The 72089-nt window shown below is 38.1% G+C and overlaps 1 protein-coding gene and 1 long non-coding RNA gene across 2 annotated transcripts; one reads left to right on the top strand and one right to left on the bottom strand.

Annotated features, from left to right (window-relative positions):
- Positions 1-428: 428 nt before the first annotated feature.
- On the bottom strand, positions 429-34950 carry WASL (WASP like actin nucleation promoting factor). The gene is made up of 11 exons (XM_032220780.1): positions 34008-34950; positions 24006-24140; positions 15305-15391; positions 14839-14935; positions 11879-11902; positions 10276-10444; positions 9574-9616; positions 9237-9390; positions 6440-6954; positions 4866-4974; positions 429-3152 (listed from the first exon to the last, which is right to left on the bottom strand). The coding sequence occupies exons 1-11, from the start codon at positions 34131-34133 to the stop codon at positions 3091-3093; spliced, it is 1521 nt and encodes a 506-aa protein (XP_032076671.1). The 5' UTR covers positions 34134-34950; the 3' UTR covers positions 429-3090.
- LOC116511041 lies at positions 33011-33307 on the top strand. The gene is made up of 2 exons (XR_004255710.1): positions 33011-33100; positions 33189-33307. It is a non-coding gene; the product is annotated as an uncharacterized LOC116511041 (long non-coding RNA).
- Positions 34951-72089: the final 37139 nt, after the last annotated feature.

Here is a 72089-nt window from a genome sequence, read left to right on the forward strand (position 1 = left end):
TCTCCCAAAGTAAAGCACCATCTCTTATGTTTCCTTTTGGGTGGAGAAGTTGTTGGAGGCCTTTGGCCTCATGCTCAGAAGCCTTCTTCAGCAGTCTCCCACCACAGAGCAGTTCATTTTTATTCTGAAAGTAAGGGCCCAGCGAGATTCTTGATTCTGGAAATAAGTAAGCATGTCTGAAACAGCTTTTTTTTTTGGGGGGGGGGAGGTATCCCTTGTCTCCCATGTTTTCCCTTTGAAAATTTTAGGAAGAAGTATCAGAACATTTATATAATGCCAGCCTTCTAAATTAGCCCATTATAATGCTATAGACATATGTAGGCTATTTGTTGAAGCCATTTTTAAGGAAATATCTGGAACAATTTCTGAGCAACACAACCAATTTCAATCCACCCTTTAAGTGAGGTCATAAAAGTCACACCATACTATTAAACTGAGACAAATTAATTTTATTATGCTTCATGATGAATTGCCACCAGTGCAACATCCTATTACTGTACATTTCCAAAGAAGAGGAAAAAGAAGAGCCAAAAAGGAAATTCACATACCGAGAAGTTCAATTTGATGAAATGGAAAACTGAATGATTGAGATGTTTTCAGAGTACAAGTTGCTAGATGCTATTGTCTAAGTGCAATGTTCAGAGTCCTCAGGCTCATTCACTACTTGGCAAGGCTGTTACACAGACAGTCAATTTAACTGATGCAAAGGCTGCCCTGGCTGCAAGAGTTAGCAGTAGTGATTCAATGACAAGAAACATTGCCTCCTGCCCACACTGAGAGCAAGAAAGTAGAAACATGCAGCTGTGACCTTAAATCTAATTGTAACTGCGGTCATGCTTTAAATTAAAACCATACAATATGCTATTGAAAGCAAAACAGTTGAATGTTGTGCAATAACGTAGATATACTTTCTATTGGGGAGGGGAAAGTATTAGGTAAGTGATTAATGGATTACATAAGTATCCTCAAAATAGTATCTCTTTTCAAACTCTTCCAACTTTAGAAGCATGTGCTTAATTTAACAGTAATATTGCTGTAGACCAATTGAGCAATATCAACTCTTTAAATGCCCCTCTATGAAACTAGAGCAGAAATCCTACAGGCTGTACTGTAGGCCACTAACATTTTCTGTCATGTGCATAACTTTTAACCCATCTCCATAGCATCATTACATACTCACAAACCTCAAGCACACTAGCAGTAATGCTAACTGAAAAGTTGTTCTAGCACAAAGCAGCGCTGGAGATTCAACTGAAATGAAGATGCTTTGAAAATGTTCCTTTCCAAGTTGTTTGCATCAAATTAAAGTTATTCCCTTTGGAATAAACTTCTGCTTACCACATCTTCTTTCATCAACATACTCTTTAAATCCCATCCTTCTTACAGGATTAAAAACCCAAATACTAGACACACATTATAATTGCATTAAACGTCCAGGCCAAATCATGCAGGTCCAGCCTGCCAAGATCAGGCCAACACTGGATTTCAATAAAGTTAATTCCATCCAATATGTCCTGGATAGAAGAAAAATGAAGAAGGAAGCAAGCAGGGATTAATTGTACTCCAAGAATGTCTCACTTGAAACCACCTGCATTTATTAAGTGTATTCTTATTGTGAATAGAGTATTAGCATTGATAAAGCTTATCTTAAATGCAATACTGCATGAAAAATAAGCAGATAGTCCAAATAGTAAGTCTCCTAGTAAAGATGAAAAATTAAAACAAAAACTCCAATTTTCCCATCATATATTGGAATGCAATTCCAAATGCAGGACCACCCAACTTTTAAGACCATATCCCTTATTTCTAGTGAAATACTGCAATGTGCAAATTTGGTATATAAAAAACAGTGGCTTATAAACCTTGTAGTAGTGAATCTCTTCCCCTCAAAGCAAAAGACAAATAGTTCAATTAACTGTTTATTCTTGCTTTGAAGTCTAGAAATTTAGAGTCAAAAGGAAACAAGGCAACAGTGACCCACATGCTTGAATAGGAGCCCATGAGAAATACTGTATCTGATAGAAGAGTGCCCACCCACTGATCTGGATAACACAGAGGCCAGGTTCAGAAAAACGGAAATATCACCAAGATGCTCATTGGCCTTCTAGCAACAGTAATTATCATCTAGTATTGTCACAATCAAGAAAGTATAGGTTTAAGGCTCCATCTCTATTTATTTTAGTTATAGGATCGTGTCTAACTGTGTTGACATGTCCCATAATCCATGAAAACTGCAGAGTTACACTACTTAAGTTCATTTATTAGCATACCAATGCCCTACATTAAAAAAAATTAATTTACAACCATTATTATTCAAAGCAAACATCAACTACAGCCCTTCAGTAAAAAACCTTATATAAAAATAAATAACGACTGCAGCAGTTGCCAAAACTTCTCTTTGTCATGAACAACAGTTGGGAAAAGTCACAAAGGTGGTTTCTATCAGATTTATTGACCAAACAGACTATTCTTAAATTCAGTATTCAGGTATCAAAGCTCTGATATAGGCAACAATGATCCAGATCAGGGAAAAATTTCATGATCACTTAATTTTTCTAGTGATTGCTTTACAGCTTGAAGACTAAATCTGAATGGTAGTGTTATGAATTGAAATGCTCTTCATTTTATCAGCCTCATCCATGAAGCAGTTTCCCAGATGAAGCGGCTAAAACTAGGAGCTGCATTGCTTAAAGTATGTAGTGCTATATTAGGTTTTAATAAGAAAATCTAGATACAGAAAAAGTAGGGTATGAAAATAGTGTTTTCCTTCTTGCAATTATAACTAAATACATTTAAGGTGTGTTTGTCAATCTCACAGATTACATTAAAACTCCCTTATTGATGGAATGGAAAGTATTCACATGTACACTAGGCATCCGATGTAAACTTTTACATAAGGGAGTAGCCTTGTATAGGATGACAAACCTTTACAGATTAAATGAGGTATTGCACAGATTAATAAAAAAGCAAAAGGCAACAAAAATATACAGTAAATTGGTAAAACATTTACATGATAATTTTACAGAATCCATAAACAGAAAGTAGTTTAGTATTTCACCGTAAAAATATATATAAGATATAATATATTGATCAGTCATCCCATTCATCATCATCTTCAAAGTCTTCCTCTTCATCTTCATCCTCATCTTCATCTGTTGATACAAAAATAGTTATTTGGAAAGAACTTAGCAACTTAGTAACTAAGACAAATATTGGTAAAATTATTGTGGTGGGTATCAATTAACCAGCATTTGTACCATTAAAGGTAAATGTCTATGTAAATTGGGACCAGGCGTTAGATGAAACAATCACACACTAAAGGCATAAACTTGACTTCTAATTGATACTGTATTTTTCAGAGTATAAGACGCTCCTAGATTTTGGGGAGGAAAACAAGGGAAAAATATCTGCCTCTGCCTCTCAGCAATTTGCCTCCTTGCAACAAGCAGTACAGACAATACTGTTTGTAGTGTTATATTTCAGACAATACTTGTACAGATGCTGTTAAAATTCATGTGCTTTCTGAAAGTATATTCTCTGCTATTTAAAAGAATAGCACTTTTTAAAACAATAACATGGGCCTCTTCAGATCAAGCATTTATTTTAAAAAGCTTCTTCATTTTGTTAAGTTGTCTAGAATAATAATAAAGCAGTCTTTTTAAAAATGTCTAATAATTTGAACATTCTATAGGCATTTATAGTTGTTAACTTATCTCCTTGCAGCAAATTGATTAGCACAAGAAAAAATAATCGGCCTCCCAGCAATTTGCCAAGTTTCACTTTCAATTTCTCCCGATTATCAGCTGTTACAGGCTGCAGGGATTGCTATAGCTTATTGAAGCCTCCGCAAGCCCCCGTTTGCTGCAAAGAGGTAAATTGCTGGGACGCACAGGCAAAAGGGTTGGGGCTGGTGGGTGGGTGGGTCTACATTCAGTGTATAAGACACACCCAAATTTTCACCCTCTTTTGGGGGGGGAAGGTGCGTCTTATACTCTGAAAAATTCGGTAAGTGAAGGCCTTAATGAAGAAGTTGTTTTGGGTTCAGGATTGCCCTGCTCTTTCAGTGACTCTCCGCCAACTTGCTAGGAGAAGAAAAAGCTAACAGGTGAATTTAAGTTTAATTGATCAAAGTATGAGATTCCGTTTTTAGAAGTGTTGTCTCAGTTTTGATTGTGAAAAAGGGAAGCACAGGTTAAAAACTCATGGCCATGAGTAAAAAGCTTAAGTTTGTTGTTAAAAAGGGTCACCCAGTTAACCTGACTGCTAAAGTGATAAATTATTCATTATGCAAAAAAGAGATATTAATTAAATTTTAATATTTGGCTAAGTACTCATGCATTGACAAACACATCGACAAAGCTGGAGACTGAGCTCGCTAGATTTATGAATATCTCTTAATCATTTGTCAATCTAATCAATGATTTCTGGCCAACAGGTTATTCAAGAAAAGGAAACCTATTTCCTGCATCATCATTACTCTTTGCATTTCCTCTTATGCAATGTTTTATTCCCATTTCAAAAACAGAATATCCTGATTCCTTCCTTCTTTTCTTCCAAAGAGGTGACACAGCAAAAAGTGGTTAAGCATTTGTTTGATTGTTTAGCTTGGAGACCTATTATTGTTGGGATCTCCATAACCCAGAACGTTGTCATTCACTCTTAAAACCATTTCTTTAAACATTCAGCTTTATGGATCTTAATGACCCAAAGCTAAAAGATTATTCCTTCCATGAAACTTCTCAAAGAGAATAAAACAGATTAGACTTTGCTTCAGGAGATGCTGAGCATCTAGTACTGCTGCAGAGATAAAAGCTAAGTTATTTCCTACGTGATGGAGTAAATCAAATATTGATTTCCTGACCTACCTGAAGAATGAATGGCTTTGCTCCTTTTCTGCATAACTTCCATTAGTGCACCCACAATACCTGATGTAGGTGCAGATGTAGTTGGTACAGTCTCTGTGCCATCAGATACCTTACGCAATATTAAATATATAAGAATGAATACAACAGCAATAAACATCTCATAGTTTTTCAGAAGCCTGAAATATTTATTTTTTACATATCCTTCATTATTTTTAGAAATAACTCAAGAGGGTGAACATACCTAATCTCCCTTCCTCCTCCTATTTTTCCTACAAAAACCCTGTGAGGTAGTTGGGGGGAGGGGGGGAGAGAGAGAGGGAGAGGGAGAGAGAGACAGACAGACAGACACAGATAGACAGACAGGACCAAAGTCCCACAGCCAGACGTTCTAAACAAAGAAAAACCAGGCTGATAAAAGCATTAGATGTTTAAAATCAACTACAATTCCATCCGCCAGTCAGTGCTGACTGGCGACTACGCGGAGGAGAGCCTTCTCAGTTGCAGCTCCGACGCTTTGGAACGATCTCCCCGTGGAGATTCACACCCTCACCACCGTCCAGACCTTCCGCACAGCCCTTAAGATCTGGCTATCCCGTCAGGCCTGGGGATAAGACCCTAACCTCACCCCACCCGAATGCTGAATGAATGTTGTGTTTTACTGGTTTATTTTTTTTTATTCACACGTTTTTTTTTCTTGTGTTTTGTCTTGCACCCCCTTCCTATTTATTGTAAGCCGCCCTGAGTCCCCTCAGGGAAAAGGGCGGCCTATAAATGTCATTAAAATGAGCAAAAAATTTTTTTAGAGTTCTAAGGTAATAGTTTATGATATTTAGGACGCAGATTTTTGTACATAAAGCATTAAACATCAGCAACTTTGAAAAAGCTCCAAAATGAACTTTCTTTGAAAGTTTCTTAAAAAGACAACTAGAGAAAAGATTAATTGAACAGAGGAAGATGAACAATGAAGCTCAAAACTTAAGATCTAAATTGCCTTGTTTTGTTTCACCTCATCTAGAGCACAGAAAGGACAACTCTTACTTATTTGGCAAATTCATTTAGTTATTATTCAAACATATTGTAGAAGGTATAGTATATAAGATGATTTTGTTTTGATTGAGGAAATATTCCCTGCTATAGCTTACCATTTTCTTTCATTATTGGTTTAATTTACAGGGATTTGACTTTTGTCAAATAATTTGGAAATAATAACCAATCATCAAATTTCCAAAGCTTGTAAACACCCTTGCATCTGCCTGCACCCTCCCATCACACCCTCCCCCACCAGGCAGCAGCCACTTACCTGTCTATCAGCACAAGACTTGCCACTTCCAGCTGACTTCCCCTCTTTTGGGAAGCCTGCAGGAAGTTTTCTTGCCTAACAACTGTGGGATTTGGGTAGCAACAGCATGACTGCAAGACTGTCAATGCCAAGTGATGCAGTCATGCTTTGCAACCACATTGTTTAGCAATAGAAATTCCACTCCCAATTGCTATTGTAAGTCGAGGACTGCCTATAGAGGAAAATGGCTTTAAAAATAATCTAGAAATTTGAAGCCAGAAAGAATGATACTCACCGACTTCAGCTGTATACCTTGTCGTATTTGATCAAGTAGTGCATCTCTTCCGGTACAGGAGACTGGACGATTGTTTTGTTCTACTTTTTTTAATTGGGCACCTACTCTTATTTGATCTAAAAGAGCTGTTTTATTTGCTGAAGGAGCTGGAAGCTGATGGTCAGCCTCTACTGGAAGACCAGGGGGAGGAGGAGGACCAGGAGGTGGTGGTGGAGGTGGTGGTGGTGGAGGCCCACAAGAACCACCTAATGGAGGAGGAGGGGGAGGAGGGGGGGCAGAGGGTGCAGAAGAATGAACTGGTGGAGGAGGAGGATATATCCTGTTTGGTGGCGGTGGTGGCATTATAGAACCAGGTCTAGAAGGAGGTGGGGGAGGGGGTGCTGTTACTGGAGCTCTCGAAGGAGGTGGGGGAGGGGCTCCTCTTCCCCTAGCAGGAGGAGGAGGGGGTCCTGAGCTATGTGGTGGTGGTGGAGGAGGAGGTGGACCGCCTCTAGATGGTGGAGGTGGTGGTGGAGCTGAAAGCAAAAGCAATCCAAAGACACAGAAGAGTATTTATTCACTATGAGACAGCTATCTGAAGCAGATACTGACAGTATTCAAAATACACCAATTATCTTAAAAGTATTCTTCCATACATCACATACTCCCTGAAGATGCTCTTAAATTATGTTTAACTTTCTGCCACTCACATTTATTGGTGAAATCTGTTAAAAAGAGATGATCATACTATTTTCACCAATTATAACAACATGAACTTTTAATATCTAGTAAATATATTCAATTGGCAACATTTTATATAAATGTTATATTCTGCTGCCAATGTTGTAATCTATGGAAAGGTTTGATTTTCATAACTTATTTGTTTTGAAAAAGTCATTCTGAAAAAATGTAAAGCATAATAAAATTTAAAACATAAAGCAAAATACATATCACTATATCTCCAACCCCATAAAATGATCAACAGAAGCACTGGAATTATGTTCTGTTATAGCTCAAAGATAGAGCCAGTATATTACCATAACTTGGAAGCTAAAAGTATATAGATCAATTTGGGTAAGATGTGCAGAAAACTCCAGGTAGTTAAAACAAGGAAACACACGAGCAAGATGCAAGACAAAATGTGAAGCTTCATTATCATCTTCTTTGGTGCTTATCATTTCAGAAGAGTCAGAATAATGAAAAACCTAAGCAAACTTTCAAATATTTTACACCCAATTTTCTATGCACAATCCCCACCACATACTAAACAGTTTCGTCACAAAGCCATTGGTAAATGCATTTCATTCAGCTACGACTAGTATTGATTGTCATTTGTAAGTAGAGGGGCTTGCTATTAGAATACATATAAACACGTTAAGAAAAATCAGCTACACAAAATAGTTTAATCAAGACCTCAAGATACAAGCATTCAAGCAGTGATCATTTCTTATTATACAAGACTTACACATAGACTGCAAATACTGAATTGGGGAAGTATTGAGATAAGTCAGTTAGTATCCTTAGCAAGATTAATTAGTGTCACTGTACCTAGCATAGTTATGCATACAACTCATAGCTGAAACTTAAATGCTAATACCATGTTTACCCAAAAGGAAGACAACTCTGAAAGAAGAATGGATAGAGGCAACCCTATGAATCCAGAGAAAAGATTATGTACCATGCTTCCTCCTCTTTCCAAATGGGGATTGCCAATTAAAGCTGAAAATATCATGGAGCTTTCCTGCCATTGACACGGTTTATATGGGTATATATGCACATATATAAGTTTTGACAAATATGTTATCATAAGCCACACTTTTAAAAAAAAGGCAAAACTGGGTGAATGGAACTTGGAAGAGACCCAAATCTATCTAATTAATCCAAGCTAATTGCCCCTGTAAAAGATATTCCATTATAAAACAAACTGGATTCCAAGTGGATGCATCAATCAGTCTCTTTCACACAGGAATATACAAGTCATATATAAACTACCTTTCCTTCTTTCCTTCCATCCAAAATATGAAAAAAATAGCAACTAATGTGGCTAGCCGCTAGAGAATAAAGGGACTGGGCTGACATGAAGAAAGGGGAAAGCTAATTCTTCCTCTCTCTCCAATACATGTATACCTTATTAATTCATAGTTAATTATTTTGGGGGGAGGAATTGTCTTCCTATTAAGTAAAAAGGTACATGAAAACTAAAAAGACTAGAATTCATACATACCACTGCAGCGTGGTGGGCCTAGATTATAAATGTAGCATATATTAACTTTCACTGAAGTATAGCACGTTCCCTCATATCTTACATTCAACCAAATGAGACTGATACTATACTGCACGACCCTCACACTAGCATGATAAAATATTCATATAGTCAGTGCTCATACAATGTTAAGTATTGTAATAATATTATAATTATTATTTGTTGTCCTCCAATAAAATTATATTCAACCATTAAAGACATTTGATGATGATAATGATAAATGAATGAAGATTTATAGAAATTTTATTTTAAGTTTTGAATTCTTATTTTTGGCTTTGTTGTTCCACTGGGGAAATATCAAGATATTTGTTGAAATGAATTGTAGCAATATTTTATAGGCTACAGTTTGTGGCTCAAATAATAAAAAACATTCATTGTAGTATAATATAATATATTTGCAAATCTGGCTCAGTACTATAATTGTATTTTAACAATGTGCAAATATATTTTTAAATCAAGAGAACATTTTTTAAATTACCCTATTTAAATATTCTAAATCTTATGTAGAGATTAAAAAGCTTAATCAATAGTCTGCATTAATAAAAGAAGTCTCACCTTGTCTACGCAACTCATTTTTAATTGCTTCAACTCCTCCTGTTTTTTCAATAAAATCATAAATAGCCTTGGAAGTTTCTTTGTCTTTCAGCTGAGCCTCTGAAATTCCACACATATCGAATAGGTGTTTCAGTTCTGGATCCAAATTGTTAACCTACCGGAAATATTATCAGAGATAATTGCAAACTCATTCTTGTAACTAAATGTGACATAATTTGTATAAAAATGTCCCCACAAATTACTGAATTCTACACAAGGGAGCAATGCTAAAAGTAGTCAGAAAAATTAAGTTTCATATGTTAAAAGACTAGTGTAAATCTTTACCATGCTTACTTACATCAAAACCTGTGTTTGGGTCCCAGCCAACATGGCCAATGTGTCTGAAAACAAGGAAATAAGGAAGAAGAAAAAAGCTTTAGATACATGAAGTTAAGACAACTGCAATATAGTAAATAACTGGCAAGGTAATAAACAGTTGCTATAATTATTTCCCTGATCTGAGAAAAAAATGGAAAATGTTAACATAATAATGAAATGAATTCTACACTTAATTCTATAGATTCCAAAATGGCTTAGAATTTTCTTGACAGGACTAATCAAACCATAAATTTATCAAATACCATCATCTTGACATTCATCTTCCCTAAAATTAGCAAATGTGAGACTCTCAAGTGAAGGAAGATAAGGACTATACATATAATTGCTTTCAAAGAAAGATATATAATTTAATACTGTACTGGTTTTGTCTTCTATTAAGAGTTCACCACCTTTCTTTGTTCCATTTTCTTTCTGTGGATTCAATATTATGTTTTCTTATACTAACACTTTTTCATTTCACTACATAAGCCATCAAGGCTTTGATTTTTAAATGAAGCACTAAAAGGGTAATTATTGTAGGATACTTAATATGAGGAACTCTTGCTGTGCAGGTAGGATTATGTAACTGCTTGGTTTTTCTACTGAAATGCAAAGAAACACATCTGTGAGGTTTTGGGTTTTGTAAAATTAAAATGTTAACAAATTAAACAGGCATTCTTACTGGAAGTTGCTTGGAGTTCCAATATCTGCCTTTGTCAATTTTTTCTTTTTTGCTTTTCCCTTTTTCTTCTCTTTGGTATAGGAGATATTGTTGACTTGTGAACCATGAAATCTATTAGTAGTGATTTCTGGATTTTTGATGTCAACAGTTGCCATTGGCAGACTTGGACCTGTAAGTAAACAAACTAGACTGTATGCTTGATTTGAATTGATTTTTCTTTCTTTTGATAAACTGCTGGTTTCAGTATTCAAAAGCATTGTAGAATGTTTGAAAACAAGGAAATATTATATATAAAAGAAAGGTTTTCCTAAGAATATATTTCAAAGTTTTTGAATCACCTAGTGCACCGGTGTCAAACTTGCTGCGTCACGTTGCAATCACGTGATGTTTTGCCCATTATCGGAGTTGGGGTGGGCATGGCCTGCGCATGATGCATCCAGCCTGTGGGCTGCCAGTTTGACACCCCTGACCTAGTAAATGCTCCAACAGTACATATCAACATGAGTGCAGAAAAAGGTATGAATCTTATGAGTGTTTGATTAAAATTCAGAAATTATAAACAGATTTTGAATACACATAATAGCTAATTTATTTTAGGGTAGAATCCTAAGCAGTTTAGAAATTAGACACTCTATTTAGTTGACTTACATCGATGTACTACTAGGAAAGAATACTAAGCAAACTGTTCACTAGCAATTTATCAATTAATAACCTATACAGAGAAAGTTTTAGTCTGTTAAGAAACAAACTATCCACTCTAATTAGAATTTGTCTGTCCATAAGGAACACACAAATATAAGGAATTTCCACTTCTAGCACTGCTATATCCAACACAGAAACCCCTGCCATCACAACATAAGCGCTTTTCCATCAGCAAAAGTTAGTGAACATCAAAGATGTCTATGAGTTCATCCTTTGAACAATTTGACAATATAGTAGCTACAAATATCCAGTATGGTAGGTTGATATCTTATCCATCTGCAGGTTTTCTCAAAACATAAAATGTCATGTTTCTGAGATCCTGGGTATTCCCCAGCTGCTCTTAAAAAAGGGTAGTCTTTCATACAGTAAATCAGTTTCTAATTCATCACATATATTAAAAATGAAAACTCCAGAATATAAAAACTAATTCTGTTAAATTCCCATTTTCACTCTAATAAATGCTTCATACACAGTATTTTTTTTGTTACCAACAGAATTGGAAATATAAAGCTGAAGAATTTATAGATTATAGGTAATCCTTGATTTACAACCAAATTGGTCCTGAAATTTTGATTGCCAAGCAATGTGGTTGTTAAGTGAGTCATCAAAATAAGAATCCAATTTTAATGCAGTGAATCACTGTGATTGCAAATGGATTAATCCTGCTTCACCATTTTGATTTTGCTTGTTAAAATCTAGCTGGGACTGCAAAATGCTGCAATTATTATAAATGCGAACTGGTTGCCAAATGCCTGAATTGCAATCATGTGACCACAGAGATGGTGTGACAGTTGTAACTGAGGACAAGTCTAAAGTCACAAATCATTCTCAGAAATGCACATTAAAGATTGCAGTTATGTAACAATGATGATCATGCTATAGTTATTAATAAAAACCTTACCATTTGGTAGATCTCTCCTTTTGTCTGTTAGGGGGGAAAACACACATGAGTATCATTCCATTCATGCATGAAGTTAAGAAAAAAGCTAATAAATATTTCATCCATTTTAGTAAAGCTTTTAAGTACAGTAATCTCTAATGGCCTATAAATGATTCCAGGTCCTCTACATATGAAATCACTCTGCAGGACCACTATTAACTGGCTTTAAAAGTCAGTTTTCCAGGGTAAAACAGTAAAAAAATAAGAGAAACACACAGACACAACTTGCGGTTAAGAAGTGGCAGATTTTTAAAAAAATTATCTCAATTTTTTAGTACTTCTGGACAGTTTGCCGATCCATTGTTTCTATCTTATAAATACAATACAACTGAATGTATGCAATTCTAGACAAGTAAATAAAAAGAATAACTGACTTGCAGTGTAACATTCCTATAATTACCTCATTTAAAATATATATGCATTTTTAGATTTATAGTTCAAAAATTTATACATATCATACATTTTACCATATTAAAGAGAAGCAATGTCTTATAATATGCAGTAAGATTTTCAACAATTAAAATATTAAATCTACAAATGTTACATATGTAAGAATAAGTTTTTATTTATTTTATCTAAAACTTCAATATATTATAAAAAGGATATGCACTAACTCCCCCCAGTATGCAAATTGTATCCAAAAGGACAACAATGCACTTTTTTTAAATAGCTGAGATACTACATCTGAGTTCTTAATTTGAACAAGATAAAATTTAAGATGGATTTTAAACTCTTTTTCTATTTGACTGAAAGCTACTCAGCCTCAAAAAAAAATACATTTAAACTTTTTTTAAAAAAAATTAAATGTGCAATAATTTAGTCCCCAATGGCAGGTTATCTCCGTGAAGTGATTTATCTTATCATTTGAAAAAAAAAATACATATTGATATAATAAAGGAACAAAAATAGGATGCTCTGTTTATTGTATCATTTTATATCATTCTAAAATCTTCTCTGTCAGTAAATCTATATTGTAGGAATGAGTGTTGGAAAAGGTCAAAGTACAGAGTCCAATCCCCTACTTCATGCAGAAATTCATATTAAAACATATGGAGACTAGAAGACTCAAGGTCAACTTTCTATAATCAGAACTATATCCAGTAGTGTAATACAGACTTAGGAGTCCATCTAGTGGCTAAAGAACTTCTGTCCATTAAAAAAAATGAAAAAAGAAAAGAAAGGCATGACTAAGAACCCTAATAATAACTTTGCCGGAATAGATTTCAAATGTTTCCAATAAATTTTATCTTACATTGATTTTTGAAACAAATTCAAAATTCTATATTGTACGGAAGACACACAAAAATATTCACCCAAATACTAACATAATTTGTAGAAATAGTTTCTTAGAGAATGAGAGGTTAAAGAATTTCCTATATGTAGTTGCTGGTATATATATTTACATATCCATACTATATATAAATACTGTGCAATCTCTGCCCACTGGGTCCTCATTACCCTTACCTAAACAGACAAAAGGAATGAAGCAAAAAAGCAGTGAGAGCAGGAGTGATTTCTGACTTTCTGGCAACTTCCCCATTGAGTTTCTCTGTGGGAAGCTGACAGGAGCATCAGAAATGTTCACTTTTCTTCCTTTTTCGTGCTGCCAGGTGGGAGTGAGCGAGGGGACGCATGGGGTATGTGTTGGAAAGGGGATATCTGGGGCGCCAGAGCTTCCATGTGGTTTTGGGAAAAGTGTGTGAATATGCACAAGATAACGATGCTGCATTGATCGAGGACATTATAGTAGCATGTGTTGGGGAAGTATGGGTTGGGGAAGGGCACCCAAGAGGATCTGTGTGGGTCAAGTGGGATGCTGCATGGTTTGATGGAAATTATACTTAATTCATAATGTAGCTGAACATTAAAAATTAGACAAATGTATCTAGGCAGCTAGGTAATTTCAAGTACCAGTTCAGTACATTATAATGCAGAAAAAGATGAATGTAGACTAAAAATTCATGAAGAATTAGCCTACCCAGTAGTATATAGTATACATATTTTGTATGTACCTATGTATGTATGAGTGTATAAAATTAAACAGGAAACACATATTTGTGCCACTAAAATACTATATATTTAGTAATATATAGTAACTTAAGTAAGTTAGGTACAAAAAGCATCTGCCAAGAGAGCAAAATATTAGGGGATTCTTACTTCCTAAGTGAAATGCTCCTCCAGCAGATTTCTTTTGCCAGCACCTTTATTTTTCTTTTCTTTTTTTCAACTACTATGCCATATATTGTTGCTTTGAGCATGTTCAGTTTTGTGCTAAGAAGTCCAATTTATTTATTTATTTTAAACCATTTTTTTCCTTACAAATCCTACTTTGTTTTTTGGTATCCCCATTACTTCTCACTGGCCTGTTTTGCTAAATTACAGTTAGCTTTTATTATTTACATTAACTCTTCTAAGGAAGGAATGATAATATTTAATGAATTAATTCTATAATAGATTACATAGCCACAAAGCTAATTGTTAATAAATGGCTATACATTATATACATAAAACTATGATGCACTGTGTAGAATGATCCATTTTGCACATATCCCAATATGTTCTCTTTTAAATTCAAATTGTAAAAATAATTACTTGTTAATTAATACACAGAAGAGCTTTGAGCAATGATGTTCTTACAGAACTTATTTAAAAAAACAAAAATAAAAAAAAATATTTTATGAAAAGGGGTTTTTTTGAAGCCTAATTTTAGCACAGGGGCAATAGGAGAAGTTCAGGAAGTATGAGCACTGGTCCAATCAACTCTACCTGATGCTGCATTAGTATTGGACAACGACTCCATTAATTGAAAACCTGTTCAAGCCGAACTGTTATAAAGCAAAGTAAGGAGGGCACAGATTAATTGGGATGAGTACAGCTAGAACTACAAACAAGATAAACAAGCACTGAAAAACTATATGTACCAGATTTTCTCTGCCTTCGTCCAAGCAGGTCCATTATAGTCTTTTGGAATTTTTTAGCTTCTTCTTCATTAGCAAAATTAAGACCCACTTGACATGTCTGAAAAACAAAAATGTTCATGATCAACCTAAGACAGGGAATAAAAATATGCAGCTCCTCAGCAGCTCTTATGAAACTATATAAACAAAAAACCTACTGAAGAAAGTAGGCTTCAGATTCCACCCCCCCCCCCCCCGTTATTTAGTCTTATATCTTTCTAGTATAAGCTAACTAAAAATTAGATTAAAAATAAATTACGTTTTCAGGTAAAAATCAGTCAGTTTTATTTTTGAACACTAAAATGTTTGAAAATAATCAATAGAAATATAGACATCACATAAAATTACTTGATATTTCATAGGTTACTTTAACAAATTTGATTTAATATAAAGTAATCACATTTCCAAATTAACTCCTGAAAATACTTACATCTCCAGCAAAGGTATGAAAATATGCTCTAGGACTATTATATACAAAGTTATTATATAATTCTTGTTCCCACAATTGTTTTCCATCCTGCAAGAGTGAAGAGGGGGAAGAAGGAGAAGGGAAGAAGATACAGACATTGAGACCATAAATTATTGTAAGCAAATATGCATGGATTTATATCTCACCTTTGGACATTCTAAGATTTTACATTCTTTCTGATGGCTTTGCTTCAGATTAAAATTTTATTCTTAAAATATAGAAACTAGTTTAACTTCTTGGTAACCTGTACTTTTGTAGTATAAATTTGAAAATGTGCTACAATCCTCATGTAACTTGTACTGTCTCAGAGCCTATTAAATATAGACAAAATTCAAAGATAGGATATGTAACAGTGTAAACAGACCAGAATTTTTTTTCCTGAAGTTGTAAAAGCGAAAACTAAGCTATTTATACTTTCAGCAAGAAAATGACTGTTGGCTTACCTGAGTGGTCGTTCTCTAGGCGCTGCAGGAGTGTCCAAGCATGGGTTAACTTCAGGTTGCTGCCCAAGGACTGAGTTCAAATCTTTGTGTAGCCACGCCTCCTGTTCCCAACAGAGGCTGTTTTAAAAATGAAGGTATCCGATCCAAAGGTTGCTGTATGAAAACGTCCGTGTCTTATAAGTGCTAAGTCCTGCACCCACACAAGAAACCCTAGGGTGGGGATGGACACTCCTGCAGCACCTAAAGAACGACCAATCAGGTAATCATTCTCCTAGGCGCTGCTCGGAGTGTCCAAGCATGGGACATACCCAAGCTATGTGGTCCCAGGGTGGGAAGAAGGAATGTCCTGGTTAACAGGGGCCGCAAGGACCCGCTGTAAGACCCTCCTTCCAAATGAAGCCTCAGCAAAGGTCTCTAGTCTGTAGTTTCGAATGAATGGAGATGTTGAGGACCAAGTGGCCGCCCGACAGATCTCCTCAATAGGTGCTTGAGTGGTCAAGGCAGCCGTCGTCGCATCGTTCCTCGGGGAGTGCGCTGTTATACGAGGAGGAACAGGCCTGGCTTGTTGTTCGTAGGCCAACTTGATGCATGCGCGCAGCCAGCAACCTATGGTGGAAGATGACACTTTCCTGCCCATGGAAGTAGGTTGGAATGAAATGAAGAACGATTCCGACTTGCGAAAGGAGGCCGTCCTCTTTTTGTACACCCGCACAATGCGGCGCACATCCAGTTTGTGTCAGACCTGCTCCCTGGGATGGCTAGGGTGTGGGGAAAAGTAGCGGAGGAGCACCTCCTGTGTTCTGTGGAATAAGCTGTTCATTTTTGGTAAAAAGGCTGGATCCAATCTCAGAATTACCCTGCCCGAATGTATGATACAAAGGTCCTCCCTAACGGAGAGCGCAGCCAGCTCTGAGATTCTGTGCGCCAAGGTAATGGCTACAAGGAAGGCAATTTTGAGCGACAAATGCGGTAGACTAGCCGAGCAAATAGGTTCGAATGGCTGTGATGTTAGGGTCTGCAAGACAATAGACAAGTCCTAAGTTGGGTAATGATGCCCCATCGGAGGGCGTAAGTTGGTAGCCCCCTTCAGGAAGCTGCAAACCCTTGGGTGTCTGCTGAGCGGTTGAGAATAATCTCTGGACAAGATGGTGGCCAGGGCTGCTGTCTGCCTCCGAAGTGTGCTGGGGGCAAGACCCTTTCCCAAGCCCTCCTATAGAAAGTCCAGAATTTGCAGAATTGTCGCAGCTGTGGCGATGATTTGATGGGAGTGACACCAGGAAGAAAAACTGGTCCATGTCGCATCATAGATCCGCACAGTAGAAGGTCTCGTGGACGCCTGGATGGTGTGGATGACCCTGTCAGAGAGGTTGTCCTGCCTCAGGAGCTCCCCTTCAAGTGCCACACAACCAATTGAAGCCATCGAGGGTCTGGGTGAGGAACGGTCCTCTGGCAGAGGGAGAACTGCTCCTGAGGAATGCGCCAATGCTTGGTCACTGACAGACTGACAAGGTCGGCGAACCAGGACCTCCTTGGCCAGTGCGGAGCCAGGAGTAGTACCTCATCCCTCTCCAGCAGGATCTTCCTGATCACCTGAGGTATTAATGGAGGGGCGGGAAGGCATATAGAGAGCCGAGGTGGCGCAGTGGTTAGGGTGCAGTACTGCAGGCCACTTTAGCTGACTGTGATCTGCAGTTCAGTGGTTCAAATCTCACCGGCTCAAGGTCGACTCAGCCTTCCATCCTTCCGAGGTGGGTGAAATGAGGACCCGGACTGTGGGGGCAAGTTGCTGACTCAATTTGCTAAAAAAAAATTGTAAACCGCTTAGAGAGGGCTGAAAGCCCTATGAAGCGGTATATAAGTCTAATAAATAATAATAATAATAATAATAATAATAATAATAATAATAATAATGCCTTTTTGGTCTGGATTGATTACAAAAAGGCATTTGACTCACTGCCACATAGTTGGATCATAAAATGCTTAGAAACAACTGGCATTAGCAAAAATATTACATCCTTTACTGAAAAGGCAATGAAACAATGGAGAACTGAGTTGGCAGTAGGGAATGAGAGCTACGGAATGGTTAATATCAAGCGAGGAATTTTCCAGGGTGATTCACTTTCATCTCTTCTCTTCATCATCGCAATGATCCCACTATCAGTAATCTTAAAAAAAATGAAATTAGGCTACCAAACAGCCAAAAAAGCTGAAAAAATTTCGCATTTACTATATATGGATGATTTGAAACTCTATGGAAAGTCAGAAATAGAAATCCAATCATTGACAAATACAGTCCGAGTATTCAGCACCGATATTTCAATGCAGTTTGGCATGGAAAAATGCGCCACTGTATCCATAAAAAGGGGCAAAATCACTGCATCTGAGGGAATTGAAATGCCCAATGGCCAACTAATTAAATGCAAAGAAAATGAAGCCTACAAATACTTAGGCATTCTGCAGTTGGATAACATCAAGCATGGAGAAGTATGGAGAAGTAAAAACTATTGTCAGGCGAGAGTACACCAACAGAGTTAGGAAAATTTTAAAATCTAAATTGAATGGTGGAAATACAATCAAGGCCATAAATACCTGGGCAATACCAGTTATAAGATACACAGCTGGCATAGTTAACTGGACACAAGCTGATTTAGACCTTTTGGACCGAAAAACCAGGAAACTAATGACAATACACTACAGTTTACATCCACGTGGTGATACTGATAGACTATATCTGCCCTGAAAATCAGGTGGCAGAGGATTATTACAAGTGAAGCAAACAGTTGAAGAAGAAAAACATGCACTGGCTGATTATTTAAAAGACACTCAAGAACATCTATTAATCGAAGTAAAGAACAAAAATCTACTGAAGGCCCAACAGACAAAACAAGAATACAGAAAAGATGTGATAAAATCAAGAATGGAGAGTTGGCAGAACAAAGCACTGCATGGTCAATTTCTGGAAAAAATAAAAGATAAAGTGGACAGTGAACAAACTTGGTTATGGTTAAAAACAGGTACATTAAAGAAAGAAACAGAGTCACTAATCCTGGCTGCGCAAGAACAAGCTATCCGCACAAATGCCATTAAGGCCAAAATCGAAAAATCCTCTGATGATGCCAAATGCAGACTTTGCAAAGAAGCTGATGAAACTGTTGATCACATACTCAGCTGCTGTAAAAAAATCACGCAGACTGATTATAAATTGCGGCACAATTCAGTAGCACAAATGATCCATTGGAATTTGTGCAAAAATTATAATATTAAAACAGCAACAAACTGGTGGGAACATCAGCCTGAAAAAGTCACCGAAAATCAGATGGTCAAGATCTTGTGGGATTTCCGTATACAAACCGACAAAATACTGGCGCATAATACACCAGACATCACACTGGTTGAGAAAAATAAGGTCACAATCATAGACATCGCAATACCAGGTGATAGCAGGGTCGCCGAGAAGGAACATGAAAAAATCGCAAGATACCAGGACTTAAAAATCGAAATTCAACGACTATGGCACAAACCAGCAGTGGTAATTCCAGTGGTAATTGGCACACTGGGTGCTATTCCAAAAGCACTGGAATTACATTTAAAACAGTTAAAAATTGACAAAATCACCATCAGTCAAATGCAAAAAGCCGCACTGCTTGGATCTGCACGCATATTACGTAAATACGTTACGACGTCCTAGGCCCCTGGGTGGGGCCCGACTAGTAACCAATGCCAAATCCGGCGAAACAACTGGCCGCTGTGATACAATTGTACAATAATAATAATAATAATAATAATAATAATAATATAGCAGTCCCGGGGGCCAGCAACACCCAAGAGCGTCCGTCCCTTCCGCGTCGGGGCATTGGAACCTTGAAATGAACCGGGGGAGCTGAGCGTTCTCGGGACTGGTAAACAGGTCTAGAACCAGGAGACCGAACCTCTGTGTCAGTTGGTGGAACAGAGACGGATGTAGCTGCCACTCCGAGTTGCTGATGGTTGTCCTGCTCAGCCAGTCTGCTGTCACATTGTCTTCCCCGGAGATGTGGTCTGCCCTCAAGGACCTGAGGTGGCGTTCCGCCCTATGCTCCAATGCCTCTGCCTCTGACATCAGGGCTATTGATCGAGTGCCGCCCTGATGATTGACAGACGCCTTGGTGGCGATTTTGTTCATCAGAATGAGGACATGATGGCCCTCGATGAACCGACAGAAGTGGCGCAGGGCAAGTTTGGCGGCTCTGAGCTCCAGCCAGTTTATGTTGTGGGTGAGCTCCGCCTGCAACCACCTGCCCTGCGTCACATGAGTCTGTAGGTGGGCGCCCCAGCCATATAAGCTGGTGTGTTATGACAAGGCGCTCTGGTTCCTTGAAGAGGGACCCTCTCGCTAGTGCTGAGGATTGCCACCAACCGAGCGACCGAACCACTCTTGCGGGAACGGTGACCACCCTCTTGGAGTTGCTGGCCTTGTGTCGCTGTATAGGGAGAAGGAACCACTGAAGTTCTTGTGCATGCAGCCGCACCCATGGGACTACCGCAATGCACAAGATCAGCTTCCCCAGCAGCTGAGATAGAGTCACTAGAGGCGCTGACCAGATTTCCTGATATGACATACGAGAGATGTGATGCTGTCCCTTCGTTCCTGCATGAGGAAAACCCTGCAGGTTCAGGAGTCGATCACAGTGCCCAGGTGTTCAATCCTGGAGGTAGGCTCCAAATGGCTATTCTCCAGATTGACGGAGAACCCGTGTTGCTGTAGTCCGTGGACGGTGGCGTTGAGATCCTGGCACGCCTTCTGTCTGGACGCCGACATTAATAGGATGTTGTCCAGGTAGCAAATGATCCTCACTGGATGAGTCCTGAGGTGTGCAGCGACAGCAGCCAGGAGCTTGGTGAAAGTCCTGGGGGGCGATGATAGGCTGAAGGGAAGAGCCTTGTATTGGTAATGCTGGTTTGCAAATTGGAACCTCAGGAACTTGCGATGCGCTGGAAGAATGGGGACATGCAGGTACGCTTCCTTCAGATCAATTGAAGTCAGGAAGTCGTCCTGCCTGATGCAACCCAAGATGGTCTGGAGCGATTGCATCTTGAAGCGCTTGTACGCTATGTGGATGTTGCGTTTCTTGAGGTCCAGAATGGCTCTCACTCCTCCCAAGGCTTTGGGAACCAGAAAGAGGATTGAGTAGAATCCCCTGCCTTCTTGACCCCGGGGCACCTGCTCTATGGCCGCTATGTTCAGTAGATGCTGGATCTCCACCTGCATCATTTGTCACTTGTGGGGCAACTTTGGGATGGGACAACGAATGAAGGACCGAGGAGGAAGGGAAAGGATGTCTAAAGTGAGGCCGTGACGAATGGTGTTCAGTACCCAAGCGTCCATCGTTTTCCTCCCACTGGTCGGCGTAAAGCTGTAGCTGACCCCCGATGGGAGGCGACCGGTGACGGTCATTGGGCTTGCGAAAGGAGCAGTTGGAAAAAAACTCTCGAAAGGACCTGCGATTCCCCTGCTGTCTGGATTTGTCCCTGAAGGAAGCCCTATCCTGGGTGCGGTTCTGTGATTGGGAATAGGACCTGGTAAAGCTCTCCAAAGTGGAAGGGGAGTTATTGTTCCGAAAGGGCTGCCTACGAAAATAGGAGCGGCCTTTGCAGTCCGGTTTCTTGGTGACCGCCGGCAAGATCTTTCATTTGTTCTTAGACTCAATCAGGACAGAGTCCAAGACCTCCCCAAATAGCTTGCCACCCTTGAAAGGAGCCGAGGCCAACTTCCATTTAGCCTTCATGTCTGTCTGCCAGTGGGTAGCCACAGCAAGCAGCGAGTGGTCACATTAGAAGCCATAGCCCTTGATGAAAATTTGGTGGCATTAAGTGAAGCGTCGGCCGAGTACTCGACCGCTGCAATAATCGTGTTCACGTCTTGGCGTGACCTAGTATCTCCAGCAGGGAGGTTGGCTAACAGCTTGCGAAGCCAAAATAGTGCTGACCTGCTGAAGTAGGAAGAGTTAGAGGAGGACCACACAGTGGCAATGTGAGTCTTATGACAGGCCTTCTCCACCTTTTTGTCTTCCGCTTTCAGACCTTCCAGTAGGTCGGCTGGGAGGACAGAGTTGGAAGTTAGCACCTCTATGGGGTCATCTTGCGGAAGCTTCAAGAGCTCCTCCATGGCGGTCTCTACAGAGTAGAGCTTTTTATCCATCCCACTAGGATTGGCCACTGACCCAGACTGTACCCATTGATGCTGGATGACATCCAGGAACAGCTGTGGCACTGGAACCAACTCCTGAGGGGAAGTGATTTCTTTAAAGAGGCCTGCGCCTGGATCCCCTGATCCTATAGTCTCCTTGTTACCCTGATCAGTGGTATTCTTATCAGATTGTCCCATGTGAATGGACGAAGCCCTAGCTTTGGTCAGAACGGCCTTGAACATTGTAGGCTTAAATGAGTCAGAGAATGCGGGGGCGTTGGGGGCTGGGTTCTCATCCTCCGACAGATCAGGGGCGTCCTGTCCACCCTCCTCCTCATCAGACACCTCGCTGACAGCTGAGGAAGCATGAGGGGAGGCCCCGGAGGGTTGAGGGAGAACCCCAATGTTCTGCCCTCTGGCTTTGGCTTTGCTCAGGAGGGGCAAGGATAAACCCAGTTGTTGGATGCCATTAGCAATCCCCTGTGATATTGCCCATTGAACAACCTCCTTCATTGCTTGGGATAACTTAGGAGTCTCCGCAGAATTAGGGCCAGTGGAAGGAGCCTCCTCCCCTGTTAGGGAATAAGCCTCTTCCATGTCTACCTCCTCCAGAGAGGAAACAGGAGACCTGGGAGAAGCCTTGGAAGAAAATCCAAAATCCCCTTCGTCTGCCAGAGAGGGAGAGCCCTCCCGTGGAGTCTCCACCAAGGGAATGTCTGTAGAAACTGATGGTGGAGGTGGTTCCCTGGCTTGCATAGTTTGTGCCTGGGCACTAACTGCCTTTTGAAACTGTCTCTCCAGGGCCTTCTGTCCCATTTCAGCCAACCTTTCTGCAGCTTTTGAGACTTTCTTGGCTTGGGGCTGTTTCCCTTTTGCGGGGCAGCCTGCACCGTCTCCCTTAGCAGCAGGGTTGGGCCTGCTCGTTTGTTAGTTGGAGGTTCAGCTTGATTCCTAGCTTCAGACACGTTCCTGCGGGCCACAGCACACTTCTATCTCAGTCAGAGCTTTAGTTGTAATCTTCCCAGTAATGCAATAGTTCTGGAAGTATGCCCTTTTAATTCAGTCCACATTCTGAGGAAAATGGGGCCCTGCAGGGATCAGTAACAGTTAGCAAAATTTTTGGCGCCAAAAATGGAAGTCTCAAGGCACTGCAGATCTACGCTGTGATACTTCAAGGAATGGCCCGAGAAAGCCAAACTCCTTGCAGCCGCTCTCAATAGTCTTCCTGGGGAGGGGGGGACCTGTCTGGAGCCCCACAGTGAGATCCCAAATTAAGAAGCCCTCCCAGCGGCGATCTGCTGTGGAAACAGGTTTCGGCAAAGCAAATGGCTTGAGAATAAAGCATGCCGCTTTTTTTCTGTCCAAATTGGCTGCCGCAAGCTACGGAGCGCACCAGGAAGCTGACGGCAGTTAGGAGAGCTCAGTAAAGCCTTCGTTTTAAATTTAGACCACCGACAGTGAACCCAGGGGGTCCCTAACTACCCACCTGCCCCCAGAGCTTGCCAGCAGCCGTTGACGAGCCTCCCGGTGGTGCCTCAACCGCGGTGATTGTGGAAGGCGGTCATGCTCCGAGCACCTGTTCCGGGCTTCAATTAGGAGTGAACTTCCATCCAGTGGAAAAATAAAGAATCCTAACAATATATGCTAAACACAAAAAAAAAGAAAAAAAAGGCTACATTAACTGCTTGGAGTGTCCAATTTGCTGTTCAAAGACTGGAACTCCCCAACTGCACCCTTTTAGGGCAACTGAGTTTTTAAAACTGAGGCTCTGTGGGAAACAGGAGGCGTGGCAACACGAAGATTTGAACTCAATCCTTGGGCAGCAAGCTGAAGTTAACCCATGCTTGGACACTCCAAGCAGCGCCTAGGAGAATAATATCTGCAATAGAATATGAAAAAGAAAATGATTGCTTTCTGCATAGCACTCTTTATCCATATTGCTTTAGCAATTAATATTTAAACAATTTGTAATTATATGCAACTACCTGTGACTCAACATTTTCATAAGATATAAACAATAGAAATATAAACTAAATATGGCAAAAACAGTTACCTTGATATCATATATTCTGATAAAATAGGATCTTTGTGGATTGTCTTTTACAAGGCAAGCTACACCACAGCATTTCTTTGACCACATAGCATTGCGCTCCGCTGCATATATCTGGACAACCACAGAGCACATTGTCTAAAATAAAATTAAAAAAAATACTATGTTAAAATTTAGGTATCATCTTTTTCCATTGTCTTTTCTATTAATCACAAATAAAATCTTGCAGAATTCATCTGATGAAAATAGTTATTTCTAGGTAGATAATGTTGCATTCAATTTCTTTGAACGTACTACAAAATGCCACAGGACTCAATAGTAAAATAGTGTATCTGAAAAACACTAACATGAAGATTCATCAATACCTCCCAACTTTATCACAATTATAACTAATAAGTATTGATTGTTCCAAAAGTTATCTGTGTACAGTGGACATCATGGTAGTAGTGTATCAGTTAGTTTATGCACTTTATCAAAGTTGGGCAATTCAGAGTAGATGACAGAAGACAGTCCATTTTTGTACGTTAATCTATTAACATATACACCTAACATTACCTTTGGTTAGGAACACAGATTAAAGCCTATTTTCTATTAAAATTAGACAATATAGAGTAAGAAATTAATTCAAAGTATTTCAAACCAAATCCTGTTTGACTTAAAAAAAAACACCGTATAAAATTTGTTGTAGAATAGTCTCTGCATGATCTTCATTTGGCTTTGGATCACCAGCAGCTAAGAGCTGAACTTATATCAACAAAATCATTAAAAATATTAATAGACAATTGACATAATTCCCTGGCAGAGTCCTTTTTTAAAAATGCTGCTGTGAATACTAGTATTCTTGTTTTAGATTTCTGTCTTTATGTTAAGGTTATATAACCACAGAAAGGCTAAGCAGGATATAAATGTTTAAAACAAAGCTTGATGGCCAAATAAAACCAACCTTATAGGCCAAAGTGAAATATTAATTTAGTAGGACTAGAGTACACAATATGGTGTAACCAGCCTTTATTTTGATGGTCTGCATCTGCAACTGGCAGATTTTATATGCAACAAAGCAAAAGTTGACTGGTCTACTTTTTATCCATAAAAAGCAAGCTATAACAACATTTTCTGCTTTAAAAATCTGAAATGTGCAAATTATAACCTTGGTGTTCAAAATAGATTAACTAGGTTTTGTAGTTTAAATTTCTGCATATCTTCTGCAGAAATTATTATAGAGGTTATCAAAATTTTAAAATTCTTGCATACTACACAATGAATATCTTTTTGAAGATATTCTTCTAGATCTTTTTTCCCACAAAGAAAATCTCTTCCTTTAATACTTGAAGGGACCAAGTCTTACACTTTCAATATAAACTGCCAGCCAGAAAAAAGGAAGCTCATTTGTGGTATTTCACTCAAAACCACACTATTGCAGGATGTTTCAAACTTTCACAGTCTTAACCACAGAGGTCAAATACTATTTTAGTATTGCAGTCAATACAGGGATGCTTCTTTTGACTTTGACTGCAATGCAAGAAATAATTTCAAAATGATTTGACTAAAAGTGTGGATTGAAAAGCTAGTTTAAGAATATTTCCTGGAGAAAAAGCACTTGCTCAAATTACGATTCATGTTTTTTACCCAAAATCTTTAAACTCCCTCTTTTTTGCATTCTATATTACAGTTATGCGTCAGCCTATTGGAAAGAAGCAGCCATATACTAAAACCATTTTTAAATACATATACACATTGTCATCTTTTTGACCTTCACAAAACAAAACCAGCTCTGATTTTCCTCTGCAAAGGCTTGCTTAGTTAAACAATAGCTTCTCTTTCTCCCCACTCCTGGGTGTTCACATTGTCCAATTATGAGATGTCCTTTTGTTATGGGAATAGTCCACCTCCTTCTTAGGTACCTGCAGTGGTGACCTTGATGGCTTCCAGGGTCTCACGCTGCATGCAAAAATCTTTGGCATTCCATTCCACCAACCCACTTCAGTTAAATGGCATGTTGAATAGCAATAGGATCTGAAAGGAGCCTAGCAGTTCAATCTTGACAGTATTTGTTGAAATGTAGCTCCCCCCCCCCCTACAAACCTTACAGATGCCCTGTGAAGGAAGAAGCAATCCCTTGCTTATTATCAAAAAAATTTCAGCATGGCATCCTCAAGATAGGCTAGGAATCAATTCCCAAATACTATGACCAATGCTTGCACAAATAGAAATTTTGCAACTCATGATCCAACATATCTGAAAGTACTCCTAGGTGTTATTCAAGTAAAGTGTTCTAAAAAAAATTAAAGCCTCATTTGAGTTGAGCTTGATTTGTGGTGACTTAATAGTTTTCTTGATAATAATGGCAGATTTGCCAATGCCTTATTCTATTGTTCTGTTTTGTGGTTCACAATCTAGCCTACAATTGTAATATTTCCTAATGGTTTCCGACCTAAGTGCTACCCAATCTGACATTTCTCAGATTTCTGAGATCAGTGCTGAGACTTAAGTATAGCTTTCTATGTAAAGGCAAATAAATCAATCTCTCTGAAAAAGAATAGGTGGGTACAAATTTCATATTTCGCATGGCAAAATTCAAAATTGGAGGCAAGAACGACTATTTAAAAATGAGCAAATACTTAAAAATTACATGTATTAATAAGTCATATTGCAAACATCTTTCTTGTTATGTAACTTATTTATAAATAGATATATTTTAGTAGGTAATTACTGCTGTTATCGATTTTTGTCTCCTGTGCATGCACAGCAGACCCAAAGACCAGCTGGCTGGTGGGAGGCATGCGCGCATGCATGGTGGAGCTGAACTGGGGCGACAGCTCACGTGCCTACAGAGAGGGCTCTGCGTGCCACCTCTGGCACACGTGCCATAAGTTCACCATCATGGCCCTAGCATATACAGAACTACTAAGAGAAGTCATCTGACAAAGGTGAGGAATCATCAATATACTAATGACATGAAATAATGTATTTCCATCCCCAATTGAGCCAGAGATTATGTAAAAATTGGTTAAGTTTGTTAAAGACTGAATGGGAAAAAACAAGCTCAAATTAAATAGTACCAAGATGGAGTTGCTATTATATCCTTAGAAACATGGGCTATGCCTACAACATTGCTCCTGGTAAATTGTCTGGATGGTGTTATCCTTCCTGAAGAAGCTGGTCAGTGATTTCAGAGTCTTTTTGGATTCACAGCTCCTGCTTTAGCAGCAGGTGGAATCCATACTTGGGATTCTACTACAGCTACTGAAGATATTGCCAGGAAGTAATTGTCAGAAAAGCAGCAGAAAACAAGTAAGCTCAGAGAGCACCAAGGACCCTTCAGTTGAATAAATTCTGAGGTGAGCAAGAGAGGATTTTGGATTGCAATCTGGGATATTTTTGACTTTGTTCAAATTTTGTGGAAATAGCCTTTGCAATGTGAGCTCTACCACCTGCAGAGTATTACCATACTCTTCCTGGCTTCTCTGAGCTGTTATATAATGGTTGATTTGGGAGATAGCCAACACTTTGAGAAAAGAAATTGCAAACCTTGAGAGAGGTAATGGAGTACCTTCTCTTGAAGCCGCTTTAGCAGCAGTTGGACTCCATACCTGGGATTCTACTGCAGCTACTGAAGGTATTGCCAGGAAGTAATAGCACAGAAACACAACGTTAATACCGACTGGATTTGAGGAATCACTGTATTGAATGATGCATGTAATAGTGATGAACATGCCCAGTGTTAGTGGTGGATGTCATTTCCTTGGTCTTGCCAAGTTTGATTTAAATGAAATTATTAAACTTATCATCTCCACCATGATAGCATTTTGGGAATGAGCATGCCTTAAAATAGCAATTTTGTATCTGTGTCAATAGGTTTTTCAAAATTCCAAATATGCCAGTGCCTAAAAAAAAATTATACCACACTTCCCCACCCAGATTGACCACTATCGTGTTAAGGTCTGTAAGGTTTATGTTTTCCCCCAGACACCCAGAAACACCCTTAGTATGTTATACATTAAACTATAACCTGACAAATCAGGAATAAAAAGGTTCCCCCAAAAGGTGGTGTATTTCAGTGTTCCAAAAATCGTTCCTAATAACTTCGCTTTTGTATCATAGAATTCCTTGTAAATGTTTCTTCAGTTTTCAAATTATCTCAGTCTCTGGCCTAATTCTATACAGTTAGTAACAGAGAAGTAATAAATGTATTTAGAATATTCTTTTTGAAAATGAAAAAAAAAAAACCCTTTAGTTTGGTCATCCCTAACCTGGCAATTTTTCAGTGCGCACTATAGAAGAGAAAAGCAAATAGCAGTTATTCTTATAATCAGAGAAATCCCGCACAGTAAATTACTCTTTAAAAGAAAAATGTACAGAAGCTGCAAACCCTTAATTAATAAGTAACACAAGCATGTAAAAGATTAAAAAGAAAACAGAACAGTCTTTAAAACACTGTGGTCACATGGAGTAGATATTCTTTTTTTAAACAAAAGTGCTCTGTGGAAACATAATGAAATATAAAAAAATGTTTCTATTTATATAAAGGCCCAAGCATTAAGAACAAAACGCAAATGTTCTATAGAAACCCAACCTCAAACTATTTAATTTTATTGATAATGGGAGTATTACATATTATTTTAGGTCAATTGTTATGGTTAAATAGCTAGTGAAGCATTCACACAATGCTCTCAAAAAGAAACACCTTGCATTTTCTTGTAAAACAAGTAAGTGGTCTTGCAAATAGTGCTAGATTATCAATCCCAGCCTTGTTTCTATCTGCATCCAATATGCTTGAATGTAAGGCTCATACAAATGGAGCAAAACATGCAAAAAATATCATTATGGCCTGCATATTTAATAAAGAAATACCTTTCAGTATAAATGCATTTAAGATACTATCTTAAATACACTTATTTAATTCATATGCTGCCTGCCTTACTAATCAAATTATGCACTGTTTACAGTGGCATAAAAGAATATAAAAGCATTAAAATTAACAATTAAATAAAAAACACAAGACCATGGATGGTACAGGGATGGACTTTTGTTTCTTATTTTACCAATCACCGCCAGAGGTGAGATGGTTCCTCAGATAACCAAGTTCCATGCCCTGAAGGGCTTTAAAAGTGATAACCAATACACTGAATTGGTCCCAGATGCAAACCAGCAACTAATGAAGCTTATGAAGCTATGTTACAGGGACTACCCTCTCCAGAATTTTCCATACCAGTGCATTCTGTACCAATTGTAGCTTCTGAATACTCTTCAAGGGTAGTTCTGTGTAGAGTACATTGCAATAATCCAATTATTATCCTATTACCACGTCTAGACAATAGATGTCCTTAACAAAATTCAGACTATTTGACAATTATATTGCATAGTGAGATAAGGGTGATAGGGAATAGCCATGGACTTAAGTATTTGGAAAATGTATAAATTCCAAGGCAACAATGCAAAACATAATGCTGCCAGTCCTATGAATTCATGCTATTCCTACATATTAGGAATATAAACCATACTCTAAACTAGGAATGTATAGTGGCCACAATTAAAAACAACCAATACTAGACATGGTATATAGCATGTTAGTATCTCAAATACATTTTCTGTAGATAGCTTTGCAGTCAACTGTAATAAAAAATAACATTTTCTCCCAGATTGAAAAAATAAATTGTTACACCTTTCAGCAGATAAGGTAATCATATTAACTCTCAGCACATCAGAGCTTGTGAACACGGATTTCTCTCTGAAATTGCCTGAAGAAAACTTTTGTCCAATCGAACTGACAATACATTTTCATATTAAGCAGCAATGAATGGTGTAGAGTAAAACTATTTTAAAGAAAATGAAAGAATGTGGTCCATCCAATAAAATGACTTTGGATTTCTTAAACCTAAATTGAGGAAAAGAACTAAAGGAAATCAAGTTAAAAAATACTTTTTAAAAAAGCAGGAAGGTACATTAAAAAAACCCCAATCCACTGGAGTAGGACCAGAATTTCGGCTGCTAAGCAATGCAATCGTAAAGGGTGATGTTGTATGACCATGCTGTTTAGCAACCACAGTTCTGCAAGCCCACAGTTACTGTTGTTAAGCAAAGACCTCATGTGATTGTGATTTCTAACTTCCTGACTGACTTTTCTTGTGGGCAGCTGACAAGAAAGTCACAAATTTTGATCAGATGACCATGCTCCAATGGCAGAAAATCCAGGCTGGTTGCCAAGTACCTGGACAACAGTAATGTGACTATGAAGCACACCACAATGGCTGAAACTTCAAGGATTGATCATAAATACCACTGGTTCAGCACTGTTGCAAGTTTGAATATTTGCTAAGCAAGTGGTCATTAAACAAGGATTACCTGTTTTGAGCTCAATAAGGGAACTGTTATTATTGAATAAGAAGCTAAATGCCTTTACTTTATCCATACAGAATTTGTTACAATTCAAGAAGACTAAGGAGTATTGTTGATTTAGGAAAGGTGAGATTATCTGTCTCTTTAAAATCTTAAACAGTGATTCTTCAGATTCTCTAAGTAAAGTCTTTTTCATCACATATTCTTTTAAACTGATGCCGGAGACTGAACCTAACATTTTTGCATGCTAAAGATATTATCTATCAGTTATGGTTCATATCCTTCACATCACATTGATTTTCACTTGCATTATAATTCTCAGACTAGCAGTTACAATTCCAGAAGTGAAAGTGGCTGGTTATTTTATGCTGGCATTTGCATCTAGAACAGTGTTTCTCAACCTCATCAACTTGAAGATGTCTGGACTTCAACTCCCAGACTTCCCCAGCCAGCGAATGCTGGCTGGGGAATTCTGGGAGTTGAAGTCCAGACACCTTCAAGTTGACAAGGTTGAGAAACACTGATCTAGAAAGTAGTACAGCACAAAACCTACACATATCTGAAGGACCACTTATTCCAGGTAGAACCATGCTGTCCAGTAGATCCAGCCAGAAAAGGGTGGTTAAAGCGTACAACTTCCAAATGCGATCAGAAGAGGACAAGAAGAATGTGCTGCTGCTCTCTGTACGGCTCATGCAGTACAACAATCTGCTTCCTGAAATCTGAATGGTATCCTCCCTGATAACTTCCTGAGAGCCCTGAAGTCAAAACTCCTTCACACAGCTTTTATTGCCTAATTAGAAGGTAACATTAAGGAGCACAGAGTTTTAGTAAAGGTAGAAACATTGTGTACGTTACTATTTATGGTTTTATAATGCTGTAAACTGTCATACTATTAATGTCAGTGATATACTTTTAATATATTACTATTATATATAGTGCATACACATGTGTAATTATGTATTTATCATTAAGGAACTAACACACATGCAATTTGTTTTTAATAAGTTTTACATTAAATTATACAATTATTTTAAAATAGTTTTAAGATTTTCAGCAATGTTTGTATATGAGGAAGAAAATGTGCAATGTATTTTCAAATATTTCAAGTGTCATCACTTGAATATTTTCTCCAAGTCTAGAATATATCTTCTAATTTTATTAATAAATACTATTTTATTTTCCATACTGTAGTTTATCAGTGTACCCAAATTGGTTTTCTTGTTGCCTGCTGCTGAGTACACAATTTTTCCATGTATTATTTTGATTACATTTGCATATAAAACAATTATGTAGATAAAAGCATATTTGTTCTTTAAAAACTTATAATTGGATTATTTTCTTGTTTCAAGGGAATTCAATTTGCACTAAGTTAGTGAAAATCCATGCAGCTCAATACTAGCAATGGCTCTCCAGCAAACTTGGGACTTCCTTGGAAATAAAACTAGTACTTCCTGAGGCCAAAGCCTATGACTTTTCCACTTAGGAACAGCTCTTTGCTAAAGAGAGAATATAATATTCTAAAAGAGATTTTAAAAATCTGTGGAGTGTATTAAGCTTCGGCAAAGGCATTTTTAGTGCTAATTTCCCCCCCTCTAAAAAAAGTGGTTTGCTAATAATATTATAGTACAGCATTAATGTTTAGCTACCTGGCCTACAGTATTTAACATGAATTTAGTATGGCAATCAACATAAATGTATATTCTCCCCACTGTAAATCAGCATTCCCAGAAAAAAAAAGCAGCTCATGTTCATTAGACAGTTTTCAGAAAATATCTGCAAATTCCCATTAACAGCTGAAAAAGACATATCTAGAGTGCAAATTTGGCCTTAATGAAATGTGAATTACAGATTACCTGTGACTGAATGATTTGTGAATCTTTACCTATTTAACCTCATCAGAAACAAAAAAACTGGATTTTCCATCCAGACGAGTATACTATTATAATCCTTACAGATTTACAGTGGGCAGAGGCATTTGCATATCTGTAGTCAATTTCTCGATAATATAGTTTATGTTTGCCCTTTCTGTCATAATTGGGGGGGGGGGGACTTTAGTAAAACCAGTTTCTGTCAATAAACAAAAAACCTTAAAGGAAACAGGACATATCTATGATGCTTTATTCATGGTTGTATTATTTTTAATGATTCAGAAGAGGAAAAGTTTGACTGCTAATCCATCTGAAATACAGAATATTTATTTAGTGATATGTTTAAATGTCTGTCAGCTCAGAAATCAGAAAAGGCCACATTTAAACGCAGAATATTTCAATATAAAACAGCATGATATAGATTGCATACTAAAACTTACTAAGTCAAACACAGCAGCATAAAGTCTGCTAAGAGCTGTATGAAGAGCTATTACCTAATAACTGTATCTAACAGCTATATGAGGACTACCAAAATTTCAGGGATTATTACAGTTGTTCCCGCCCCCCCCCCCCAAAGGGGAATTTTGTATATGCTCTGCAAATCTATTGCTCAGCAGGGAACAGAATCCAGAGCGCTATTTTCATTTTCTAGTTCATTTCCTGAAAGTTCAGAAACTATACAGGTAGAAATGTATGCCAGCTTTCTATGAGTAGCTGAACTTTTCCACACACATACACGAATTGCAACATCTCCATTTCTGACACACACGTACTGAAAAAACACCAAGCACTTCCGGTATACTCTGAAATAACCATACCTGTTGGAAAAAGGAAGTGGGGGAGAAAATAATCTCTTAACATAGCAAAAAAGTGAAGAGCTCCCCAGCAAAGGTAAAACAGCATCTGCCTTAAAACAAGCCACATAGTGGAAAGGATTTGTTGGAGCTCCCCTAACCAGGTTTTTTTTTCTTTCTTTCAGCAAAGCCGGAGCAGATCCAATGGGCCGACTCTAGTCAACAGGCTCTGCCTTCCCTTCCTGTTGCTTGGATCCACAGCCTTCACCTGCACCTAGTATTTATCCCACCAGATCCCCCCCCCCCAAAAAAAGCAAAAAGAGATCGCTGAAGTCTTCTTTCCCTTGGGGGAGTAAAGGCGGGCATCTTTTCTTTCTTCGCACATTCCCCCCCCCTTCTTTTACTTATTTATTTATTTAGTTTCTCACTCATGTAGAAGATAACAGGAATAAGAATTAACATGAATAAGAATGGGTACAAATAAATGGGGATATTAGGACAGGTGGTGCACTTTAATGCGCATTTCAATATATACATTTCAGTATAAATTTAGCCAAAGCTGTTAAGGGGTTGATTTTTCCACCTCCGCCTCAACAATACAGAGCCGTGGGGAGGAATAAGAGGTGGGGGAGGAAAGTAGGCAGCTGTTCCGTGGGAACGGCCCCAGCCAGGGACCTTCTGCTCTCTCCAAATTCAAAGTAAGCCAGCCACGACCCCGCGCCGGAAAGGAAATAAAAGAGTTGGGGGGAGGAAGGAGGAAAAACTGGCAGGGCTCTTGCATCATCACGCCTCCCACTCGCAGCTTCTGCCTCCAGCAGATGGAAGTCACCCCTTCTGCCCCGAAGCCCCCTTCCCCGAGAGGTCAAGGCAGCTTCCCGCCCGGGACGCGCGTGGCCAAACCCTCCACAGGCGCCCCCATAGGACTGGCCGGGCCTCCCCAACCCCCGAGGCAGTCAGGCCCAGCTAGCGGGGCGAAGCCTCCTCCTTTCCCGTCCCTCACTCACCACGCATTTCTTGCCGAGGAAGCCGAAGAGGCTCTCGTTCTCCTGCGGTGTGAGCAGCATGGAGCCCACGTTGGAGACCCTCCGCGGCGGCGGGGGCTGCTGCTGCTGCTGCTGGCTGTTGTTCATGGCGGCCGCCGCCGGCGCCAGGCCGGGACTGCCAACCCCCTCCGCCGGCTTCGCAGCTGGCTCTAGCTCGCTTGCGGGGGGTCAGGCCCCGCGTCTCCTGGAGGGTGGCGGCGGCGCAGGAGCCTGCCTACCCGCGCTATTGCAGCAACATCGGGGCGGCGACCTGAGGGGGCGCCGCGTCGGACCGGGGAGCAACTCCTGAGGGTTTTTTTTTCCTTGCGAGCGACCGGAGCGGAGCGGCCGGGGAACACCCGCTCCTCGCCCTTCTGCGCGCCTTCCGCCGCTCTCCCGACAGGCACTAAACTTCCAACTTCTCCCCGGCGCCGGCCGTGCAATCCAACATGGCAGGGAGCGGAGGCGCGGGCGAGACCAAACGCCGCGGAGGGAGAGGGGAGGACGCGGGGTCGAGAGACGCCTCAGGCTGCCCAGCCCGCGTCACTACTTCTCGGCCCGGCTCCCCCTACCCTGCTTGGACTCACTCTCCTCGCCGCCGGTCCGGAGAGCGTAGGCGGGGCGGCTCCGCAGCTCGGCTTCAACGCAAGTCCCAGCTGGCAGCTGGGGAGTCGCGCTCTCTGTGGCCTCCCCCGTTAAATACCGGGGCGAGCCAGGCCAGGCTGCTTCCCCGGCCTTGTCATCCAGGAAGTCTGGGAATTGGCGGTGGCGGGAGGCGGAGGAAGCGAGTGGAGAGACGCCGCGGGCTTGCAGGAGGGACGCGCCCCGCGATTCCTGCAATTCTTCCACGCAGAACCGCGCGGCTTGGTGGCGCGAAGCGGGGGTGTGCGCTCCTGTCACCTGCCTGCCCCTTGGCTTAAAGCTTCCGACGATCCCGCAGACGTAATTTGTGCCTCCAGACTCCAGAGGGGAAAAGCGTTGCTGTTATAAATCCGTCTTTTTCTTTTAATTTAATTCCTACAAGAGAGTTTGCTTCCACTTAGGTCTTGCTTTGAATAATGGATAATGGATGTTGGGCTTGGCTCGCTCCGGTCCTTGGTAATGTCTGACTCACGGCTCAAGGCTCTAAATTAGGTTTAAAGGTAAAGGTTCCCCTCGCAAATATACGCGCTAGTCGTTCCCGACTCCGGGGGAGTAATGTTCATCTCCGGTTCTAAGCCAAAGAGCCAGTGCTGTCCGAAGATGTCTCTCTGCCAAAGGTGCACCTGTTACCTTCCCACCAAAGTGTTTCCCATTTTTCTACTTGCATTTTTACATGCTTTCCAACTGCTAGGTGGGCAGAAGATGGGGCAAGAAACAGGAGCTCACTTGTTACTTAGGGATGCCGACCTTTCTGATCGACAAGCTCAGCGTCTTAGCCCCTCAGCCACCTTGGCTCTCTCAAATCATGTTTAACCAGATTACAAGGCCTCAGAAATGTGAGAACTCGAATAGCGGGTGTCCAAATAGACCTTGACAAACTGAGGGTGTGTGGACTTAAACTCCTAGAATTCAACTCCCAGCAGGCTGGTTGGGGAATTCTTGGAATGGAAGCCTACACACCTTTGAGTTGCCAAGGTTGAGAAAGACATATGGAGGTTGGAAACAAAAGAACTCATGTTTTTATTTTTAACTGAACTGGGATTGTTTTGTTGTTAAGTCTCATCCTTGGCTTTATGGAATTCCTGGATTTTTGTCTGGAGGAATCTTTATATACCTATGAGCATTGCTTGTTATCTAGTAATGGCTTTAATCATATGGCCTGCGTTCAGGGAAAAAACCCTTTCTTTGAAGATACTCGTTTTGCAAGGAAAGATTGGTAGGACAATCTCAAACCTCAACCATGTTGAATCTTCATTACTGACAAATAATTAAAAACATATTATTTTGCATTGCTCATAAAATGGTCAGGATTATTACAGGATGATTATTACAGTCTTTAAAATTCTGTAGAGCTGAAGAAACTTCTTGGATGAGAAGCGAAACGTCTTCAAGAAAAAACCAGAAAGTCCAGATGCCTCTTGAAAAAGCACCTTTGGGACAAATGCCATGGGTGAATCCCAGTAAACCTGGAACATCACTTGAACCACATTGGCACTGACAAAATAAACATAAAAGACAGCCTTACTGGACAGCTCACATCCTGCGATAATACTTTTAATACTATCAAACAAGAACATCTGCCAAGTCCTTAGGAGGACTCGATAGGTGGATAAAAATGTCAAACCCAATCCAAACATTTGCAACCAACCATAACAATGATAGCTTGTTCAATGGTTCATTTCCAAAGAGAGAGAATTAAATTCTGTTTGGAAAGTGGATCTTGTATCCAGTGGTGGGTTCCGGATCCCGGTGCAACTGGTACAGTGCAACGGGGCCCGGAGTTCAGTTTATTGTATTTGTATGCTGCCCTTTTCCCCCGAAGGGGGACTCAGGGTGGCTCACAACTCGAACCGGGGAAGGGGGATACAAACAAAAATTTTAAAAAACAAACATAGCAATATATAATTTAAAACTCACAACAGTCATACCATTCGAGACGGGAGTCTACCACATGCATGCGTGCAGCATGCACATGCATCCTTATCTCTGCGACGCCTCCACGATGCCTCTGTGACACTCCAGGTGCTCGGTGGAGCGTCATGCAGGTGCTGTATGCTGCGTGCGCAGAAGTGCTGAAGAGTTCAAATACAGCTGAGTTCGGGTAGGTGGGTGAGTCCTTCAGAGCACCAGAACAGAACAGTACCCAGTGCCCTCGGCAGGCATACCAGGGCGTACCACCTGCAACCCACCACTGCTTGTATCCTACACATCCAGAGTATTGTAAGCTATATTTGCTTATTTAAGAGCATTCACTAGGACATTGATCTTTAAAGAAACAGTGACCCAGTTCCCATGTGATCCACAACAATATTTTAACTGTCTCCTTGAGTTAAACATTACTAGTAACTAAGTTTACACACAGAATCTATGATCAAGAGGCAAATTTCTAGTGATGGAAAATTGATTGGAGTGAACTTTTGTATGGAGCTCCAGTAAATTCTCAATGGGACCCTTTGATTATGTGCAACCCAACTTGAAAAGCTTTGCATAATGTTTTGGTTCAAAATGCCTTGGCACTACTAAGCACATTAAAACCCAATTATTTTGATTTGTTTGCAGCATTATGGCTCAGCACAACACTGGATTCCAGCTAGCTTCTTCCTTGATAATATTAAGGGAAAAACAGTGTCTGGATGCATTTCTTTATTATATTTCTATACTCTCAGCCCTGACATTGCAAAACTAATTCTATGGGCTCAGTCAGGCCTACTAAAAATGACCTACCAAGAATTCTTACCAACAAAATGAAAAGGAAAATTAGAAAAAAAATGAACACCGCAGTAGACTTTAATTATCCAGGTAATTATATTCAGGATACAGGGAGTACTTGATTTACAGCTGTAATTGAGCCTGGAATTACAGTTGTACATTCTGGCAGAGGATAAGTGGGTCACCATGTGACTGTTTTGATGACTAATTTGCAGCAGTTGTTAAGTGAAAACCAGAGTCATTAAGTGAACCTGGTTTCCCCAATGTGTGTTTTTTTGCTACTATAGATGCTGGAAGTAAATGCCAGAAATTGGTAAATCTCACCAAAAATTGTCACATGGCAGGGGACATTGCAAACAGCCAAATATGTGATCTACTTGCCAAGCAGCCAAAACATAATCATGTGACTGTGTGTATGGCTTTTGGAAGGCTGGAACAAGTAGCTTTGGAAGGAGGGTCTATTGCAGTGTTTTTCAACCTTTTTTGTGCAAAGGCACACTTTTTTCATGAAAAAAATCACGAGGCACACCACCATTAGAAAATGTTAAAAAAAATTAACTCTGTGCCTATATTGACTATATATAAAGTGTTTTTCCCACGGCACACCTTACACTATGTCATGGCACACTAGTGTGCCGCGGCACAGTGGTTGAAAAACACTGGTCTATTGTAACGGTCACTAAGCAAAGATTATCTTTAACACTAAGGTAGATAATATCTGTTTATGATTTTGATTTATTTAGTCCATCAAACATATACAAGATAACAGGTATAAGTATAAACATGGTCATGAACAAAGGAAATGAATACAAATAAATGGGGATAGTAGGACAGGGACGGTAGGCACACTGCTGCACTTATGCACCAGTGAAATTTATAATTATAATATAATTTATAATTACAATAAAATTATAATTTATGGTGAAGCTCTCGCCTCAATCAGGAGGCTGTAAGTTCGATCCTAGGTAGAGGCAGATATTTCTCATTCTGGTAACAATCGGAATATATCTGTTGAACCAAACTGTATTGGCGACAGGAAGGGCATCCGGCCATTAAACAGTCTGCTAGTCCGTTCGGTTGCCCAGACTCCATCCTGCAAGGGATAATGGGGTTGTTAAAAGATGATGATGTTTGCAAAAACATTTAAAATTATTCTAATACACCATGTAATGTCCTGTAACCAACATATTTGCATTTTATTGAAAAATGGGAGACAGATCTGAAATACTTTGATAGAAGAGAGTAGAATTCTATCAGTAAATGCTGGATACTTTAAAATAGGCGATTTGATATGAAGAGCAGGTGGTGACTATGGAAGAGATGCATGGAAATACTGTAACCAATTGACACGCTTTCTACAATTTGTAATGGAAGATGGTATTTTTATTTTTATGTTTGTTCAAAACAAATAAAAATTGTTTTTTTTAAAAAAGGAACTGCTGGATACTACTGTACAGGTAGATGCTCTGAATTGTGGAGTGAATGTATACAAATTGCAGGGAAATTTTTTTGTGAACTTTACTTGTAATATAAATGAGAGGATTAAAATGATTCAGCCCTGAAATATACTTTGATATGCAAACATCCTGTAATATTTTGCCAAACAATGAAGCAGCCCATTAATTTTGATTACAGATGTGAAACTTCAAAGAATGAACTCATCCTGCTCCCCAAACCTTTTTGTTTAAAAAAATGGAAAAAATAGATTACAAGTATTTTCATTAAAAATGTACAAATGATCAAGAGGCCAATAAAATTGATCTGGAACCATAGCTGTCTTCCGAAAATCATTACTTTCTGCATTTGTGACTCTTAAGATAAGCCTAGAGCAGTGATGGCAAACCTTTTCGGCACTGAGTACCCAGGCCGGAATGCATGTACATGTGTGCGTGGGCATGCGCCAAAGCACCGGAAACCCAAAGACCAGCTGGCCGGCATGCGCATGCCTGTTTTGGGGGGACTTTTTTCAGGCCATTTTCCAGCGCTCACGAAGATGCATGCCGGATACCAGAAGAGCAGCTGGCAATGGCGCACGTGCCCACAAAGAGGGCTCTATGTGCCACCTCTGGCATATATGCCATAGGTTTGCCATCATGGGCCTAGAGCAGTGTTTCTCAACCTTGGCGACTTTAAGTCCTGTGCTGGCTGGGGGATTCTGGGAGTTGAAGTCCACAGGACTTCAAGTCGCCAAGGTTGAGGAACACTGGCCTAGAGTATGTTTTTTGTTTTCACTACCATATCAGAGACATAGCAAGCCATCTTCATATCGATAAACTCACATCCTGATTAACGAGCTTACTCAACATCAGATATTTTAAGGTTCAGAAGGATACGTCATCAGGAAATATTTTTCTGAGGTTTTCCTTATTTTTCTCATGCTTTTTAAATTGGAATTATGGGAATTATGATGCAAATACAGATGTCAGTTTTTACCTGATGTGTTCACTGCAGCATAATTTATAGTGCCTGATATTCCGTAGTACCCAATGTAGACTTTTAAAAGTTTGACTCAATGAAGCACAGATTTTAGCCGTTAGATTGGAGCAATCTCTCAAAAAGCTACAATGCTAATTCCCCTACCAGCTACTTCCAAGTGTGCCAATAAATGCCACTGGAAGGTTGCACAGTGGTAGTTACTCCATAGGAGAAGAAACTAGCAGTAGAGCGATTTTCTATTACATTGTTTAGTGTTCTAAGCCATCCCACCCACAGGGCATTTGCAGAGGCCTTTCGCATTGTACCCTCACTAAGTATTCTGTTCCTTTTTTGTCTTAAAAGTATAATACCTCTTCAAAGTTCCTGCTAACAACTCTGATATTCTAACAAAGCTTTGAGTGTGCAGTAAGAATGTACAACGGAGGCGACCCTTTTCCTTAGTTGCAACACTAGCTAAAAAGAAGTTCAGTTCAAAGAAAGATTGGCAGGATAAATTATTTGAGTCCATAGGTAAGTGATAGTTAACGTGTATGTTTATATATAATAATCACATATTCACTTATACTTTATTTATTTAGAATTATAACTAGCTGAAATAAGATGGAACCAGAAGTGGTATTCAGCTGGTTCGCTCTGGTTTGGGCAAACCGATAGTGGCAGCTGTGGCAGGTTCTGCCCACCCACCCCAGTGTAATGCATGAGCACTGCACATGCGCAGAGGGCGGTGCACATGCGTAGATGAACTGCATGAGAACAATAGCAATAGCAGTTGCACTTATATACCGCTTCATAGGGCTTTCAGCCCTCTCTAAGCGGTTTACAGAGTCAGCATATCGCCCCCACAGTCTGGGTCCTCATTTCACCCACCTCGGAAGGATGGAAGGCTGAGTCAACCTTGAGCCGGTGAGATTAGAACCGCTGAACTGCAGATAACAGTCAGCTGAAGTGGCCTGCAGTGCTGCACCCTAACCACTGCGCCAAAGTGAGTGTGCGCGTGCACATGCTCACATTAGTAGTGAAGCTAAGTGAATCCCACCGCTGGTAGTGAAGCTAAGTGAATCCCACCGCTGGACGGAACCCATAGACAAAAAAAACAAAAATAGCCACAAAATTCACAGGTGATCAGTAAATAAAACCCATCATGCGGCCTATAAATGTTGTCTCTCATATTTAGCTGCTTCCGATTAAGTTGTTTATTTCATCCTGATAGACTGGCAAAAAAGGATAGTGTTCAAAAAGAAAACAAGGAAGTGACTATCCTAACTTGGATCATCATTGAGAAGTCTCCTCCTCCCTTGATTTCAAATGGATTTTCAGCCTAATCTTTTTAGATAGGCAGATTGTACAGATGGTCCAAGCCATTTTTAGGGTATCCTGATCCGTAAAAGGTTTCAGCTGTCCTATCACCTGGACAAAACGCCCACCTGGCCTCAGCCTTCATCTTCTTCTTTTTTTTAACCAAGAGCCATGAATCTGGAAAAAATGTACATATGCTCTTTGCCCCTCCAGAACAAAGATGGAAATATCTGCAACCTAAGAGCATCAGAAGAAATGGTGTCTACAGTTTGCCAGGATTCTTTCTAATCCTATTGAGTTTGCAATAACTTAGGGTTTACAGACATCAGGTTCCAAATAAATAAATAAATAAATAAACAAACAAATAATAAATAAATAAATAAATAAATAAATAAATAAATAATAAATAGAATGTTATGGTTATGGCAGAGTGGTACTTTTGCAGAACAATATAATCTTTTGTCCCAAAGATAGTTTTATCTCAATAATGGGAAGATTTTCTAGTGACATAATACTGCATAATAGCCCCTACAATGCAGGGGAAACTCTGCATTGTAGGGGATAGCAAGAGAATAACATCTATTTTGAGATAGTACAATGTAATCTTAGCAATTAATGAAGAACCAGCAGAACACCAGCTTAATTCTCCTTGTATCTATTGTTTTAATCTTTGTTGCCCAAAACAAGAGGATTGTGCCTTTGCAGCCTCTCCGCGGCAGTGGATCCAGGAGGGCATCTTGGTTTACTTAGGAACTCCGGGAGATGAAGCACCAAAAGAGACGCCTAGAGCGACGTTGGAGGGCTAGCAACTCCGAATCTGACCGAACACAACTAAGAGCCTTTATTAGGACTTATTTAGTGGCGATACGAGCAGCAAAATGTACGCATTTTTCCGCTCTTATTGAGTCCGCAGAATCTCGTCCGGCCGCCCTGTTTAGGATAACCAGCTCCCTCCTGAAAGGGGAGGATACGGGGGAACCCTTACAGGGAAGGCCTGGGGAATTTGTTCAATTTCTGTCAGACAAAATCACTCAGATTCGGACGGACTTTGACTCCACTTGGACAGTACCAGCGGAGATGCCGAGGGAGGGCCTTGATCAGACTTCTTGGAATGAGTTCCAGCTTGTCACTCCTGAGGAAGTGGACAAGGCCATGGTAGCGATGAGTGCCTCCACCTGTTTACTGGACCCGTGTCCCTCCTGGTTGGTCTTGACCAGCAGGGAGGTAACACGAAGCTGGTTCCAGAGGATCACGAACACGTCTCTGCAGGAGGGATCTTTCCCGCAACCTTTGAAGGAAGCGGTGGTAAGACTCCTCCTTAAGAGGCCCTCTCTGGACCCAGCTAACCTCAGCAACTATCGTCCAGTCTCCAACCTCCCTTTGGGAAGGTTGTCGAGAAGGTGGTGGCCCTTCAGCTCCGATGGACCTTGGATGAAACAGATTATCTAGACGCCTTTCAGTCGGGTTTCAGGCCTGGATACTGCACCAAAACCGCCTTGGTCGCGCTGACCGATGATCTCTGGCGGGCCAGAGATAGAGGACATTCCTCTATCCTGGTGTCCCTTGACCTCTCAGCGGCCTTCGATACCATCGACCATGGTATCCTTCTGCGACGACTGGAAGAGGTAGGAGTGGGAAGCACCGTTTTACTGTGGTTCTCCTCCTACCTCTCCGGCAGGTCACAGTCGGTGTTGGTCGGAGGACAGAGGTCGACCCCTAGGCCCCTTAAATATGGGGTGCCGCAGGGCTCAGTCCTGTCCCCCCTCCTATTTAACATCTACATGAAGCCACTGGGTGAGATCATTCGCTGGCACGGGATTAAATACCATCAATACGCGGATGATACTCAGTTGTATCTCAGTTGTATCTCACTTAACAAATATAGATCGATTAATAGACAAATAGAATCATAGATATACTTTGGAGTCAATTTAATATAGTGGAATGCAAACGAAGAGAACTCTTGGAAGTAAAATCTATGTTAAGTAATTTTTGCACTGGGAGGTAGTGCTTAATCATAGAAAGGCTTTGGAAAAAAAATACATCATGAGACACTCCATCCTCCCTCCCCTCACATTCAGTTTCAGAAACATTACTGCAATGTACCTGGCAAAAAGTTGTCATAAATTCTAAATTGTTTGAATGTATATTTATGTAAAAATGCCAGGTTCTAAAGAGCACATAGACAAATATCACTATTTTGTTTTGTTTTTTAATGTTGATATAATGCACTTGGCATTATCTTGGATTAACAGACTTGAAACCATCAATATTTTATTATGTTTTAAATTTCACAGTACATCATGCTTTCGACCTCATATCAGAAATAATATAGTTTCTTTCATAAGTTATATTAGGGCTCCACCTAGTCTTAAGTATACCTACCAAGAAGTTTGTTTTTCTTAGTGTTTATCTACTTGGTTGCAGGGCCCCATTTATTTTTGAATTAATTGGGTTCTTAAAGTAATCAATGCATGATGCAATAACGACATATTTTTCACCTGGTTGTTACAGAATCAAAATCTGGTTACAATTAAGAGGGAGTAACTGGCCCAAGGTCACCAGTTGACTTGTGCCTAAGGGAAGATTAGAATTTGGTTTCCTTGCTTCTAGTCCAGCACTTTAATCACCATTCTACCTTGGCTTTCATTCCTGCATGTAACACATTCCATTAGAAGCACTGGTACCAATAAGTAAGTAAAACACTATATTGCAGGCCTTTCAGAAATAATTTCAAAATTCAATATTCCACCTATGCACATACTTTTGTTTAAAAGGGACTGTTGTATATTCTATTATGCAATTTTTATCTAAGTTACCAAGTAGTTTTATTCCTCTTATTTTACCAGATTTAAACTGGCACTAGCACCCCTAATTTGTAACGGGAACAGAAGCTGGAAATGGAGCTGTAGCATGTGATGCTATAGCCAACTAACTGTATTAGACTAATTTTTCCAAGATTCACTGTCATATCGTGAAATCGAAGGTTTTCATAAGGATTATAGTTGAGGGGAAAAGAATCAACCTTATCCTGATGCACCGAGTTGCTCATGCAATATTTCCCCTGCCCATTAATATTAATTCTGTATAACCAACAGGAAAAACACTGGATATTAATATTTAATATATTTTGCATTGTTGAGAACAACTGAGATTTATTGGATGGATTTTTTTCATAAATTCCTTCCACCTAATATAATTCATAATAATAGAATATTCTAAATCTGATAGAATCAAATAATAATAGAAAATACTCCCATAAATTGTTACCAACAATATACTTAGAACCAGAGGTGGGTTTCTACTGGTTCAGACTGGTTCGGCCGAGTAGGTAGTAACTCGGCCTGCCACGTCCCAAACTGGTTCTCTCAGTGGTGCCATAGGTGCTATCATCTTGTTTTTTGCTTCTGCGCATGCCCAGAAGCATTTCTAGTACTCTGCATGCACACATAGTGTGCATCAACCGCGCATGCACAGCACATTCCTGAGCAAACCGGCAGTAGCAGGAACCCACCCCTGCTTAGAACAGAGAAAACTAGCACCATTTTTCTATTTTACCTGGGAATATCTAATGGTTAAAGGATTCTAATATGAAGAAAGTAGCTAAAATGTCAGCATAGGAAATTCTCTCTGATTAAATAGAATATCAGTGGCATAATACAGCCAGTTCTCCTTCTTGTTCCTTTACTCTTAAGGTTGAGAAACCTTACCCCCTTGAGACAGTAATGTAAGGTATTTAATCGGTGATGTAGTCTTCTCCCCCAGCATATGTTATTCAGGAATTCCTTAATATCTAATTAGGATGTTATTTACTTGGAAAATTTATATAGCTGCCTATCCACTCACAGTAACAGTGGCATACAAACAATAAAAACTCTCTCTGTGTGTATGTGTGTGTGTGTGTACCCACCCAACCTGTTACCTAGTTAAGACGTGCTACTGGATTCTGGCAGGACATTTCTTAACAAAAGGGGGGTGTTATTTTACTCAAATCATAGGGTGCTGGATTCTATTCAAATAAGGTAGTTATTCTGATGAAAAAAAAACAAGCTATTGGTTCTCTCCAATGAAAACAACAGGCCTTGAATATTTTGATACTTTAAACATGAGATCTGAAAACACTGACTATAAAGCACTGACACTGAAATACAAGGGCAGGTTTCCAACTCTGGCTTCTCCAAGCACATGGTCCTGTATGCTTCAGTAGGTGTTTAATGGCCTGAATTAAGAGGAAAAGCAATAGTGGATGCATGAACCACAATTTCCTTCAGGCGGAGATAGATGCTTATCCACAGGTGATAGTAATAATAGAAGGCCTTCCTTTGGGGACAGAAATAATGTTAAATAAGCGATTGTCTAACCAGGCAGGTAACTGGTGCTAGAAAGAAATGTTGCATTGATCATTACTAATTTTTTAAGAATTTGGTACCCTCGTCCACAGGTAGTTCTTGACTTACAATTGTTCATTTAACAACTGTTCAAAGTTACAATGGCATTAAAAAAACTAACTTACGAGCCATGCTTACACTTATGACAGTCACACCACCTGCATGGTCACATGGCCTCAATTTAGGCACTTAGCAACGGGCTCATATTTACAACAGTTGTAGCATCCTCCAGTCAAGGGGTTGTAATTTGTGACCTTTTCTTGGCAATTTCTAGCAAAAATGCCCATTAGGGAAGCCTGATCTGCTTAACAAGCATGTGATTCCCTTAATGACTACCCTAAAAACTATCATAAAATTGTGCCTGAGTTGTTTTAAGTCTGCAATGATTTACATCAGCAATTATGGTCCCAGCTGTAGTTGTAAGAATGACTATCTGTATTCTACTGTCTTAGCTACTTTAGGTACCTCACATAGTACTAGAGAGATATTTGGGTCCTTTGCTTATTTAAGCCCACATATCCAGTAGAATTGTTACACAGGAGTTACTTTTTTTAAATGTTGAAAGTTTTGAAATATCTAGAGCAGTGTTTCTCAACCTTGGCAACTTGAAGATGTCCGGACTTCAACTCCCAGAATTCCCCAGCCAGCGAATGCTGGCTGGGGAATTCTGGAAGTTGAAGTCCGGACATCTTCAAGTTGCCAAGGTTGAGAAACACTGCTCTAGAGGCTAATTCCATAACACTGGCACTGTGTCTTTGTATTGCTAAATGCAAGCTTTCAGCGGTCATTTGAAAGGTTACCTTAATAGTTGCAGGAGATGAGGATGCATGAGATGGCTTAGCATGGATCTGTTTATAAAACCAGAGCAGCTACAGCATTTCAGAGCAAAGTTCTTTTTTCTGTACAAGAACCAGCACAATGAGCTCCGAGACCAGATGGATCCAGCAGCAGTCCCTGTAGACACTGTGCTAAAAGGCCTTTTCAGATAGTTCTAGGAAAACTGTCAAACCATATGTTGGCTTCAGAAGGAAGTAGGTGTTAAAGAAGATTATTCTAGAAAATCAAGACAGCCTTATACAGTATGTTATTACTGCTTATTGCAAGCTACAGTCCAAGAAATTAGGGTAACTCAGTTTTTGTATGTTTTACAGCTACAGGAGTCATTCTATGAGGAATTAAAATAGCCCTAAATTGCATGCAAAATGAAACATATTAATTAGAAAATGTCTTCAAGAATATTGGCCAGGAGCTGAGCCATCTTAAATGATGTTTTATGGTTTCCTTTTGTTAGTTTTATAAGTAACTTCCCACTTCTGTTATTGTAAACACTTGGTAGAAAATGACACATTAAAGACATATAATCACTTATGCAAGTGATTCACATCCATCTGATGTACACAACTTAATTTATTGAGGGAAATATTGTGATTATTAGGAATTTCTTTGTTTTTCCAACCGTTTAAGCTGCTCTAGAAATTTAATGTGTTCTTTAAAAAGTAATACTTCATGAAAGAATGTAACATATCCGGATTCAAATAAGCTGAAAGGATAATGTTATCAATAGGTTGAGGTTGTATTTTACTATTGGGCCTCTCTCCACATTAGCTTTAGTGATGGTTACTATTCAGGTCTGCTAATCAGCATGTAGTAGATTAATTTTATTGTGGAAGAGCTTTAACTAATTCCACTTTTCTGATGCTTCTGGGTTGTACCTTAGAAGGTTAACCTTAATTCCTTACAGCCAAAGATTCAAAAAGTAAGAATATAAGCAGGAGTAGCAAGTACTTCTATCATCATGCCCATAGATGCTATAGTATGTATATAATATCCCTACTCCTATAGACATATTTGTTCACTAGGTGTTGAATAAATAAAAGCACAATTGTAAGATTCTCTTATTATATAGATTATATATAATAGTGTTAACTCTTCTAAATCTAATTGCCCCTCCCTCTTCTTCTGAAGGTGCTTTCTGAGCCATTTCCTCCTCCACTCAAATTGCTTTGTGTTCAAGTCAAGCTTTTTGGCTCATTGCTCTCATAACCAATCTATCTGGCTTATCTCCATCAGTCATCTTATTGTATAAAGATGGCCAAAATTAATAGATCTTTTAGGACCTTCTGCACATTGGACCAAGATGTTAGAGGATAACTGGTAAACTGCTAAACTGTTAAAGTGAGTCTTTATTATATTGAGCCTCAGGTGTGTGCTTGTAAATGATTTGTTATATTTGTCAATTTTTTGCCAAACTTTATTCTTTATTTATAGAAAATTCCAATCAAACTTTTTTCAAGGAATAAAAATATCCTGAGAACCAATTGTACTCCAGATTCATTTAATCATTGCCCTTTTACCTATTAGAACCAGCAACCGACTCATTATTGCAGATCAAATCAGAACTGAGTCCTCATTACTTCTAGGTCAACCCACTTCCTGTTCCACAACACTTTAAAGAATAGGCTTGCATTCTACCATAGATATTGATACTGGTTTTATATGGTCTATTTCTAATAGCCTATAATTTCCTTTATTTCTAATAGTCATATTCAATTGTTTCATGGTAATCCAAGTGTTTCACTGATTTAGAATGAGTTTCCAGTTGAATTACAGAGGGAGAGAGAAAAGGAAGTTGATCAAGTTGAAATGTCATCCGACTGTCTTCTGGCTGTGCTGACGCTAGAAAGTGAAGGAGTGAGCTTCAAATTACAAACATACCTTACACATGTACACACAGAAAGCCCTCCCTTTACAACTTACAGCTGGGTTGATAATTTACTTTGCTTGATTATATAGTTTAGGCATTCTGTTTTTACAGTTAATGTATTTCAGTCATTCCATGGCAATGTTGTTACTTTAGTGAAATGTGAGGTCATTGTAACACGGGGCCTGTCTTAATTTTGCAATGTGATGTTTGGGCTGTGTTTAAATGGCATGTCATGAGTTGGTTTCTTTCAAGGAATTTTGCAGTAGATAAAATAATAAAACAGTAGGCCTTCATGTTACAGAAGGAATCTCAAGAAAACTAAAAGTTGGGCTCATACTTGGAGAGAAATCTATATTCCATTGTAAGTGAAAGTTTATGACTTCAGTAAAGATCTTTGTTACTCAATTTAAGTCTTCTTAATCATATTGGATAAAGTAATAAAATGACATAAATTTAATTTTTTTTTTATTTTTTTTTTATTTTCAAGGGTTTGGGCAAGGTTAAGGAAATAGCCACATACTAATAGCCTCCTGTTTTTGTGAGCCATGTTTTGGAGAAACTGGGTTCCCTCCAGATGTGTGGGAGTCATCTTCCAGAGTTCTCATTGATAGTCACATCTGGAGGCATCTAAGGTTAGAGATGGATTATTAATTAGATTCACTATGGAGGTAACACATCCACACGGCCCAATAGAAAACTTGGCTGCTGAGATGGAACAGCTAATACATCCTCACAAAGCATCACTATGCTTAATAACTAAAAATAGTAAAATTAACTTTGATACATGAGGTAGAATATTCCACAACTTCCTATAACTATAGCAATCTAAGCAATAATTGCTGCTCTTGCTTGATGTATCAAATATGCTGTTTTGAGTAATGTCTTCAATCTGATTAATGGTGGAGTTAGTCCTATGTGTAATGTTATTTCAACATAATATAAGATATGGAATAAAACTTCATAGTCCATGTAAATTCATCTGTATGAGTACATGAATTGTTCCTCTATCATATGTCGGTCTGCCTGCTTCTTATTGCAAATGTCAGCTACTGTGAGTTTTGTATATTTTCATCTCTCTCAATCCAGATATATGGAGTGCTTTAACTTGGTACTTCTTGTTTCCATTTAGTGGGACAGACCAATTTGAAACAGAACTGTAGAACACTTCCTTCTAGTCCACAGCATCTGTGATGCTAGTCAACCAAGGGCATAAGTTATTACCACTCATTCTATAAAAGAAATGTTCTCTAAGAAATTTTGCAATGATTTAAATGAGATAAAAATTGTTTGTGGAGATGAAAAAATAGACTTTGAAAGGAATCTATATACTAATGATGAACATCTTATTACCAGGTGTATGAAGTGTTATCAAAATGAATCAGGATGATGAATGTATTGAAGACTATATGATTAAATGGATAAAACATTATTATAATAATATTTGCTTAATCAATGGGAAAATATATAGGAATAAAATATATAGGAATAAAATATAAGGGAATATCAAATAAGTGTTGGAAAAGTAAGCAGTATAAAGGTACTTTTTACTATCTTTAGTGAACAGCTAAAATTGGCAACAATTATTGGGACCAGATTTGTTATTAGATTCAGAAGATACCATAAATGGATGTATAGATGAAACCAGAAGTTTTACTTTTAGTATAATGAATAAGCAGATTAAAAGAAATGAGAAAGATAAACATGAAATTTTGATTTTACTATTTGATGCTTAGATCTGTTATGATTACAGAAATATTCCCTCTGTTTATTTTATTGTTAGGGGTGTGTGTGTGTACATATTTGGTATATATGTTTAGATTTAAATTTAGATTAAGAGGTTATTTTATTATGTATTGATTACTTAGTTTGAAAACTTTTTATATGATGCTTTTGTGTTTTTTAACTTAGACTAAGAGGTTATTTAAATATTTTATTATATCTTTGCATTTCTATAGAAGAAAGTTTGAAAATCCTTTTTAACATTTTTTCTTGTAAATTCTAAATTTTTTCTGTTTCTGATTCTTGTGCCTCATATTTTTTCTTTTTCCGTTATTTTGTATTTTATTATTTTCACTTAATAAAGTTGTTTAAAAAAAGAGAAATGATGCAGAATGTTCCGTATATATCTTTTGAATCCCTGATTTTAATTCTTTTAGTTTAGTATATTGTCTAAAATCTTCTTTCATCTTTGTACATCTATATCAGATCCAGAAAAAAATAACCATCAAATAATTCAATAATGGAGTTCAGTGATTGCCAGTGCAAAAGAGCTATCTATTGAAGGCTGGAAGGCAGAAGAACAGAAAAGAAGAACAGAAATTATATTGTCAATATAATTCTTTGGGTCATCTCAAACAGAATGGCCATCTCGAACAGAAGGGATCAGCTTCGATAGCAGCACAATAGATGGGAGACTGGGAACCTGGACAATACCCTGATAAATAACTATGGTAAGACAAACTGAAAGATGTTTATTGAATCCGATGAAGAAAAAATGGTTATTACCATAGTCATAAAATTCAATCAGTTGATAAGAGGGAAGGTTCTCCAATGTTTATATAATGGAGGTGAATATTGAAGGATCAGAATAGAAAAAAAGACTTAACTTCATGATTACTGATTGCGGAAAAGAGTCACTTGAGAGAGAGAGATGGGGTCATTCAATTTAAAGCTAACTAACTAACTTACTTCAGCATATTGTCCTGATCTTTTGAAGGAAACACAGGGTATAGGTACAATGAACAAACATCCTGTGAATTAAAAAAATGTAATTAAATACTAAGCATAGAGGAAGTGATTATCCCTGCAGGTAATGTCAGCTGAACTCCTGTCCTCCAGTTACCGCACCTTTTACTGTATTTCAATTAACATTAGAAAAAAAAAATACTGTATCTTCAGGGTTTGGGTGATTTTCGTCAATATACCACTGACAAAGGCAGTAGCACCTGTGCGAGGTGGGCTCAAAATAGGAAAATCAACAGTCATAGCAGTGCAATGTTCAAATCCTTCCCCTTTTCTATATCTACTAGTGAAATTCATAAATTCATATGAGTGGGTATTTGATTGTACTGCCATAATCACTGATTTCTCTATTTTGATATTTTCCCTTCCTTGGATGCCACTGAATTAAGGAAGACTTAAGTTTTTTGCACCCCGGTTCATACTTTTTGAAAACCAGCAGTGTGAATATCCATTACATCATTACAGGTAGTCCTCGACTTACAACAGTTTGTTTAGTGACCATTTGAAGTTACAACCTCATGGTACAAAGTGACTTTCACACTTACAACCATGGCAGCATTCTCATAGTCACGTGATTGGATGCTTGGCAGCTGAGTGAGATTTATGATGGTTGCACTGTCCCAGGGTCATGTGATCACCTTTTGCAACCCTCTGACAAACTAAGTCAATGCGGAAGCCAGATTCACTTAACAACTGTGTTAGTTACTTAACAACTGCAATGATTCACTTAACTGCGATAAGAAAGGTTGTAAAATGGGGCAAATTTTACTTAACAACTGTCTCGCTTAGGAATAGAAATGTGCTCAATTGTGGTTGTAAAAGTTGAGGACTACCTGTAATGAACTTCAGAGCCTGTGCTATTGCACTGAGATCTTCTGCTGTGGAAGCTGCATTTGACAAAACTCTTGCTTTGTAATAAAAGGTTTGAAAGCAATTTCTCCTCCAGTGGAACTAAAGAGCAGTGGCATCCACAGGAGGGGGAAACATGGGCGGTCTTCCTATTGTGAACAGAAACAGTATTAATAAGTTATTATTTATTTCCCTTTTTCCTGATTGGTAGATGGATAATCAGATCCTGTAAATAAAATTATATTAATATTTCTACCTTTATTGGAAATACGGTGGTGGTAGAGTCTTCATGCTTGACATGCTTGTTCTGGGTATTCTGAAAAGCTGAAGGTAGAAACCTAAACATGAATTTTCAGAGATGCTTATATTAACTTATTTCATCAGCAAAAAGAATGTTTATGGAGACCTGGGTAACCCTTATTGGGTTTTTGCATGAAATTGGGAAAAGTACATTTATGGCTTATTATATGATACCACTTTATGATTAGAAAAAATGGATAATAGAAAAAGTGAGCTTTTCTTATAGTAAAGTAAGAGGTAAATTAAAGTAATAATACTTGTATTTTCTGCAAAGGGAATCAGAAAGGCTTTTGTTTCTTTTTATCCTTCTTTCTGCACTTTGCCCCCCCCCTTTTACCTGTACTTCTTTGTTTTCTTTATTCCATGTTAATTTTTTACATTCACTTTAAAAATTTAAACATACACCTAAATTAGTTGCCAACTACAGTTCCCAGCCTTTTATTTTTAACTAGGATAGAATCTCTAGAGGATAAAGTACACTAATTCTTTTTATTTTCTTTTTTTAGGGCAAGTTCAGGCAAGACATTAGAAAGTTTTGTGGAGTTTCCTTGTGCTTCCTATTTGTAGCTGAGCCAAAGTGCTTTAGCAGTAATCATCTGTTTTGACTTTTCTTTGGCACTATAAATTGTTTACCTGCTTATAAGTTTGGACGAGGGGAGAAAGTATAAATAAGAATGGTTTAAAGCATCAAACTGGAACTAAATCCCAAAATATGAACAACTCTTAGCTGCAGTATTTGCTTTGCTACCTGAGTTCATTCAGGGCTACAAAAAGAGAGGGAAAGATAGAGAGAGAAAAAGAAGAAAGCAAAAAAAGAAAAGTGGGAACATAGTAGAAAAATATAAAATTGAATCAGCTTGATACCTGGTAACATCAAGGAAATATCTATATTATTATTCTGGTTCTATGGAGAAAAGAAATAGCAATCGGTAGAAAATCATTATGCTTTACAATATGTATTGTATGCCACAGGATAGAAGAATGTAATTATGATGTTTTAGAGAGTTCCAACATCCCAGCAATGATCCTTAAATATCTATAGAATTTGTCTTTAGTAAAATGCAGCAGATTTGAAGAGTCATTGTGACTGCTCTCTTTATCTTTCCATAGGAGAAATGTCTCACACAATTCCCCCCCCCAAGAGTTCCTATAAACCAGAGACTTGTGCACATTTTCATTGATGCAAAGATTGTGTATATTATGTATATCCTCTGTATAAGCAAATTAATGTATACAAATATCAGATACAATAAAATTAAAAACTGATTGCAGCAACGTATTTTGATTTAATGTAACAGCAAATCACATGTTGAATGATTTATTAGTTTTAAGTAACTAAACATGTAGATTAAATAAAATCAAAACTTTGCCTGTAGTGGTGGCCAAAAAAGCACAAAAATACACAAAATGACCACAAAAGCTAAGACAAGACAGCAAGGGAATGTGCACAGAGCAAGAGCTGCCACATGACTAATGTGTGACCTTTTATTTCGATTGGAAAGGGTAGCAAAGCCACGAGGCAACTAACACTGACAAGTTCTAACTTGCACATCGAGTACTAAACAAACTATGAATACCAGGACAACATTTTCTTGTCAAAATGTGTTGACAAGCAAATTCAATGAGTTTCAGAGCAGAGCAGTACCAAACTATGACTGTAATATTACATTGAGATCAAATAAAAAGAAAAAAAGTCTAAGGAAACTGCTGTATTATTATAAAACAATGGCCCCAAAACTTTTGGATACCAGGGAGCCGTTTTTCTGCGAACCGAAAGGTTGTTTTTGCATACTGCCTGCATCCTGTGGATGGAACTTTACTTGTTTGCGCGGTCCAGTTGCTGGAATGCCACAGCCTAGTGCCAGTCCACAGACCAGGGGTTCAGGATCCTTGTTGTAAAATATCATAAAATCTGTATCGAAGAAGTAGATAATAATGCATCATTTGATTAGTAGAAAATATTCCCTTTTTTGGAGTGGATTGGTTACAGATTTACAGAAGCCAATCCTTAATGTCTCAACAATTTTACTATTCCAATTTGTCAATATAATTCTTTGGGCCATTTCAAACAGAATGGCCATCTTGACCGGAAGGGATCAGCTTCCCTTCCCGCCATAAAATGGGAGACTGGGAACCTGGATGTTACCCTGATAAATATCTTTGATTATAGTAAGACAAACTGACTGAAAGGTGTTTATTGAATCTGATGAACAAAATTTTTTATTACTATAGTCATAAAATTCAATCAGTTGATAGGGAAGGTTCTCTAATCTTTAAATAATGGAGGTGAATCTTGAAGGATCAGAATAGAAAAAAAGACCTAACTTCATGATTATTGACTGGCAAAAAGAGTCACGAGAGAGATAGGGGGCAGAGGGAGGGAGGGAGGGAGGGAGGGAGGGAGAGAGAGAGAGAGAGAGAGAGATGGGGACATATCAATTTAAAGCTAACTAACTAACCTTCAGCTATAGAAACTGAATAGATTTTTGCCTGTGCATATTGTCCTGATCTTTTGAAGGAAGCACAGGATATAGGTACAATACATAAACATCCTGTGAATTAAAATAATTAATTAAATACTAAGCATAGAGGAAGTGATTATCACTGCAGGGAATGTTAGCTGAACTCTTGTCCTCCAGTTACCACACCTTTTACTATAATTCAATTAACATTAGGAAAAAAAATACTGTATCTTCAGGGTTTCGGTGATTTTTGTCAATATCACAACTGGAAAAGGCAGTAGCATCTATGGGAGGTGGGCTCAAAATAGGAAAGTTAGCAGTCATAGCAGGGCAATATTCAAATTCTACCCATTTTCTATATCTACTAGTGTAATTCATAAATTCATATGAGTGGGTATTTGATTGTACTGTCATAATAGCTGATTTTTCTATTTTGACGTTTTCTCCCCAGTGGATGCCACTGAATTAAGGAATACTTTCTTTTGTGCATCCCAGTTCATATTTTTTGAAAACCAGCAGTGTGAATATCAATTATCTCATTACAGGTAATGCTTGACTTACAACAATTTGTTTAGTGATATTTAGAAATTCAGGTTTAGGTTTCTACCTTCAGCTTTTCAGAATACCTAGAACAAACATGTCAGTGAAGACTCTACCACCATCATTCTTCCAATAAAAGAAGAAATATCAATCTAATTTTATTTACATGATCTGATTTTCCATCTACCACTCAGGAAAAAGGGAAATAAATAATAACGTGTTAATACTATTCTGTTCACAATAGGAAGAGTTATAATCTTAATTAGTTGCCAGCTATAGTTCCCAGCCCTTCATTTTTAACTAGGATAGAAGCTTTACAGGATAAAGTACACAATTCTTTTTATTTATTTGTTTTAGAGTAAGTTCAGGTAAGATATGAGAAAGTTTTGTGCTTCCTGTTGGCGGCTGAGCCAAAGTCCTTCAGCAGTAATCTTCTGTTTCGACTCTTCTTTGGCTATAGAAATTGTTTTCTGTATTATGGTCCTGAAAGCTGCCAAAGTTAACCTAAAGACAATGGGGCTACAATTCCTCTGTGTAAGCAAATAAAGTATACAAATATCAGATACAGTAAAATTAAAAACTGGTCGCAGCAGCATATTTTGATTTGATGTGACAGCAAATCATGTGTTAAATGAAGTACTTAGGGTGAATCAATAAGGTAATGGAAGTAATACTACAAAGACAATGCTATATTTGAGAGAACAAAGAAGTGTCATGAGCATAATTCTAGGGAATTACTTTTAGAATTTTACATGATATTGGATCGATTCTCTGAAGAAACCCATCAAATTATAACCAGCCCTGTCTCTGGCCTTTCCAAATACTCAAACGTCAGGCAGATCCTGGCACTTCTGAAGACGGTATGGCCTAGTATAAATTCAGAAGTTCTATGTGCCTCTGTTTTATCAGGGTCTGCAATTCTATGTCCTGTTTATATTCATCCATGTTCTCTGGTAGGAAGGAGAGATTCAGAACAAGCATCCATTGAGTGATGCTTGCTGTCCTGGATTTCAGGCAGTGAACATTTCCAGAACTTTATGGAAATACTTGAAAATGAATCAACAAGAATGTGTGCCCTGCCCCTAAACTACTCGTCTCATTAAATTCTGGGCCAGGGGATTTGAACAAATTATACAAATTATGCATATTAATCACATTTACTTATATGGTATGTTTGCTTATTTGCTTAACTTTATGTTGGTTTCAGAAGGGCTGAAAAGCTATGATTATTGGAGAAATTTTAAACATGTTCATTTCTGTATCCAATAAAAGAGTTACCCTGAGGTAAAATGGGTGGCCTATACATTTATAATACTAATATACAATACAATACAATACAACACAACACAACACAACACAACACAACACAATGTTTCTTTCTTTTTCTGTAATATTGCCGAATTACAATGTACATGAAGAGTAAACTCTTGCTCTGTCATGAGGAACAGTATTATGCATTCAACAGCCCAGAGATACTTGTCAGAAATTTTGAATGGCTTATGTTCATGTGAATTCAATCTTTAAAGCAGAAAATTTGACCAAATGTAATAGGACACATCAAATTAAATATGAATATTTATAGATAAATTCTAAATTATATTAAATGAACGTGGATAGGATATCATTCCATGTATTCTCTGCAAAGCAACTACCACAGCCCTGAATCATTTTTCATTTTGCAAGTTGATGAGACCTATTGCTATATTTCAAATTAATATATTTACAGTAAAATCAAAAGTGCATTGATTATAGGTTGGAGGTAGACTGTAGTATCCAATTAAATATATTTAAACCCATTGACCCCATGTTGAGTTATGTACTTCTCAATTTTTTTGAAATTACCAGGGGCTGGAATCCTCTATGAGACAAGCTAGTCCTTAACCCCACAAAGCTTCCCCAAATAGCTCAAAATGTGGCCATCTGGACAGTGCTATCTAGGAGTCAGAGATCAATGGTGGATGGAATACCACTGATGGGTCATGGTGGACTTGTGATAACATAGCAAGGGGTTATGGTGCTTAGGAAGTACATAAGATTTAAGCTGAAATAGGATTGAGCTCTTATATTTTCTAAAATATTATTATATTTTTTAAACATCAGGAGGAACATTATACTTTTCCTATTTTTCATAATAGACAAAAATCTTGAAGCATATTTATGAGCAAAGAAATGTACTGTGTAAAACGTCTTTCAAAAATAGAGGTGCTACTTTTATTTTCATCATCCACCAAATGGTACTACTTTTTCAATTTAAAATACATTGATTTGTCAGAAAAATATGTAATTCTTTTTGAAATTTGTCTTCTCTGGAAGTCTATTTGAAGAGCAATAAACTATTATCATCCCACTTAAGTCTCCAGAGACAGTAACACATGGATATAAATGGGCTTTACTTCTGCAACAATACATTAAAATATATTACATTGCCTGTTTGCTGGTATATTTTGTCTTTTTCCATTTTTATTATATTGTGGTAAGTCTTAAAACATTCTATTATACTCTTTTTCTTTATTTCTTCAAGAGTAGTAAATTTCACCAAATATATTAATGCCTGGTGTTTGTATTTTGAGCTTCTGTTGAGTTACTTTTAAATGATTAAAAAATTAGAAGTTTGTATAAATCTATATATAAACTTTTAAAAAATCCAAGATAAAGCAGGATATATTTGACTGACTGATGCAGTGATAGCTGTGCAAAATGAACTACTATATAGGGTGTGCATGGTGTTGATTTAAACTGAAATCTGTGTACCAAGTGAAACTTAAAATCAACTTCAAATCCCTATAAAGTTTTTTTATCGAAAAATGGCCAAAATTAAAGTTTCTGTCCATCTGCTTATGATGTTTCAGTGTTCTCATGTCCTTCTATTTTGGATGTTATCATTCAAGGAAGACATAAAAGGTTCATTCTCAATATACTTGTACACAACTTGAAAAACATATCTTGTAGTTTAGTAATTAAGGCACCAAGTTAGAAATTGGGAAACCAAAGCCATCTGGGTGATTTTGGGCTCTTCACTCTCTCTCAGCTCAACTTATCTCACAGTGTTGTTGTGGGGAAAATAGGAAGAAACAGTAATAGCACTTACATACTGCTTCACAGCACTTGAAAGCCCTCTTTAAATATTTTTACAGAGTCAGCATATTGCCCCAACAATCTGACTCCTCATTTCGCCGACCTTGGAAGAATGGAAGGCTGAGTGAACCTTGAACCGGTGAGATTCAAACTTCTAACCACTGCGCCACCATGGCTCATGTATTAGGTATGCTTGCCTCCTTCAGTTATTTGTAAAAATAAAAAGGCAGATTTTTTTTTAAAAAGGAAAATAAATATCTTCTTTTTGAATGTGCTTGAATTCTGCATTTTTATTGATTATTTATATTGATGTTCAATCCATTGGGACCTATTTCAAATGTGGGAACATTTCTTGATGTTGACCAAAAGGAACTACATTTTTTCTATGTGGTAGAACAATGGGAGCTGTTTACATGTATTGAGTGTAAAATAGATTTTTTTAAAAATAGTACTTTAGAGTTAGTGTTAACCTTGCAATTTTCTGAATATATCCCTGCAATTTTTAAAAGTTGCTTGGCATTGCTTTCTTTTTCCTCGGTTTAACAGAGAGGGGACTGGTCCAAGGTCCCTCAGGTGATTTCACGCCTAAGGAAAAACTAGAACTCTTGGTCTCTCAGTTTTTTAAATGGGTGTCTTGACTACTATAACCAACTGGACCTGTAACATTCATTAATTACTTATATTCAATTATTTCAAACTAATTGAAAAGAGATAGAGATTCCAATGGAGGTTTTCCATTCTGTTCTGCAATTATGGATGATGGAAATAGATGTTGTTTCCTCTTTGAGACAATCATTTTTATTTATTCACTTCAATCAATCAATCAAGCAAGCAAGCAATCAATCAAGTCTTCTGATTCTCAGAAATACAGACCATTCTGTTGACACCTTAACATTTATACAATTAAAGAGTCAATAGACTCTAACAGGAATCTTACTAAGCAGCATTCCAATCTCTGTGGAAAGAAAAACATTTTTGTTTGTTCTGGAAAATGTAATTGTTCCTACAATGGTGGCTTAAAATGAGTCATAATAATATAAAAGGTGACAGCAAACTTCATTCAGCATAGCTTCAGTCTAATACATAGAGAAAACAATTTAAACAGTTACATCTCAATAGAATAGTATTATCAGGAAGAAGGATCATCATATCCATTTTATGCTGGTTTCAGGTTAATTTGACTGCAGATCAAAATTAGAATAGAATAGAATAGAGCTAGAAGGGACTTTGAAGGTCTTCTAGTCCAACCCTCTGTTCAAGCAGGATAACCTACACTATTTCAGTTAAGTGGCTGTCTGGTCTCTTCTTAAAAACCTCCAGTGATGGAGCATCCACAATTTCTGAAGGTAAGCTATTCCATTGGTCAATTGTCCTGTTAATATCCTGTGAAACTTCATTCAGGTCAAGGGTGGCTCATGAGATATTTTGAAGTATTCTTACATTACCTCCTTTTCCCAGGTATTCTCTTATCATGAATACCCTTGTTTTGCAGATTTCTTCTGAGCACTGAAAGCATTAAAAACAATCTCAGTGGCCACATATATTAACTTCAAGTAGATGGATTCATCCAATAGTTTCAGGGAAAAATAAGCAGGTAGTACAAAGCACAAACAGGATCCAGACGCTTAGTCGATTCAAAATGCCATTCTCCTTATAAATGCAAGATATAAACATAAAGCAAGGGCTGCATGTTCAGAATTTCATTTTGGGAGTTGCATCACATAAGGCTGATAGGTGGATCAGAAGGAAATGGTGGCCAAGATCAGATTGAACATTAAGGGGAGATCGTCTTTTCTTTCTCTCGGGCATCTTCTCCACTTTCCACTCCTGCTCCCTCTTTTCTCTCTTCCTTCCCTATAACAGGGTCTACACTTCCAATTACTGCAAAAACTGTTGAAGCTTCAGTCTCAAACCCTTTTCTAGAAAATTTAATAAATAAATAAGGGACAGATATTACTTAATAAAATGTGCGCGCGCTCACATTTGCGAACTGGTAAGGAAGGTAAGTAAATCCCACCACTGGTACAATGGTTCTGAGATAACATCTGCTAGGTCCTTTAGAACTCTGGAATGTAATCTGTCAGGTCCCGGTAATTTATATTCGTGAAGGTCAGTTCTCTTACCATTTTTTTTAGTTATTTGAATTTTTGTTTCTAGTTGTGTCTTTTACAGTAGTTTTTTGGTTTGTTGGTCTATAATTTCTTTTTGTGCAAAAATTAATGCAAAGAATGAGTTAAGCAGCTCTGCTTTCTCCATACTGCCTGTTACTTCCTTGCCATCTTCTATCTTTAGTGGACCTATTGTTTCCTTCATTCTTTTTCTTGTTATTGATATGTTGAAAAAAACTTTTTAAAATTATCTTTGACTTTTATCTCAAGTTTTTGTTCATTCTGAGCCTTTGCTTTCCTGAATTCATCTTTGCACGTTCTGGCTATCTGCTGATAATCAGCCTTAGTTACTGTACATGTTTGTACCTGAGAACACACGAGGCTCATCTGAATGTCACACCAAAAATCATTATGGAAAGTAAACTAACTTTAAAACATGTTATAAATTAGTGCTTACTGCACCAGGCCAATTATGTGCTGCTCACAGCTATCACCAGCCCAGATTTGATCTTAAATAGCAATAAAAAAAAATGTCTCAACAAATCTAAACAAGGCTGTTACAAATGGGTTTTTTTTTTTTTTGACAAAGCATGCAAAATAAAATGTTATTTTACAATTTTTGGCTTGGAATCATGAGCAGAAATTTGAACATGCTTAGTCTCCCCACTTAAATATAAGGTTTTTGATACTAAAATTAACATGCTTTTCATAACAAGATGTCACAACTGAATGGCATTTGGGATGTCATTTCCTTGCTAAAATTTTACTTGAGTGGCCTAGAGTTGTATAGAGCAGAACAAACTTCACAAAGGATATAATTCTTATACTATAAGTACTTATGGTAAAACAGGAATAACCTTTCAACGTTTACGTTTTGATCTAAATAAATAAATCAGAATAAAAGCCAAAGTTTTACAGCTGAAAGTGTCTTTCTTATAATAAAGATGTGATCAATTAAAAAAAAGTCTATATTTTAGAAGTCTGAATTAAGTCCTATTTCTTTCTGCTAGATTTATATGTAAATATATATTAATTAATTTGTTGAAAGAATGAAATAGTACTTCAATATTTGATGGTCTAGATTGGCTTTTCTTGTTAAAGAACCTTGTGTTAAACTTTCCAACAGTGCTTATTACTCCAAGTGAGGGCTTTTAAAACAAAGAAAGAAGCAAACCATTACCTTCTTGTTCTTTTTCAGAGCTTGCTTTGCTAGAAAATTCAGAATATGGATATATAATATAAAAAGACAAACAGAATGCCAAGGAATAGGATAATTTTGGAATGTTCAAAAAGTTTAATAATACCCAGTTTCTTCCATTTATAAGCAGTTATAATCTAACATGCTCGTAACTGAGCAATGGACACAGATTTATTTTTTAGGATGTTTTACAGTTATATAATTTTCCACTTGCAGTGTCAGAAAATTTAAATAAATTAACAGACAGCTGTTATTTTTTTTTTTAAAAAAAAATATTTCTTAAATTGGAGTTAGGAGAAGACTGCTCCCATAGTGGCAAATGCTGTTTTGACAACATGCAATTACTTATGTCATACTTTGTTGCATCTATCCCTGACGGCTTGAGAGACTGAACATGTGCTAGGCAGGAAGAGGAAATAAAGAAATGTTGAATGATTCTATGTCCTTATATCTCATCCTGACTTACTGTCATGTATGCTGGCAAAGTCATTGTCTTGTCTGTATATTGGTGGTGGTGGAGGAGGACGAGAAAATAGATATATATATATATCCCCCTGTGTTTATAACTAACAAAGTGGATATATTATGATGCAAATGAGCATAAGTGATAACAATACACATTTGTACAATTACTATTAAATGGAAAAGTACTAGTCTTTCAGCACCACCTTCTGGAATATCATGAAAATGTAAAAACTGTAAAACAATACTTATCTCAAACTATAGAAACATTTAGGATACTCTGCTCTCACCATTTAGCAACTGGCTAGCTGATTATCTCCTATACATAATTTAAGACCTAAGAACAATGACAACAAGGATCATCCCAACTGGAATAGAGCAACTTTGGTTAATTTAAAATTTTATGTACTTTGAGAGCTAAAATTTTCCTTCCCTGTGATCAAATCAGGATTTTACTTGTTTACCATGTAAAAAAGGACAGAGTTTCATATAAATATAGTAGCTCTTCTTAATTGTTCTGCCAAGAATTCTTCTTACTACGGATCAATGGATAAGTGATAGTCTGAAGCTTGATGGAGTCAAACTATTCTCCAAAGCACCTGAGGGTAGAGCATGAAGCAGTGGATGGAAACTAATCAAGGAGAGAAGCAACTTAAAACTAAGGAGAAATTTCCTGACTGTTAGAACAATTAATCAGTGGAGCAACTTGCCTACATAAGTTGTGAATGTTCCAACACTGGGAGTTTTAAAGAAGATGTTGGATAACTATTTGTCTGAAGTGGTATAGGGTTTCCTGCCTAAGCAGGAGGTTGGACTAGAAGACCTCCAAGATCCCTTCCAACTCTTTTGAACCCTTCCTATTCTTTTGATGGGCAGAAGCTGCCCTAGCTGCCCTGCAGTGCTTCCTTGCTCAGTTGAAGGCTTTGTTCAGCCTTCAAACAGTAAGGCTGGCTGTGGAATCTGAATCAGCCAGGTGCAGGAACCAAGGACGTTTGTGGCCCTGCCGTGCTGCTCGCTTACGTGCGCCGGCCTTACTGTTTGAAGGCTGAATGGAGAACTGGGCCTGTGTGCATGCACAAATATATGCCGGGATGGCATGGGCCTGGCCGAAGTGATGTGGGACAGACCTTACAGTTTCCAGGATGTCCATGCAGGCTGGATCTGGGCCTTGAGTTTGACACCCCTGGTTTAAAACTTCAATTCAGTTCTACTCAAGGTTTGGATGGACAGAAGCTGCCCTAGATCAGTGGTCGGCAAACTCATTAGTCAACAGAGCCAAATGTCAACAGTACAACGATTGAAATTACTTTTGAGAGCCAAATTTTTTAAACTTAAACTATATAGTAGGTACATTGTTATTAACTTAATTAGGGTACTCCTAAGTTGGCCTTTGCTAAAAATGTCCTCAATCTGATTGAGGTACGTTCACTGAGGTCGACCCCTTCCAACTCTCCCATCCACACTCGTCTTGTGTCGTATATCTCTTTTCATTCATCCTCTCTATATGTCCAAACCATCTCAACATACCTTTCTCAATACTCGACACTACATCTTCTTTCACTCCACAACGTTCCCTAAAATTAACATAATAAACTTTACTTAAAGTTTTAAGTCTTAGTTAAACTATAGGTAAGTTGAATCAAACTTGATATCATACTTAATAATGATATTATTTATTGATAAAATTAAATTCCTTACAATTTACCTTACAATATCCATAAAATTAAATCATGACAATGATTGACAAACACTAATGTGAACAATGGCCTTGCATCGCCTTGGAAAGTTTGGGTAAGTCAGGTTTGTATATTGTTGTTTTTAATTTTAGGCAAGATTCCAGGTTCTCATCAATAAGACGACTTCTCAATTTACTCTTGATAAGGTTCATGCTTGAACATGATTGTTTGCATAAATATGTGGACCCAAATAAGGAAAGAACAGCAAACGCTAGTTTTTCAGTTGATTATATGAGTCAGGGATACTATTCCAGGTGTTAAAAATCAACATATTTTCCTTCTCCAGGTCTTTCAAAGCAGACCACTTGTGCTGAGAACTAAGTTCATATTTGTTTTTCTCCAATATTTCTATATCAGCACAAAGGCATTCAAATTTCAAGCTCCACAATTCTTTGTTTTTTAAATCCAGCAATTGCATTTCAAAGTTGCCAATGTCAATATGAGGGACAAAAATCTAATTATATTACAGTAGCATTAAGAGGTTTTGTTTTTTTTTAAAACAAAGGCTAACCTCGCTTTGCTGTTTCGGAATTCCTGAAACCTGTTGAGAAAAGCTTCCCTCATATTTAAAAGTGTTGTTTTGAAATAGCAAATGTCAATATCAGAATTATTTTCTTAGTGATGTTTCAACAGGCTTGGAAAGTGAATCAAAGTTTCTCTTTCAAAATCTTGAGCAAAAAGAGATAATTTGTTTTCGAATGAAATAATTTCTTCTAACATCGAAAAAAATGTGTTTCCTTTCCCCTGTAGTTTACATTTAAGCTGATTTAGATGAGACATAACATCTACCATGAAATAATTTTTTTGGATCCACTGATCGTTAGTTAGTTCTGTATAGTAAACACCCTTCTCAAGCAGAAATGCTTTAATTTCTGTCAATAAGGAAGCGAAACGTTTCAAAATGTTTCCTCCTGATAACCAACGTACCTTGTTATGCAGCAGAAGATCTGCGTACTCATTCTCCATTTCAACTAAAAATTCTTTAAATTGGTGATGATTAAGAGGGGAGGAGCTGCCGCCGTCGGGAGCTCAAAAAAGCTCCTGCCAGGACTCTGGTTCGTATATCTTATAAGATCTATAGATATCTCCCCTTTCTGGCAGAAAGGGGCAGAGAGGAGGTCAGTCGTTAGGATCTCTTTGTAATTCATAGCTTTTTTTTTGCTGTGAATGGAGAAGAGATTCAACATTAGCTGAGCCTTTACTCCGGCCAGTTTTCCGCGCTGCCTTTTTAGCAGCCTAGGCAGATTGCCTCCCCCCCCAGGACAAAGCTAAGCTATTTAAAAGCCAATCCGGGCGGGGACCATTCCCGAGGAATTTTTTCTATTACTATTTAAAATACCAGCTTCAATTTCGCAAAAGGCTCCCTTTCTTTTTTAGCTGCGTCACAAGATGGCGATCTCGTAGCTTTTGTGTTTGATGTGACGTATCTAGTAAGCCCTACCCTCCTGAAGGCTTCTCCGTACTAATTGCTAAAAGATTAACTGAGGGGAGCACAGACTTTGATTTTTGGCTCGCTTGATTGCTTGTCTTTTATTCTTATTCTGGAATGGCTCCCAAACCTAAACAGAAGCGCTTCCTTAATAACATATCTCCAAAAAATGCTATGAAGTCGCTACCCTTGTCTCCTACACCCTCCACGGGAGATTTGCTAACACAAGAATTCCTTCTCAAAACGCTTAATGATTTCAGACAGGAGATTAATCAACTGATATCGGATTTATGTGATCAATTTGATGCTAAAATTGCTCAGGCAAAGCAGGATATGATCGGTGTAATGACAGTCATGACAGATTATATTGCTGAAGCGGAAGACAAATTGGAACTTTTGGAAAAAACTAATCTTAATCTGATATCAAAAATCCAAACGTTAGAACAGGAAATTGAATCTGCCCAAAAAGAATTTGTCATGATAAATTATAACAAGGCTGCCTTTGCTATACGAGTTAGAGGACTGCGTGAAAACCAACAGGAGAATTTGAAACAGACATTCTTTGAGGCTTTCAGTCGCTTGGTGGGAAGTCCGGGACTTAACTTTGATTGGCAGATTCAAAGAATTTACCGCCAGAATTCCTGGGTAGCAAAACAGCGACAGCTTCCGAGGGACATAATAATATACTTTACTACAAGGGAATCTAGAAATGAGATAATACAGAGGCTTTACGGAAAGAGGTTGATAATTGATGGGGAGGACTTGATTGTTTTTAAAGAGATACCATTTCAAATATTAAGAACAAGAAGACAGTACGCTTTCTTAACCGAAGAACTCAGAAATTCTCAGATTCCATACAAATGGGAAGTCCCAGCTGGTATCACAGTTACATTTGGCAACCAAAAACACCGCATTAACTCCGTCGGTGAAGCCCGAAAATTTTACTACGAGACCCTGAAGGCGGGACTTCCTGATTCATCCGGATCTGGGGAGAGGCAAGGAGAAGGAGAAGACAAACAGCGAGACACGTGGCTACAAGGCGGAGGGTGTTGTTTTTCTCTTCCGGAAGAGCAGAAGACTAAAGAATAAAGACTAAGCGATGTTTTTAAAGTTTTATGATTTCTGTCTGGGATAAAATGGAAAAGTGGCATATCGATGATGAGACATGGAGACTGAAAGAAGCGTTGCTGATTGTGGACATATATTGTACAGAAGTTTTATCTGAACTCTAACTCAAATTGTGCATGAACTATTTTCTTAGGCGAGGAGAGCGGAAATTGTGATCTTTTTGAGTTGCGGTTTGGGACGAACGGAGTTGGGAGGTGTGTGGGAGAGGGAAGGGCAGCGAAAGTTTAATTAGATTACCTGGGGCTAGAACGCAAGCTGATGTTTGTTTGAGTTGCTATATCAATATAAAGTTAAGAAAGATTGGTCGGAGAATCTTCAGGAAAGTGGAGTAAACATGGGAGGAGCAATGAATGTGGATAAAATATATATGTGGATATGGATAAAGGCAGGGTGGAAGGTAAAAAATTTATATGTGGAGGTGGGTAAGGATAGAAAGGGAGGTGTTGGAAATGAAAAATGAAAGAAGTATTTGAGTTTAATGGTGTTATAGAAAGGTTTGGATATTTGGATAAAAAAGAGATAAATTAAAGGTCTGAATAGATAGGCAAAGCAAGGAGACTTTTAGTTGGGGAATTCTAATTGATCAACTTACCTGGCTCTAATACAGTTTGAAACCCTGCAAGTAGCAAAATAATCGAAATTTGGAATGAGTCACATTGTTTAAAATTTACAGATAATGGGAAGCTGTGTTAACGTAGTGGGTTTATTGACCCTTTTTGTTTCTTTCTTCTTTTTGTGTGTGAGTGTGGGTGTTTTTTATTTCTTATTTTCTACTATTTTTCCTTTTTCTTTTTGGCTTCATTTTTATTTTATTTTTTTAATTTTAAAGTTAGCTGGCCTTATTATACTCAAATGCTTGTTAAAGAATTATGCCGGGCATGGGACCTGCGAAGCCGTAAGGGGGTTAGGGAGGGGGGATTATAGGGGGGAGGGGGGAGGGTGGAATTACAGTTTCAATCCTTAGAACAATAAGAATTCACTTGTGTACTGCGGCTCGTTTTTCTTTTTTTTTCTTATTTTCTTTTTCTACTTTTATTGTAAAAAACAAATTGAATTGTATGGATACACCAAAGTGAGGAGAAGAGGGAAAGAGAAGGGAGAAGTAAAGAGGGAGTGAGAGGGAATGTATGGAGGGTGAAATGGAGGGAGGGGGAGATGTCTGAGGGGGTAGGGAAGTAGAAGAGGGGAATGCTGGAGGGGTGAAAGGAAAGTTGGAGGGGGAGAAGAGAGGGTGTATGGGGGAATGAAGTGTCATGTGGGGTTTTTTTTTTTTTTCCCTTTTTTCTTTTTTTTTATGCACAGTATATAAGTGATTGTATAAAATGAATATGAAAATGAAATAAAGATATATATGAGAAGGAGAAAAAAAAAAAAAAAAGAGTTTTAGCTATAATAGAGTTGATAATCTTAATCACCAATTCCATAACTTTGCACATTTCTTCTGGAAATGTCTGCACACAAACCACTTCTTGATGAATGATGCAATGGTAAGTAAGTATCTCGTGATTAATTTTTTCTTTCAAAATAGCAACAAACCTGTTTCTTACGCCGGTCATACTTTTCGCCCCGTCTGTTGAAATTGAGACAATTTTATCGAGTGGAATATGATGTTTTCCAATGCACTCAATTACAGCATTTGCTATATCCTCTCCACGTGTTTGACCTTTGAGTGGTAATAATGCTAAAAGTTCTTCTCTAGGACTTGTAGATGAAATAAATCATACAAAAAGTGAAACTTTTTATATCATTTATATCATAAGACTCGTCAGCTATTGATAAAGCTGAAACCAATTTAAGATCTTCGACTTGCTGGTTAGTTATATTCGAGGACATTTTGACTGTTCTATCTTTCACTTTTTTATCAGACAGTGGTAACTCTTCAATTTTTTTTAGAATATCTGCTTTGTTCTTAAAATCCCGAAATAGCTCTTCAGATGCATTTATAAAACAACTTTTAATGTATTCGCCATCTGTATATGGTTTTCCTTTCTTAGAAATCTCTTGATTAACCACAAAACTTGCAATATTAACATTATTGGAAGATTGCATCCAGTAATTAAATACAGAACTTGCTTTTTCTTGACTCTTCTGAAGTTCCTCAACTGCTTTCTTCCTTGCATCACCGACAGGATATTCAGTATTAAATGACACGTGTTTAGTTGTAAAGTGTCTCTCCAAATTTGATTTCTTGTTATGCATCAATTTTTCCTGACAAATAAGGCAGGTTGGAAGGCCATTTAAGTTTTGAATAAACATGAAAGTCTCAGTCCATTCAACTTTAAATTCATGGTTTTCGTCGCCTGTTTTTCTTTGCTTCTTCTTTGTAGCCATTTCAAACAGGGCACCTAAAACAAATGTTTCATCTTATAATAATAAAGCCGCAGCCCCTCTTGCTTCCCTGGGACCAGAAACTGACCAGGAGGGGTCTCGCATCCATGGTCCCATCTACCACCCACCCACCCAGGTCCTAACTGGTTACTGTGTCTTTAGTGTTGTTACTACGACAGCAGCCTTTGGGGGCCTAATAAGCTTCTGAAAAACTCCAACACCATGACTCTGATTAAGCTCCCTTCTTCAAACATTATCAAAGTTATGGGCAGTGTGACAGACCAAGGGAATATGATTTGTCTGTAACTCTTCTTGGCTCACTTAACTAGCCAGGAGAAGGCCTAGAAGCAAGGCTTAATGCCACACAAGCACAGCGTATTAGCTGTTCACCTGAGGCTGCAAGAAAAGAAAATACATTTTCTCTCTCACTTCTTAGATCCTGCTCTAACTCCAGTAATTAAAAAAAGTGGAGATTAATTACGGCAAACTACTAGAAAGCAGGCAATGCAAAACATAATGATAACACTATGTCTACGAGGTCATATCCGCCCATCAATATTAAAACATTAAAAGGAAACGGCTTTTATTTTTGACTCAAAATGAATATATACGTAGGTTTTTATGGTGCTATTAGTGGGTGCCAACCCACCTATACTATGAAGTGGAATTATTTATTTTTTGCAGAGAAGAAAAGCAAATATCAAAATACACAATAGTAGCTTACTACTACTACTACTACTACTACTACTACTACTACTACTACTACAACTGTTTGGTAATGGCAGTTTCAATTGTGCAAGAAAAGCTGGAAGCAAGAACTTCAGATAACATGTGGTTTCTCTAATTTGGTAGAAGGTTCAGTTCTAGGCAATTCAATTGCAGCACTATTATTATTTATTAGTATTATGCATCAACCATCTCCCAAAGGCTATTTACCAATTATATAAAGATGAAAAATAAGGCATTAAAAAAGAAGGGGAAAAAAGAAGGCAGAAATGGGAAGATAACAAACCAAGTGGAGACAAAAGAAAATCTAGGATAAAAGGAAGCTTCAAACATTCCCACCAAAGGTTTGGGTCTTCCAGCCCCTTTAAAACACCAGCAGGAGAGTGGCTGGTGAGTGGTGGCTGTTCCAATCTCAGTGGAAATTTCATTCTATGAAAATCGCTATGTTGGTTTTTCATGAAAATCAAGGATATCTATAGACATACTATGCTCTTTTGTAAAGTTCAATCCTGCTCAGTTTCAAGGGCAGGGGCATTTTTATAAAGTAAAATAAGTTCCTTCCCATACTATGAGAAGGAAAACAGACAAAAAATGCTACACTGTAGATCAGGGCAACTTTCAGACCTGGCTGGGGAATTCTGGAAGTTGAAGTGCACAAATCTTAAAGTTGTCAGGGTTGGAAACCCATGCTTGTAGGCATATGTTTTGGTAAATACATACATAATATCAGTAAAATAGGTAGAATAGCTTAGAAACTGAATACCTTCAAATGTTTAAAAAAGAATATTGTTATTGTTAATATTATTTGCAGACATGACTTCTCTTTCTGTGAGATCCTTCCCAGCAAAGTTCAGGCACACAGGTGCATGGGTTTCACTGGGCATTATGCAAAACTGTCGGTTCGGGGAGGGTTGACAATAAATATAGGGTTACTGCAGACCCTTACGTAGCTTGACTGGTATACATAGATTGTGAAGAATCAAGAACTAATAGAATGTCAAATAGAATGGAACAACTTTCCCTTCATGTCCAATATGCATGATACAAATTGTATGTCAACATATAAAGAAGACAGTAGATTGTGGCAGCATGGATTGTAATGATATTTGCTTTTAAATGTGGTTATGGCACCTTTGTCATTACATATTAGGTTAGATGCTAATATGAAGACAATTATTTCCATATTCTTTGATGTGTTTTGCTCTGCTGTGTGTTCTATTATTCCTGGATAGTTTGTTTATTTTACTTGGTTTGTATTATGTGACTCCCGATTGTGTCAGATGTCCCAAAGCAGCAATGAAATCAACCCCAAAACATCACAATATATAACAATATATTGAAATAAACGTGGTAACTTTCCATGCACCCGGGAGAAACCATAACACCATCCATACACATCAGGAGAAGCCAAAGTGACTCGTTCAGCCTGCAGAGATATACAGAAATAGCCAGGTGTCCTGGAGTTTCCCAAAAGCCAAGAGGGTTGGGCCACTTTGATATCCGGAAGAATATTATTGTAGAGAAAGGGTAAGACTGAGAAGATCTCACTGTGGGAGTAAGGCAGGATTCAGAGGGGCCTTCTCTTCCAGATCCCTCCAGATAATCAGACTTTAATTATTTCATTCAAAAATATTTTCTAGTTGTAGAACTGAAAAATCCATACTTTGCTTTACCTTTTAGTTTCTTCCCTCCATTTGCATCTTTTTCTATTACCAGTATGCATTTCTCAGCATTTCAACATTAGCCTTTACAGTTGTGCACATAAGGTTTTTCACACTAATTGTCTTTAGACAAAGATCTGCTCACACACAATGGGGACATGTTGATAAAGGCATCTCATACATGAGTTGCAATGATATAGATGAGCACTAGATGGCAGTACAAATCTAGAGTTTCCTGTATATTTTTGTGGAACATGCAGAAGTCTACTTTTTTTTGGTAACCCCCAAGTATGGTATATCTAAAATAAATGATATTAATTAATTTCATAATCATTTTTGCAGTGAAAATATGTTTATGAATAGCATGATATTGGGGAAAATAAAAGTTCTGGCAAACTGCACATAGACAATTTTTGCATACTCAATTCAAGAATAATAATACAATAAAGAACTCCAATATTTTACTCTGCTTGGAAACAAGGCTTAGTTAATCAAGAACATAATTGGCAATGATAATTTTTGACATTCCCTCTGGCTAGTGTCCATTTTGCTGTTTAGAAAGGTATGTAGAGCAGCAACAGGAGAAATGAGAATATTTCCTATCTCTTTTGCATCTTTCACATTCTGTTAACCTTTCAAACTAGTCCAGACAAGAATTGCAACCAGGACTACTAAGTGTATCTTTATTGTATTGTTACATTAACAAAAAAAAACTTGCAATGTTGAAAGTATATCTCCCTTCCTCTCCTTTTACTATCTAGAAAACCAGAGAGGGTGCTTTCTGAAATGCTTCCCACACGCTCCTTTGTTCTGTGGATTGAGATATTTTTAACATGCTTATAGTTTACTCTGGCTGTCCCAAGGTCATTGTACATAGCATTACACACTCATCATTACATAGATTAAACCTAGAAGAATAAGTGAGTGGGCAGAAATGTCAGTGATAAGGAGATATGTCTTTTCCAAGATCATCAATGGCATCTCCAGCCCCTCGAACAGAAGTGGTATTTAGCAGATTCTGATCAGTACTGGAGAACAGGGAGCGGAAATTTTGAGTAGTTCAGAGAACCAGTAAATACCACCTCTAACTGCCCCCACCCCCGTCTATTCTCTGCCTCCTGAGTCCCAGCTTATTTTGCAGTAAC

Source organism: Thamnophis elegans, chromosome 7 (assembly GCF_009769535.1).
Source record: "Thamnophis elegans isolate rThaEle1 chromosome 7, rThaEle1.pri, whole genome shotgun sequence".
In the NCBI taxonomy this organism is placed as follows: domain Eukaryota; kingdom Metazoa; phylum Chordata; class Lepidosauria; order Squamata; family Colubridae; genus Thamnophis; species Thamnophis elegans.

Excerpts from the sequence above, each read along its gene's own strand:
- WASL (XM_032220780.1), bottom strand. The coding sequence starts at position 34,133 with ATGAACAACAGCCAGCAGCAGCAGCAGCAGCCCCCGCCGCCGCGGAGG. Across the intron at positions 15,392-24,005 it reads TCAGAATATATGATATCAAG|GATGGAAAACAATTGTGGGA; the intron begins GTAACTGTTTTT and ends TCACTCTTGCAG. Across the intron at positions 6,955-9,236 it reads AAATGAGTTGCGTAGACAAG|CTCCACCACCACCTCCACCA; the intron begins GTGAGACTTCTT and ends TTTTGCTTTCAG.